Below are 72,089 nucleotides of genomic sequence, written 5' to 3' on the forward strand. Positions count from 1 at the left end.
TGGACATCTCTTCACAGCAGACGGCTCTGTCACTGGCTTCATCTTATCTACAGAACCATACTTTGCAAAACACCTTTCTACCTCTCATCCCTTCTGCACCTCTCTCACCGCCCCGTCATCGTTCTAAGATCCAGTGATCTTGTCCGACTCACCATCCCCAAAGCCTGTACCGTTGTCGGTCGCAGCGCTTTCCGGTTCGCTGCAGCACACGACTGGAACACCTTACAGAACACCCTCAAACTCACCGCCCTCACCTCACTCACTGCTTTCAAACAAATCCTGCATCGAACCATAGTCGATCAATGCACCTGCTGATCACCGTCTCTCACCCATCCCATAACCCATCACTGCCTCATTTTAAGTACCCCTGCTCCACTCCCCCCGCTATCCCTCACCTCCACTCTTCCTCACCCCTACCTCCTCCTTCTCTCTCCCCTCTCTCTGACTGTTAGTATTTTAATGCATCTGTATTTGCCAGTGTTTTATTGTTGTAAATTATTTAACCTTGTTTTATTTCTAGCTTCCCCCTTTTGTTCTTACATGTTTGCCTGGTTAAATAAAGGTTAAATAAAAAATAAAATAAAATATCTTAATCGATCTGACGGAATGTAAAACAACAATGGGATAAGAGAGGATCCTCACTGAGTCTATGTGTGAGATGCAGCATCGAGAATGTAGTGAATCATTAATACATTTTCTTCATCATAAAGTCAGCTGAAAAACAACTATGAATTCAATTGCACTCGCCTGATAATGTATAGAAGTTAGGACTGCATCTTTCATCCTTGTTATTATCCTATAGTGTTGAAATGGTAGTGGAGGCTTTATCATATAATTAAATGATAGAACAACAGTCTGTTTTAATGATTTCAATCTGAACACAAAAGGCTTAGATACAGGAGATGAGGAGGGCATTCCATCAGATCAATTACAGTATTGGTGATTACTGAAAAAAAGCTTATTCAATCTGTATAATCACATTACCTCTAATGTGAAATTGTGATCTGTGATCTGAAACAAAGGCAGAAAGATAGCTATGTTTAGATATCTCCAAATAAGTCAAGTGATGTCATGTTAAAGGTATAGTTTATATAAAATGAACTTACTTTACCACATACCTGGGTTATACGTTAAGTAGAGGAACTAAATAACCCAAAACTGACCCTTTAAAGGCATAATCTTGAGATAGCAATTAGCCAGACCCTGAAAAGTCATTAGTTTCTTTTTCGAGGAGAGGATCACCTATTCACTTTTGACTGACTTCATGCTTTATTAGCGTCTAATTTTGGCTCAATTGCAAATCGATATTGTGGACTGAAGTCTCTTACCACCAACAAACAAGATGCAACAACATTCAAGATGATCTATCCCTTCAGTCACAGGAAATTAATGATTAAGAGCAGAAAGGAAAAGGGGAAAGAGCAGAATGTGAAATAATCTGAATCTGATTTGAGGTAAGTGCCTGATTAAAATTTAAACGATCCATGTAGTACATGAAAATGTAATAATTAAAGTTATATCATTATTCCTTGCTCTGAAAGAAGATTGACAGGGTACTATAGAAGAGGACATTCTGCCATTTATATTAAATTGTGTGCATTGCAGGAAAGCAGCCAATGTTTTCTTCCTACAAGTTCACAACTTGTTTTTACCACCTACTTGGGATAATTGTCAAGTCTTCATGCTCCATTTACCTTTAAACCATCTGAGTGAATGCTCTTATCTACAGACATGTAATTTAAAGTGTGGGAAACAATCATACTATAACAATCATTGCAGCAAAACTCAAAACCTAACTGTTTTGGCACAGCATCAACACCAGACCTGCAGGTCAACAACCTCTTTGCCATCATCCAAAGACTTCCATCGACATACATGTGCTACAGTTGGGAGATAGGGTATAGTGATACTGGTATTTAAACCCATGTATTCACATTGGTACACAGAGAGGCAGGCACACAGGTCACAGAAACTGGGAAATCATCTGTCTTCGGTGGGTATTCAAATGGAAATAACACCCGGTATTCATCACCAAAAGAATAGCTGATAAAGAAATGACAGGATATGGTCAGATGATTAAATTTGTCTTTAATCGTTGACAAAATATGTGACAGGGTCTGATGAAGAGGTCCCCAAGCAGGGCAAAATCATTTTTCTGTTTTTTCCAGATTATGAAAGGGAGTATGGCTTCAGTTTCAGTCGACATTGCAGCAGCAAGAGATAACAAAATGGCAATGGATAAAATGGCTAAAGGAAATTCAATTCAACTTTATTCGCCATGTGCAGTGCACAAGGAACATGACTTGGTATTCTCCATGCTGAACAAGCTACAGTACATACAACAACAAGACGACAACACAACAATAATCAAGACACACAATATATACAGTACCAATACGAGTGAATAAATATACTGTACAACTTAGTGCAAAAACATGTCAAATGCAAGGTGCAATGATCAGGAGTTATTGAGGAGGGCTATGGCTTTGGGGAAGAAACTGTTCAAGTGGCCTAATGTTTTTGACCTGATGGCCCGGTACCGCTGTCCAGAAGGGAGTAATAAAGTAAAGTAGTAAACACGCTGTGAGCTGGATGTGAGGGGTCAGCCACAATCTTGCATGCTCTTTTTAATGATCTGGAGCTATGGAGGTCTGTGATGGGAGGCAACAATAATAATGTTGTGTCCATGTGTATGCATTTATCATTATATTCCATAATGCATCTAGTGGGACTTGTGTAGTTCCTTCCCATCCTATCTGGGCATCTGTTACGACCCCATATATGGTCTAGGGATATGGGGATAACAATTAAATAAAACCGGGGGGACAAGAACCGGAGGAGATGGGAGAATATAAATAAGACAAGATTTATTGTAAAAGGATAACAAAAACAGGTTTCCATGAAACACTTTAACTAAAAACTACTCTATAAAACGAAGAGCGAATGAATATAATATGATAGTAAAGGATAAAGTAAATTAGAAAGCTATGCAACAATTAAACAATAGCTTAAGCTACCAAGCAAACCACACACCGTAGCACTCTATGGTGGTAGCATGCGCTAACTAGAAACAAACACAGAACTATACTATAGAACACACAGTAGCAAACTATAGTAGAACCTTAACTAAAACACACAGAACGATACTACAGCTGAACACACAGTAACAGACCATAGTAACAGACTTAAAGTTTATTTTTCAGGTTTTCTGCAAATGACATGCCCACAGTGAATATAGAATATCTCCACAATCACAAGGGCCTTCATAATGATCTTGGTATCAAATGATAGCTAACACCTGTGGGGTGACTGTAGAAGTGTCAGAATCTAAATATATGTTACTGTGTCAGAGTAAATAGAGCTAGAACATTGTGAAACATCTCAAATTCACTCTCCGCCTAAAGAAAAAACAGCTTTTAGAGTGAATATCAGCTTGGAAACCTGACTGAATAAGCCCAAATCATCTAGGACTCAGTACTCCAGGGTCTTATGAGTTCTTCTGCAAAAGTAGATGGTAGTAATGTAAACCAGTGCAACTTTGTACTTGTTTTAGTACAGGTATGTTTAGGCGGGAAAACCAAATTGTGCCATTTGGACACATCAGTGTCACCATCAGTGCATCAGACTTTCTCATGTATCAAGACTGTAAAATTGATTATATTTCAATGACATATCACTATAGGGATGAATTGAATTGAAATCCGGCTCTTTTGACTCCATTTCCCAGCAGCAGTATGGAGCTATTTTAGTGCCAGCAGAAATTGAATTGTATTTGACAGATTGAATTGAATATGAGCACAAATTAAATTGTATTTCACAGATCTGAATTGTATTTGACAGATTGAATTGAATCTGAGCACAAACTGAATTTTATTTGACAGATTGAATTGTATTCAATTCAGTTTTCATTATTTTCATTCAGTTTTCAAATTCAGTTTCTCTAAATACAATTCGGTTTTTCTCAAAATACAATTAAGTTTTTCTCAAAATACAATTCAGTTTTTCTCAAAATACAATTCAGTTCTCAAAATACAATTCAGTTTTTCTCAAAATACAATTCAGTTTTAGAGGCACTCATCCGAGGACTCTGGGCTAGGTAGAATAATAGAGCACCGATTCTAAGAGCAATTGCGCGTCATCTCCCTGTCATCAGAACGATCACGTCCCCTGTTGGGTGCTAGAAGTGTAGAAGTTTGACTGGTAGTCAATGGAAATGCGTGAGACTTGAGAGCCCTGAGTTAAGATACTTTATTTTTCTGTTTGGTAGTCTGTCCAATGTGACACTTGCCCTCCTCCACCGGCCCTCGTTTTGGATCTAGCTTGCTGTTCATTATTTTCATGATAAATCGTAGCTAGCTAGCTATAACATCTTCATATACACCATACAGGCTAAATACTGATTAACAGTAATCACCCTAACCCTAACCCTACTTTGGCAAATGCCCATTGAACAGATTTATTTATTATCCTATCTTAAGAAAACTAATGTAACACTCTCATCTGGGGATTTACACGGCAAATCAAATGAAGAACTACAAATCCCTGATGACAGGGAGATGACATATGACTGCTCTGATGAATCAACCCCTATTTCATCAAATTTCTGTATATAACGACGCCGATCATTGATCGGCAACGACACTGGTAGGGCTTTCACACCGGCAAAGAACCGTGCCGGTTCGCGTTCGCGTTCGAAAACCTCCGAATGTTGGCGCTGTCTGGCGAACGATACACTGGTATGAACGCGGTTCTTTGCCGGTGTGAAAGCCCTATATATAATTGTTTGCCTAACTGGCCATCGGATTTGGGCTCCTAATATCTAAAAATCACTACGGTTTTCTTATTTTATCGGATTAAAGTAGCAAAGACCAGAAATGTCCATTGACCGCCAGTCAAACTTCTACACTTCTATCACACAAAAAGGGGCGTGGACATGACGGGAGAGCAAAGTACCCGGATGGGAGGGATTAGAATCGGTGCTCTATTATTCTACCTAGCCCAGAGTCCCCAGATGAGTGCCTCTAAAACTGAATTGTATTTTGAGAACTGAATTGTATTTTGAGAAAAAACGAATTGTATTTAGAGAAACTGAATTTGAAAACTGAATTAAAATAATGAAAACTGAATTGAATACAATTCAATCTGTCAAATACAAATCAGTTTGTGCTCAGATTCAATTCAATCTGTCAAATACAATTCAGATCTGTGAAATACAATTCAATTTGTGCTCATATTCAATTCAATCTGTCAAATACAATTCAATTTCTGATGGCACTACAATAGCTCCACAGAAGGCCCTGCTGCTGGGAAATGGAGTCAAAAGAGCCGGATTTCGATTCAATTCATCCCTATAGTGTATGGCGCACCCGCCTCTTTTTCACACCAGGTCAGATTACGCAGTGATTTTTCTCCCAGAATCATTGTTCAGAATGTCATGATTGACACCTCATTTGAAGCGTTAGAGCCAATAGAGTCGAGCAGAGGCGAAAAAAAATACTTTCGAGGACCAATGATATGGAAATTCGGCGGTTGAAACCAAGCATGCTCGGTTTTGCTATGTGACGTATCTGTAAACAAGAGCGTGTGACTCGCAGTGTATTTTCCGGCCGAGAAAAAAATCAATATGGACGCTAGCAGAGGATTTAAAGAATCGTTTGCGACATCGATGAACATTATTGTTCAGCTCTCCCTCTAGCTAGCTGAATGGGTGTAGATCTTCTGCTTACTCCGGCAGTTCGGGTGAAATGACGAGACTTGACACAATTCGGTTTGCTTTTCCTTCTTCCTTCATTAAACAGATTGTAAAACTGACAAACACATCGATCCATTAGTACATGTAAACAACCAACAGTGAACGAACTAACAGAAAAGATTTAACAAAATACACAATCATTCAGAGCTCAACTCACCAACTCCCATCTCTCTCTACAACTGACCTTCCGTTTGCCCTGCCACCCAGATTACGCTCATTAAGCCCGCCCCCATTTCCATCCAAGCCAATCACTCCCCGCATGCATATTCCTAGCCAATCAAACGAACCCAACAAAATAAAACAAACTCCAAATGAAATATCCTCCCATGAATCAGCCAAACACCTCCCACTTGGTCCATTGGTCCTTTATGCCTAGATGGACCACAACTTTCCCTCTCTTCAATAAAGTTATTTTTACTGCTCCTCCACGGGAAGCAGCACGACCACCCGCCTAACGTCTCGGTCGAGCGTTGGGAAGAGATCGCGGCCTTCGCTCCTTCTTCGTCCTGAAGCCCCCACTCCTGGAGCAGGCTGGCTTAGGCAAGCCCTCACTCTCACGTCCCGAACCAGCCCCTTTTCGTCTGGCCTCACTTCCACCACCCGCCCCAGGCGGAATTGCCCCCTTAGGGCATTTTGGTCAGCCAACTAGACCACGTCTCCCACGGCCATATTTCGGGCTTCTCTGTGCCACTTGGTGCGGATGAAAAGTCCGGGCCCAGCCAGTTGACTCCACTGTCGCCAAAACCGTCCCACTTCTTCCTGGACGCCAAGGCTAACTCCGCTTCTTGTCTCCCTCGGGCGAGTAGCCTCCCACTTTGCGTCTTCTGGAGCCCTCCTGCAAAACAACCACTGCCTAACAGCTCGCCGGACCCACCCAACTACCCGAATGAGCCTGCCTATTTCACTGAAGCGTTCTGGCTCAATCAGGTCCATGAGAGCAGCGCCCCAGAGCCTCTCCCTCTCATGCTCGGGGTCCCTGGAACTCCCAACCGGTGTGGATGTCCCCTTTGCATTTGCTTCCTCCTCAATGGCGCATTTCGGGTCCAGCCCCTTCCTCGCCTGAGCGCGTGTTACAGCTGCAGTGAACGCTTTCCGTTGCAGCATGCTCACGCTGTCTCGAGCACTTGCAGCCACATCCGCCGCGGATTTCATGGGCCACTCCACTGCCCACGCCAGGAACTCCGGACCATTCTGCCAGGTCGAGCCTTCTCCCAAGCTTTCCGGCGGGCAGCCTCGTGTGACGAGGTCTGAGACATTTAGATCTCCGGGGATCCACCACCAGTCGTCAGTAGGTCCAGCCCTTTGGATCTCTCCGATCCTGTTCGCGTAGAATGTTTGGTAGCCGTAGCTTTCCTTTTGAATGGCCCCCAGGTCTGGCTGTCCACGAAATGAAACCATCTCTCCACGCCCAGTCGACCTTGCTTCTCCCAGAAGCCCTTAAGCCTGGATGCGATTACGGCCCCACACAGTTCGGATTTAACGACATCCCCCTTCTGAGTTATCGGCGTCAATTTGGCCTTTGACTCGACCAGCCTTCCAGCCACTCCCCTGGATGTTTCCCACCTCAGGTAGAGGACGGCACCGAACGCATTATCACTCCCGTCCGAGAAGGTGATGCCCCATGGCCTTCCTTCCCATCCAGGCGGGGTTAGGCTCCTCTCGAATCTGACCTTTCCAAGTCTCGCATACTCTTTGAAGAGCCTGATTGCGTCGGCTCGGGGCTCAAGGGGGAGTGGGTTGTCCCATGTGTTCTGTCTGATGCCGGATTTTCCCATCTCCTGAAAGGCCTTTCTGACCAGGATGGCACCTTTTTCCTTCACCGGGGTGGCCAAACCCACGGAATCATACAGGCCCGCCACCTGGCTCAATAGCACCCTTCTCGTTAGGGGGCTCGGCGTTCCTTCCTCAATTTCTCCTTCTGAGAGATTGGTTTCTGTCGTCACCTTCAGTTTCCTTTTGGAGAAGTTGATGGAAACCATAAGGAACAACTTATCCCCTTCTGCATGGTACCCGACTCCAAGCGCTTTGTTGTCTTCCTCGCTCAGCTGATTAGGCAGCACCAACACCTCTGATTCTGGCTCCATATTGGCCTTCGTTTTTGCAGGCTGGCTTTCTTTGCTCCTCCCACTTTGACCTGACTGGATCCATGGTTTTAGAGCGAAACCTCCAGCGTTGAGTGTCCTTTCGATTCCCTCCGTGATGCTCTTCAGCTTTCTCCTGTCGTTATGAGACGTTAGAATATCGTCTACATAGGTGTCCTCCTCAAGCGCTCTCCGCTCTTCTTTTAGGTGGGCGAACTCTGGCAGCCTTGCCGTCTCCCTCATGGCCAGCTGGGCGATGCCTCCGGCTGGCTTGTCCCCGATGTTGACGCGGGTAATTGCGTAGGTTTTGATCTTCTTTTCCTCTGCGAGAGTCATCTCTTTCCCGCCCGGCTGACAATTTCCGCAGCGACACCCTCCGCATTTTGGCTCGCACGCGGCGCCGATGCTATCCCAGCTCCACCACTCGAGGATCTCTTTGCTGCTTGCAGCTGTTCTCCCGGTCTTTTCATGACCTTGCGGCTTCTGGTCTCCATCCTCTTCTTTGGCGCTGGGCGTCTTGCAGGGGATCTCCTCAAATCTTACTGCCTCCGTTCTCAGAGAACGCGCAAAGTGCGTCTGGGAGTTGTGTGCGGATCTTTCCCAACTTTCAAACAGGTCTGGGTGCGTTCCTCCCACGGTCTTCCCCAGAGGCCCGTCCCACAGCACTAAGTCTCCCGTCCTTCTTATCCACCGTGGAGCGAGTCGTCCCTCTCGGTGGCTGATCAAGAGCTCGATTTCCTCAGGTCGGACCAGCTCTTTCTTCTCGACCCCAGGGAAGAACTTACAGAGTCGCTCTGGACTGATGACCTTGTCTGCACGAGCGATTGTGTCGAGCCCGTAGCATACCATCTCGTGGGGACTCCATCTGTTGTTGCTCCACGCCCTGACCTTTAGCAGGTATTTGTTAGTCTTGACCCTGACCTTCATTCCACCGACCCCATGCACAGTCAGTGTTACTTGCCTCCGCTCCAGTTGGAGCCGATCGGCGGCCCGGTTGGTGATATAATTTGTGTCGGAGGCGAGGTCTATGAGGGTTCCCAGGGCATTTCCTGCTTCTGTTTTGACTATCAATGTCATCATTAGTACTGGATGTTCCTCTGGCCCATTCTCCGCGAAGAGACCTCCGCCTTCTGCGCCCGTGCTCAGCGTCATCGAAGCCTTACTGGTGAATGCGTCCTTCACCCTCCTTTCCTGTTCAGGGTTGAGTCCCAAAGAGTCCAGGACTTCCCGTTGCTTATCAGAGAACCCTGGCCCTGTCTTCTTTCCCTCACTCCACTTGGGACACAGAAGGTAGTGATGACTCGCCCCTCCTTCATTCTGCTTGCACATTCTGCACAGGTACCGGTTACTACACTCTCCGTCGGCGCCGTGCATGCCCAAACATTTCTGACAGGCTTTGCTTTGCTTTGCTATGGCTCGTTTCTCTGCCAGACTGACACTCTTGAACTTTCGGCAGAAGAATATTTTGCCACCGTGCTGATCGCTTCCACAGATGTCACACTCTTCTCTTCTTTCCGAGTTCCTGCCCGTGACTCTGGTTTCACTTTGATGTTCCTCTTCTTCTTCATTTACCGGTGAGTCTCTTTCCGTGGCCCTCGTGAATGCTTTCTTCTCCCATCTGACTGGCTTCTCTGGTGTTCCCTCAGAGGTTTCTGTGGAGCCTCGGATTCGCGCCATCCTTTCGAGGATTACTTCCTGCCTTTTCAGAAACAGAAGAAGAGCATCGAATTGCTTGTCTGGGGCGACTTGGTTTTCGGGTTCGGTTACAAAGGTAATCCAGCCTTCCTGCACGCGATCTGGCAGTTTGCTCTCGATGGCCTTAAGTTTCTTCATAGCGCCCACTTCTCCTAAGTCTGTCAGGTCCATGAGGGCTCTTTCCACTGCCTGAATAAGGTCGATCGCTTTCCTCGGCTGGTTTCCTTTTACCGCTGGTATTCTTTCCAATTCCTCAATAATTTGCAGCGCGATGGTTGCCTTGTCTCCAAACCGATTCTCCAAGGCTTTGAATACGTTTTCCGCTGAGCGGTAGCTCGAGAGTTTGAGCTCCTCGAAAACCTTTCGGTCTATGCTCTCGAGGAGGTGGAGTTTCTTCACCTCTGGCGACCCCGATGGGTCTCCCTGCTGCTGCAGGCTTTCCCAATCTTTCCACCAGCGATGAAAATCTCTCATACACCCGCTGAACACGGGCAGCCTTGTTGGAGGGAGTTTGATCTTGGAGATGGCTCCAGTGCGGTTGCCTCCATATGTGGCGCTCTCCAGCCCTGCCTCCCGGGCTTGTTTCCATGCCTCCCGCTGAGCCTCCAGTAGCTTGGCGCGCTCTTGAGCGGCTATTTCTGCTGCCTTCAACTCAATCACGGCCGCCTTCTGCCTTGCATCAGCGATCTCTCCTTCGGCCTCCAATTTCACTTTCGCTGTCTCTTTCTCAAACTCGGCCACGCTATCAGCTGACCTCAGTCTTGCCTCAGCGGCTTTCCTTTCCAGCTTGGCAATAGCTTCTTTATTTTCTCTATCTGTCACTCAATCTTTGGCCTCTTCTTCGGCGAGAGCGTCGGTGGCTATTTGCTTTGCTGCGGCAGCCTTGTCGGCTGCCTCAGCGGCTTTCCTTTCCAGCTTGGCAATAGCTTCTTTATTTTCTCTATCTGTCGCTCGATCTTTGGCCTCTTCTTCGGCGAGAGCGTCTGCCCTTTTCCTCTCATCTTCGGCGAGAGCGTCTGCCCTTTTCCTCTCATCTTCGGCGAGAGCGTCTGCCCTTTTCCTCTCATCTTCGGCGAGAGCGTCGGCGGCCATTTGCTTTGCTGCGGCGGCCTTGTCGGCCATTTTGTCAGTATTTTCCTTCTCAATTCTTCCAAACTCAGTCACATACTTTTCCCAAAGTTCATCCCTCTTGCCCTCCAGCTCCTCTAGCGACTTTCTCGTGCTGCACGCCTCAACTACAGGGATCCACTCCCCCCAGCTTGATAGCAGACTTCGCGCTTTGATGATGAGGTTCTCTGTGAGTGTGCTTCGTTCTTTACAAACGTCATGGGTTGCCTCTTCTAGACTGATCCTCTTCGCGCCTTCGTGACTCCGTTCTGCTCGTCTAATTGTGGATGAAAGTTCGATTCCCGCGAACCTTGTCCACATGTTGGCCTTTATGACGTGACCGACCTGTTCAACCTTCTGAGCTCTCTCCTCAGCGGCATTGGTGATGTCTTGAAGAAGCTGACTGTCACCTGTCTCAGGTTCCTGACTTGCTTTGGCCCGCAAACCTTCCTCATAATTGTCGTCTGCAGAGTTTAGGTCTTTCGCGTTTGACAGGAGCGCCATCCACTCGTGTTTCATGTCATTTTCGCCCATTAATGCCACTGACCTGATGATATGGCGATATCCTCTCTCAAAAGTGACTGCTAATTTTTCCCACTGCCCACTGGCACCAACTGAGTGTCTCTCCCAGGCTTTTATCCTCCCTCCACCCTTGATTGAGGATTGCGCACAGGTGTGCCCAATCAGGCCGTCACCATGGCAGTAGGCAGGAGGAAGGACAATCACCTGAGAGAAACACAGGAAACAAACAGAAAACACACACAAACACACTACGGATGTAACAGCATCAAAGCTGTAATAAAAATAGAAGACAGTTTCAACAATTTGTCTATCTGGTATTGGTAACCCAATAAAGATAGATAATAAATAGAAGACAGTACATTTAAAATGATTGCCCACTGTTTAACACACCAAAATAAAATTGCTAATACAATGTCAATGACAAATACCTGAAGTGCTGATGACTCACATCAAAGTCTCATCTCTCAGAACATCTCACCTCGTCATTCTGTAAGACAAATTTCAGGCCAGAGGTGTGGACACTTCTATAGTGTAGGCTTGCTTTCCATAGACTCTCATGAACATAGTGTACTGTAGCCTACTTGTTGAAGTCATCCTACATACTGCACAGACAATATCTCATATTTATGAAATCTTAATAAACAACTACAGTAGCCTACAGACTCTAAAAGAAAAATGGGCCCCATCAACAGGACTCAGCCCCTTGGTCAGCAGCAGAAAGACCCTTGGACATCATCTTATATACAGTGCATTGCTCATAGATGGCTATCATGTTATACAGTACATACCAGGGTTTTTCCTGGGTCAGAATGAGGGCTTGGTGGTTGATCTTGTGCGCGCACAGCGCAGGCAATTTTTTTGGGAGGGACCCCCAATTGTTGTATTTGTATTGTAAATTGTAATTATTATTAATTAATATCATTATTAATGTACCTGGTTATGTTACAGTAGAGAAACAAAAAACAGTCACCAAAACTGAGTATTTACTAGCTAAGATTGGCAAAAGATTGGCGTGGTGCAACCGAAATTAGTAAACAACTAGCCTAGTTTGAAACTAGCTAGTAACAACTAGGGGTTTAGTAACTACTAAATGCCTGCATTTAGTAATGACTTACGCCAACTTGGTGCAACCCAGTCCAGTAGGCTACCAGATACGATGTTGTAATGTATGCACATATTTTGCTACCACGGTTGCCAGACGAAATTGACAATGTCCAGCCCGACCGGTCTAAAAGCTGCCGAATCCACCCGTCCAGTGTGACCAAAAGTAGCCCAATCTGGCAACACTGCAACACTGCGTTCTTTCAGCTCGCATGAACACAGATTCTTCCATCAGCGCTCGCCTGCCGCTTCGATTGCAGACTCAAGTTAACGCGCGTGCAGAAAGATGCCACGAAACTCATGTCCGGTAGCTTTCTTTCAAGGAATTTCAAAAATAAAAGTCCCGTAAAACAATTGTTATTTCTCGCCGTGAGAAATAGAGGTGCGGTGTGAGAGCATGAGAACTGGTTGAAATGCGTGAGTCTCACGGCGATTGCGTGAGACTTGGCAGCTCTGCTTAACAAACTAACACGTTTGGCTATGGTATGTAACTCACTACATACAGTAGTTAACAAGCAAACACGTTTGGCTATTCTCAATGTCGGTGTGTCGGCAACATACATACAAACTTGTACATACACACAGCTTAGTGAACAATGCATGTAAGTCACTTACCCAAAAACAAAGCAGTAGGTGTAGACAGACCACAGTCCCCTGAGTAGTATGTTGATTGACGACACTTTCTCTGTGGATAAAGTCCTTGAAGGCAGTCCACATGGCTATTTATGAGGATGTGGGTTGGGAGTACCGAAGGGGACACGCTCCCTCAAAAATAGGAATACTACCCCCACCCAAGTTTGCTAGCAAATTGTAGGTATTTAGTGAATGTAAAACTGTTGATTATAATATTGAGTGGGTTCTTCATCGCTTAAATTTTCGTCATATGCAAAGAGCCGTAAAATACTTGTTTTGCTCGATTGCGAGGTTTCACAATTCCTGACATGCAGACCTTTTCACCAAACCGTGACACATATTTTTTAAAATAATAGGACACTGACGATGTGGGTCTTCTTCACAGTGGCTTTACCTGTGTCGTTCTCCTCTTGACGTCATGATATACATTCCACCCAAAATACAAAAGCTATATATCTTATTGGGACTTTTAATTGGAAAATTAAACAGAATGTTTAACAGCAATCTAATTCTGCAACCATTCCTTTAAACCTAAGCCAGGTAACCCTGCTACACTGTATGCTGTATGTGTATACCTGTGGGGGGTCTAACCAAGTGTGCTTTTTCTATACCCAGGCCACTCATTATTGATGGGGTTTCTAAGTAAGCCGTCCTATGAATTCCTGTCCTCTATTTCTGAATTCCTGTCCACCCCTATTTTCTCATGTCGTTGTTTCGTCTTGGTGCGTTCAGATCTCTGACGCTGGATGTGACGGCTATGAGTAGCCTGGTTGTCTGTGTCTGTGTGTTTGTGTGTATGTCTCTTTAACAGCCATAGGAGATGAGTCCAGTCCAGGGCATCCCCCCCCCCCCCCCCCCCCCCCCCCGTGATGATTGCCAATCAACTCCAGCAGTGGTCAATCAACTCCACCCAATCAACTCCAGCCGATCAACTCCAAACCAACCAATCATCAGAGGCCACATCATTTTAAAAGACACTGAAATGAAAGCAGCAGGAGCTCCCACCATTCTTTTGTTGTACTCCATTGTTAGTTTGATACTTTGTTAGTTTGATACTGTGTTAGATGATACTTTGTTAGGTTGTTATACTTTGTTAGAAGATACTTTGTGTAGTTTGTGTAATTCTGTGTAAAGTTGATATTGTTAGTGATACGTTGTGTTTGAAACCTTTTTATTATTATTGTTTATTTAACCATCCACGGGATGAGTTTATTGTTTATTTGAGTATGAGGCATTTGTTATAGTTCTAATTCTGTTTTTATCTGTACCATTACGACTTTAATTTATCCTTGCTGTAATAAATATCCTTATTACATAACACCAGTAATACTTTGTTACTTCTTCTCCCTAGCGAACATAGAACGTAACAAGTGGGGGCTCGTCCGGGATGTAACGCCGTTAAAGGGTCCGGATCTAAAAAAGGTATTTGGCTGGGGTAATTAATAGTTAATAAACATCATGGCAACGAAAAAGTTTTAATTGGAACAATTTATGACCCAGCCCTCTATAGAACAACTGGAGGAATGCAAAAAGGCAGAGTTGGTAGAAATAGCTACTCACTTTGGTCTTGCATATGAGAAAAGGATAACAAAGAAGGAGCTGAAACTTCTTCTGGTGGGGGAACTGGTTGAGAAGGGTGTGATTGAACAGGCTAAGGATGAAAATTATGGGGAGGAGGAGTCTGGGGGCCCTCTACCTTCAGGGGGGGAGGAGCTTCTTCAGACGCCCGTCCCATCCTTTAAGACACCACTGAAAGTGGATATCACTTTAGAGCAGTTTGACCCATCTCCTATTGGTAGTGCCAGTACTGGGGCTCGTGGAGAGGAGGCGAAGCAGCAGTTTCAGTTAGCCTGTCTCCAAATGTTAGAAAGTTAGTCAGAAAAAGGTTCATGCCATGGGGCAACCATTATTTAATTGCTTCAGCCTCATGGGATATGACAGAAATATCCCCCTTCCTGTCTCCTGTTCTAATATGTCAATAAGGAAGACTGATATTGCCGATTTCCCCCCCAGTGTCATGCAACCATATTCTCCAGTGTCTCCAACATGTTCACTGTGTATTACACAGAGGACCGTAGTGGTAATCTACTATCTGGTCCATCGTAAACTACAAATCCCTTCCAGTTTGAGGAACTGGTTTAGGATGTTTCTCGATTCAGGTCCCTTATCATCTCTCTGGAAAAGACACTCCAAAGCTGCTTTTCCACTAAACACCAGGTGCCACTTTTTTGGAGCCGAAGCACCAGTTATTCTTTTGGTGCGCTGTGTTTCCACCACCCAGGGAAGTTCTGATGGGTTGAGGAGAGCAGGGTGGAGGACCAGCATGATTACTCTTAACTGAAACAATACATCTGTCAACAATTGTCAAGTTACTTTGAAACTAGCAAAGGAGTTGTGTGGTTGAATCTATTTAGTTTCGAAATGTACACAAAAACTACCATAGTTTGTTCAGTTAACCAGCCAGATGAGCCAGTCACATTTCCCATGAAATGAAACAGATGCTTACGTGCAGCTGAGCAAAGCTGTACATATAAATGCCTCTAAACGTGACTCCAAACCAAAATAACTAACGGTTTATATTGTGTTTTCATGCTTTTGTAACATAATGAGTAGCAGATGGCAGACTTGCCGAGCCCAGCAATGGGAGGGCATAATACACATCCAACACCTACTTCCAAACCTTGCCCAAGACCCAAACATATCTAGCCTTGGCTGCTGTTTATAAGTAGCCAAACTAGTGTTTGAAGCCCTGTCCACACCCACTATATGGCTTATGCTTGCAGCTTGCATAACAAACAAAGACAAAATATGTCTTTCAGTTGACTGATATGATTAGGCTGTGGTTGCATGGTATGACAGAACATGGAAAGAGTTGTTTTTTTAAGGAAGATGATGACATTGGCTGATAGTGCGGCATTGGTTCCATACCTCCAGGGAAGGGATGTTTCTTTAGTTTCCATCACAGCACTCTGACACTTGGGAGCCATTGCACCCCAAAACCCGCTGGCTTCCTTTCCACAAACCCCCTTGAGCACTCAATTGTGGGAGACCATCAGTCTCATATTGCCTTTTATGACCATGACATCCTCCTGTAGAATCACAGTAAGCCATCTAACCTTTCTTTTCATATGCATATTTAATTCCACTCATATTGGGTGACTCAAACCTCCTGACCACATCCGAAGAAATCTATAAAATCTAGCTCAATATTGGAGTGGTCTATTGAAAACTAAACACTGGAAATGCAACCACATTTTACATTACATTTTTGACATTTAGAAGACGCCTTATTCCAAAGCGACTTACAATTGATACATTTAACAAGCTGATTGGCTGCCTTATGAGTCGGAGGAGAGTGGGACAGGGTGAAGCTGAAGGAGAGGAGAAGGTCAAGTACTCCAGATGAGAGAAGCCTCTCTGACTGGATGTTGAAGTCACCTAGTAGTACGAGCGGAGTGCCACCATCAGGGAAGGAGCTGAGACGGTCATCCATCTCATTTAAGAAGTTACCGAACTGACCTGGGGGGCGATAGATGACGACAATGTGAAGTTTGTCAGGGGAGTAGACAGAAACAGCATGGAATTCGAAGGAGGATATTGACAGGTAGGACAGGGGAAGGATAGTGTGTGACCACTTAGGCGAGATGAGGAGTCCTGTGCCTCCTCCTCAACCAGAGGGTCTGGGGGAATGAGAAAAGGAGTAGGCATCAGAGAGGGCTGCTGGTGTAGCAGTGTTTTCAGGTGAGATCCAGGTCTCAGTGAGAGCGAGGAAACTGAGGGACATGAAAGACGCATAAGCTAAGATAGCCTCAGCTTTCCGGACCGCTGACTGGCAGTTCCAGAGACCGCCCGCGGCAATGAAGTCATGGTCAGTTGAAGAAGGTGGATAGATGAGATTGAAAGGGTTGCGAGGGGGGATGTAGTGCCTATGTGTCCACCTGAGTGTCAGAAGAACAGGGATGGGGAGAAAGCACATTGTGATAGTCAGTAGAGGGTTAATGGAAAAACAGAAGCAGGAGTTGCTAAGTGCACTCAAAGTAGACAAATGTGACAAGAGACAATCAAAATGGAAGAGAAGATACTTAGTATTCTTAGTGCCCTGACCTTCCTCTCAGGCCTTCCTCGATGGACTCCCACAGATAGACTCCCTTGTCTTGTTGTCAGGGAGTCCGGATATTAATGGAGGTTCAGTAATTGCTTACGACTAGCAGGCTTGTAGCCCCTCCCCACTAACAAGCACTAAACGACTGGCAGGTGTACTCACTAGTCACATGTATGAGGCAAGTGGCCCCTGGTCTAGGCAATATATAGCTGGAGAGATAAGTCTCCTCCCACTTACAAATTAACACCTACTTAGGCCACAGAAAGTAGTGGTTTCACTAGAATTACTCAGTAGGCTAACAGCAATAAAAATAAAAAAAACACAGCTATCACACTATCAGTAACACAAGCTTAAACTAGATCATCTTTTACTTACTCAGACTGGAGAGAGGTGAGTTCACTGCTAAGTCCACAAATGTACAACAACCAGTGTAGAATAACATCATACAACATCAAATGCAAGTGCAATCTAACAATTACTATAAAATCAGAGGAAAGGACCTGCAAAATAGAGTTAGATAATATCTGTTATAGTCTGTTTGACTGTGTTATCCAGATCATTTTTTATTAATCCTAATTTCAATTCTACCAGTACCTGTATCTGATTGGGTATCTGTCTTTAATCCTATGGATTTTGAAATTGCACATATAATCTAGACATTAGAACAACAAATACCACAGGCCTACTCCATGTATGGTAAAGTACCCTAAACCTCACAGACATTATATTGTCTTTATAATCATAATAATAATAATAATAATAATAATAATAATACATTATACTTATATAGGGCTTTTCTAGACACTCAAAGACGCTTTACAAACTGAAAAGATTGAGTAGTAATAAATAAATAAATAAATAAATAAAAGAAAGTATAATTAAGGTAGTGCTGGGGACACAGGTTAACTGGTGAAGGCAAGCTTTAAGAGGTGGGTTTTGAGGGCCTGTTTAAATGTTGGCAGGGTGTTGGCCTGTCTGATGTGGTTGGGGAGGGTGTTCCAGAGGGAAAAGGCCCTATCACCCGAGGTCTGGAGCTTGGTCCTGGTGGTCTTGAAGGTTTATGCTTTCTACTGCCTTTCTCTGGACAAACTCTGAGTAGTGCACAGTACAGTAGTGTAGAATATGCTTCTTAAATCTGAAATATAAGAGACAGTGGTTTTCTTTTGTTGACTTGGTTCGACCCCTCACTATGGGACTCAAACTCTTGTGTACCTTTCACTGAAGACCTTTATTCAACCATGTCAGGTACATGCCGGTGACCCTGCCTATCACCCATCCCAATGGGATGCTGCAAGCTCCATTTCCTGCTTTCCACTCTTCACTCATTGACTTTCTGAAGCGTACTAGAGGGCAGTGTTTCTCATTCTAAGCAGAGGAGAAATTCACTATGGACCAAGTGTTAATCACAAACCATCAGTGGCTTAATTAGTATGGGCCCTCCAGCACCGTCACAGAGGCAGACTGAAGAGCTCTGGCTTAGATTTACTTTCTAATGGTTTAACCCCTCAACAATGATGTCACAACTTTTGTCTGCAAGGTCTGTACAAGGTCCCAACAGCATGACGATGACGTCATCAATCTGAGGGTGGGGTGAGGGTGTGTAATGTGTAACATGACAGAGAGACAGGGTAAACATAGGTATTAAAAAGGCATTAGCCATCCATAATAAAATATACATTTAACCATGTCTTTGTTAAAAACTTATTTTCAAACTCCTATTTCCACCTACAGTATCTATCTATCCATCTACTGTTATCTATCCACAACATCCTAGCTTTCTTCCTTCCTTCTATCCATCAAGTGGTGTCTGCTTTTCTGACGCACTCCCCTCCTGAGAGCCATTTAATCATCTTTATTGATTTTCTTCTTCACTGCTGCAGCTCAATGTCTCCTTTTATCTCTCTGGACTAACTGCCCTCAGAGAACCACAAGTTACTGAAAGATGAATGAGAATGATATGAAATTCAAGACATTACTTAACATTGCCAGGCTGGGGGCGCTTGGTGGTGTAATGCACTATATACACTTCTGTCTCTATTGCAATAAAAATAAAACATATGAGTGGGACTGTATTTTCTCAGACTTGATTTCATATTAGACACATATTAGACCCATAAAGTTAAAGTCATCAGACAACTTGCCCCAGACAACATGAAGGTACCCTTTCCAAGTGTGTGAACACCCTCTGTCCTGTAAGTGCCCTACACATTACAGGAACAGCTCAGCTGTTCAGCGTCATTCAGGGTTTGTCATCATTTGTCTGACAAATCACCTGCTCTGTGAACCCTACCAGGGGTTGAAGTTGACTGAAAGAGAACTAAAGGGTACCAATGTAACCCATGTTCTCTGAAGGAGATGGGTAGACAAGAGGTTGTGAGGGATCTCCCTCATCTCCTTCATAGAACATGGGTTACATTTGTAACCTTTACATAGTTTCTTCACAGTCAGCCCTTCTTGCATGGCAGTCAGAGCTGGGATAAACTACGCCAGTACTGACAGCTGAGATATAAGCCAGGGATCTGAAAGCAATAACATACTATATAGCTCAGTAACTTACCCCCCACTCCACAGTCCTGCTTGTCTGCAAAGTCATGGCCTTTCAGTGTGTGTGTGTGTGTGTGTGTGTGTGTGTGTGTGTGTGTGTGTGTGTGTGTGTGTGTGTGTGTGAGTGTGCGTGTGTGGGAGAGAAGACTAAGAAAATATAGTGCCAATAAAAACAGCTTATTATGCAGGTGTGTTGAGAAACCTACAGTAAGAGGGCTTCATCATAATTTTATTGCATCTAGCTTGTCATACTGTCTGGCTTACTTCTTTATCAAGAGGGTGTAGAATGCAAGCCTGAAAAACAATTGATGGTTCAATCTATGTAGCAATTATATAAAGTCTTTTTTGAAAGAACTAAAACTGTTGGGGGGGGGTTTGTGCAAGTGAATGCTCACGATGCAGACTCAGAAAGAATCTGAACACCAGTGAGCTATCTACAAGAACTAGCATGTTAGCCATAGTCATCTAGTCACATCTTTAAGTGTGACAGATTCAGATACACTCTAAAGTCTGTGATCTTGTTCAATACTTTGCAGTGTGCAGTCAGAAGTAGGGAGGCTGAAATAAAATTACTGACAGGTCGTAGTACAGTACCAACCAGATATCACAAGCGAGCACTTCCTGTCTCAACCTCTGAATGCAAAATAAAAAACAACAGTCATATGTGGGAGATACATCGGCTGTGAAAAGAGGCTAGTGTGATAGTAAAGAGCACAGAGCGCTACAGAGGGTAGTGAGGACAGCCGAGCGAATCAGCGGATGAGAGTTGTTAATGAATGGGTTACAACAGCGACATTACAAGAGCTTCCCTCCATCCAGGATATATACAACAAATGGTGTGTCAGAAAAACTCGGAGGATCATCAAAGATCCCAGCCAGCCCAGTCTGTTTGAACCGATGTTGTCCAAAAGGCGAAGCCTCTTCCAGTGCCTCAGGGCCAAACCTCAGAGGCTAACGAACAGCTACTTCCCCCAGGCGATCAGTCTCATGAACAATCCCACTGTAGACAATTTACTATCATCCCCAAGCACACCCCATGCATCCAGACTACCTTAACCTTAAGCTCACAACCACTTTACTACTTGAACTATGTCTTTTTTACTAGTTGTACTGCTAATTGTATCCTGTCTTATTTATCACTTATGTCTTGTACTATTGTCACTTTTTTATCTTGAATTATGCCTATTGCCTTATTGTCTTGTGCTGCAATGTCAGGAACCGAAGCGTAAGAATTTTCTCTTACGCTTGTGTAATGTGACATAAGAATACAACTTGAAACTGAACGTGTAACCTTACCAGTGCTTTCAGTCATAGCTTTCAGTCACGTGGTTTCTTCCCTAGCAACCACCAACCTGACGGGCAAAAAGTATCATAGCAACATCGCTCAACATGGCGAGTGGACGCAATTTACCGGCTGCCTACTATTTAGACCACCTCACCCATGAAGAACTATCAAGATACACGACGGTGATAGGAGTGGAGGATTGACACCATTCAAAAAGTTTTGGATTCCCTGGCTTCTCCTCTATCCGGACACGTTGGAATTATTATCCTAACCCCCGGAGAATCAAAGGGTGCAAAGGGTGCCTCCTTGACCGGCTTTGCCCGTGAATAACACCGGTTATGGAGGTGGTACAAACACAAGACTATTATTGCTAAATTCACCATCAGTATACGGTCATTTTGAGCCCTTAACCACCGCGCTGACACCCCGAGAAGATATACTTTTAATATGAAACTCGATCAACCGGGCGTTCACCCGCTGCTGGACGAAACTCCCAACTCCGCTGTCAGCGGGGCGAGGGAATATTTATATCCGGGAATTCGCTCCTTGCTGTGTCCACGGTGATAGGAGAGTAGGATCGACTCCATTCAAATGGTTTTGGATTCCCTGTCTTCTCCTCTATCCGGACACGTTGGAATTATTTTCCTAACCCACGGGAAATCAAAGTTATTAACCCGCAAAAAGTGGGTTTTGCCCGCAAAAAGTGCCTTTTGCCCGTCAGGTGGGCGTTTCCACTATGCTGTGACGTCACATAAAAGCTATGAATAGTGTGCAAATGTGTTTCTGCAAGTGCGCAAGATTCGAAGAGGCAGCGGACAGACACAGAAAAATTGTCCTTTGTCTTTGTGTGTGTGTGTGTGTGTGTGTGTGTGTGTGTGTGTGTGTGTGTGTGTGTGTTTCTAGCTTTTATTAGGTACACATAGAAGGGAAGGGATGTTATAGAAAAATAATAAATATATATGTTGCTCACTTCATTCAGACAGATATACTCAATACATACACTGTCATCTGACAACTCATACATCATTTGCACCAACAATGTAATATATCAAATACAATAGCAGATAGAGAAAAAGAAGGGAAGTGTGTGTCTTGCATACAGAGAAGGCTATGTATGCAGAATAATATCAAGGGTATGGTGTTAATTGTGCATTAAGCTCAGTAAATCACACCTCATTAATAGTAGTCATAATTAACATTGGCGCCATGTCTGTAAGAGCCAGGGTCCTGAGGGCCAGTAGGAGAGTTCTCGTCATAATGATGCTGCCGACCTTGATCTGTTGACCGCGACTGATCCATCCAGTAAGACAGGTCTGTCTCAAGTCTCTGCAGGACAAGAGAAACAAATAGAATGAGAATAATGTTGTGAGAGCTGTCTTGAATGGCCTACTTTTGTGTTTTACTTTACTTTGATTCTAGCATTGTCACTGCCACTGGCACCTACAGTATATTTGAAGGTTGTTACAACGATCATGATATGTGCATATCTTGAAAGCACTTTTTGGAGTCGCTCTGTATAAGAGTGTCTTACTAAAATATGAAAATTCATGGCATTAGAGGACGACATTCTGTGCACATTTGTCCTCGATTATTTACCAATACGTGTTCTGTAACACATTTCTCGAGGCAGGGGCCTGTGTACGGCAAGATGTTCTGGATGCGATCAGATGATGGCCACAGATGTGTGAGACATGTTATGCCGGCGGACATTGTTGGCGGTGGACAATGTTGCTGGAGATGACACACACACACACAAACCACACACGAATAGGCAGCTGAGCCCACCAGGACACAAATGTAACAAACATCGTCATTAATGAAATCATGCATTGCAGCATTGATGTCACCTCAAGATGTCACCTCGAACTTAAGGTTTGAGTTGCTATGTGTCGCCAAGACCTTGCTGGTGTGGATGGGGAAAATGGGACACAAGCCTGAATCAGACATATACAATGAAAGGGAAATAGTCTCTATATAATGGTGATAGGAAATATTTGAGATTAAAGGTAGGGGACAAAATGGGAAGTCTTATGATATGCGAGTCTTTTCTTTTTTTTATTGCCTTTGATAGGATTTAATATAATACTGTATGTAATTAAACAACTGAGCGATGCATGGGGCTGGAGAAAAGTAAACACATTCATGTGACACATTATCATGCCTTGGTAATCTGATGTAATGATCTGACTTTTCTTTCGAAAAAAGTGAATATATTTCTGTGTTGTTGAAAATCAATGACACATCGCTAGTCAACTAACACAGCTTGTTTTGTGAGCCTGCTAATAATGTAAAGTAGTGTTATGGTTAACTAGGTAGCAGAGGGGATTACTCACTGAATCCATTGCACTGCAGAATTTTGGCTTGACTAGCGAGTGTGTGTTGTGATTCTCAACAATGTTGAAACGTAGTTCCGTGTTTCAAAAGAAAAGTCAGAACATTTTGACTGCCGATATGAGGACTGGAGGATCAGACTGTGTCACATCTAATTTAAATGTAAAAACATGGATGTACAAATCTCAGATTTGAATTGTGAATTGAAGGCGCATTTCTCTGAATGACAGTGCTGTCAGTAGGGATGTTTCACCAGACCAATAGTAATAGCAATCTCACTGCACCTACCGCCTCATCATAGCCCATATGCATGAACTGCATTATCCACTGTTGCACATCGGGCCTACTCCGGTCCCAGATGTTCCTCTTGGGCCTCCGTAGGGAAGTCAGGAACTCTTTGGCCTTGGACGGGGCTACAGCCACTGTCATCGCCTTAGGCCTCGTCTCTCCATCCGCTAAGAGAGAAAACAGGAGGAGAGCTCAGGATGCTGATTGGCCATCCGACTGTTATGGTGCAAAGCAGCTGAATGCAAACCTGTTCATCCACAGAGAAGGGAGATGTCATTCTCCCCTCCCTGACAGAGAGTTTAAGTATTTCTGACCAGCAGCTCAGGAGCCTCAGGCTGCATCAACAGTAGCAGCACTCTACGCATGCCAAAGCTGCTTGTATTATTAATAATAACAAAGGCAGCTGAAACTGTCACTTATTAATCAAGGCAACCACAGAGGCCAGAGTGCCGAGGTCTGAATCTGACAGGGTTATTCTATCTAGATAAGTGTGAAATGTTGTCCACCATCTGAGGTACTCGAGACATGACGCAAATCATTAGGCTTATAAGGTCTCAGCTGTTTATTATGAAACATCCCAGCTACAAGATGTTTGTCATCTAAATGCCATAATCCATACATTACCATCTCTTTTCTTCAGTAGTTGGTGTAGTTTGCTCCCCCTTGTATCCGTTTCTGTTGGATGGAGAGAGAAATTAAAAAGAAAAGAAGTCGTCACACTGGACTTTCCATCATAGAGGTACACAATGATGGCTTGATAATGCCGTGACAACCAGTGTCACTATATTAGCCGTTACACTATATGTGACACGGTCTTGTGAAAAGGTCTGCATGTCGGCAATTCTCAAATCGCGCAAATGACCAAAAAGCTTCTTTAGAAAAAATAATAATACAGGTATTATTTGGCAGAGTACAGTACCTTTTATTTACTGTTTGCTAAGGAAAATGGGACTCATTGTATGGATAGATTTAATCAAGCATAGTGAGGAGCTGAGCCCTTCCTCCAGCAGACAGGAGACAGTGGGAGACTATTTCACAGTGATGTGATGGAGTGAAATCCTCCACAGGAGCCGATGTGGGTCTGAAATGGCTTTTTCCCACACACAATTACTTCAAATACACTCTCTCACTCTTTTTACTGACTCTCTCATTGTCATGCTTTTCTCGTGACCTCTGTCTATTTCTTCTTTTTATGATACTCTTCCTCTTGCTTTTTTCGATTAAGTCTTTCTCTCTTTTCTCACTTGCACAGTTATTATCCTTTCTCCCTTGCAGTCAAAATCAAAGCCACAGAATGATTTTAGAATATTCCAGAACTATTTGGAAATCAGATGTCACACTGTCACAAAGTTACTGTCATCACCTCTTGGTCAATCGCAATCTCTTTCTGCCATATAATGACATTTAAGTGTCCACGAATATGGTGTAAATAAGGTATAAAAGAGGTGTTTTACCTGAGTTGGTGCAGTATATGAGAAATGCATTTAGAAGCAGAAGCTGCAGACAGAGGTTGTGGAACGCCATGGTCTCCTTCCTGGTCCCAGATGCTTCACTGTGGCTTGGGAAGCAGCAGGAACAGGCGGGAGAGTCAGCCCCCAGGCCCAGAGAGCAAACATTCCTGGAGGAAACCTGCTTGTGCCGGTTCAGGCATGTCCTAAATGTGAAGGCCGGCCACCTGAAGCCCTCTGCCATTTGAAGGCACACTCTATAAGATGGGCATATACTACATTACCAAATGAGATACCAAATGAGATACCAAATGAAATGCAAACAATGGAGCAAATGCATCCTATGACATGGTCACATGCAATTATAATATTCCTTGTTAACATGGTTTGAAATTACAGTATCCAACATTTGATTATAAGTCATTGCCTCCCTTGACAATGGAAACATGGTACCACATCCCTTTATGAATCTGACTCTACCGAAGTGGGTAATTATTATGGTATGGAAACACGGTTTGTTTACCCAGTAACAAAGATGGCAATAACACTGATATTGTGTAGCACTGATGAAGATACATTTTGGCTTAATATACTGAACTGATGACGGAGTATAATATGATGTGTTTGTTTTGGTGGGAAATGATCAAGCAAATGATCTACCCACTGAATGTCTTGTAAACCAACCTACAGTAGAGCTAAACATATTAAATAATTTTGACAGTTTTATGTTGGGCTCTCTTTTCCCCTCTGAAACTCCAGGTGTATATTATCAGTATCACTCCTTTAACTTTAGCACTGATGAAGAGACATTTTGGCTTAATATACTGAACTGAGGTTTGACAGTTGCTGGCAATATACTTAACTGAGGTTTGACAGTTGCTGGCAACTGTCAAACCTCAGTTCAGTATATTAAGCCAAAATGTCTCTACATCAGAGGTTCCCAACCTTTTTTTAACCAAGGCACCCCTGAAGCTTTCCCCCTTCTCCAAGGCACCCCAACTCTACGAAGATTTAAAAAATGCCTCGGAGCTTAAACTAAAAACAATACACGATGAATTGGTTTGAAAATGTGTGTTTATATATAATACATAAGTATTGCCCCAATGAATTTTAACAAGATAATAAAAGTCATAAATGAACTGTAATGGATGGGCAAGAATGCATAGGTCAGTCAAACTATCGCTAAATAAAATAAAATTGTGGCCCTCAAGGATTGTACAATATGGGAGGAGACTCAGAGGGAATTCTTCACACAAATAAAATATCAAAGGCCTGTATAATCAATCAATGGAACAATGCTTTTTTTTTGGGCTTAAAATAATGCCTTAAAATGTAATTCTCATTTCAATGCTCATTCTGAGATTATTATTTCACATCTGAACCAAACGGGTAACTCACAACTATAATAATTTAACAATAATAATCATGACAGAATTGTAAAAATTGAGAGAAATACAAAACAAAGAAATATGTTGTGCGCATTAGTGGGACACATGCGCCTGCTTTTGGGAGCAGAGTCTCTTTATGCGGGGAGAGATAGTGGACAGCGCGACACGCAGGTCCTGTTCCACTGACAGACGCGTGCGTGTCTTGTTCTTGACGTATGCTAGAGAAGAAAAAGCCAGCTCGCACAAGTAGGAAGTTGGGAAGGGTAAAAGCACCTTGATGGCGCTCTCTGAGAGAGATGGATATTCATGTCCCACAAGCAGTCAAAACCTATCCAAACCTAGCTCACCATGTTTGAGCTTCAGTGTGCGGTCCATAATGAGCTCTGCCAGTTCATCTTGAGCTTTGCTGCTCAAACTAGCGGCTGATGCTGATGAGAGGGGGTTGAACGGATCCCGGAGCCAGTCGAAGTCTTCGTTCATTGGAGGGAAATAGGACTCAAATCTCTCCTCCAGCATACGTAGGTGCGCAGCGATCAGATTCAAGAAAGACGCTGACTTGTGTGCTGCGTCATTGGCCGTCAACGTAAACATTTCAATGTTTTTCTTGGCCACCCCGTCTTGCCACCGTCTCAATTTGGATCGGAATCCGTTCAGTTTGTCTGTCGCTGTCAGGATATTCTCAGCCTTCCCTTGCATTTTTATGTTGAGGTCATTAAGGTGGCTGAAAATATCTGCCAGATAAGCAAGCTTAATCCACCACGATTCATCTTCCAATTGTTCTTTGTATGGCAAGTCGTGCTCACTGACAAAAGTTATCAGTTCATCTCGGAGCTCATATAGACACGGGATAACACCTTGCCCCGCGACAGCCAGCGGACCTCTGTGTGTAATAAGAGCCCCTCATGCTCGGACCCCATCTCATTGCACAATGTGCTGAACAGCCGTGACTTCAGCGGGCATGATTTTACATAATTAACCATTTTCACCGCTTGGTCCAAGACTTCAGTGAGGAGTAGTTAGTTAGTAACTAGTAGGCCTAGTTAGTAAATTAATATCTTTCAAATCTGAGAAATATATCTTTTATTTGCTTATGAACTCCATTGCACATGTAATAAACAAACGTTTATTAATGTATTATTATTATAATTTTATATTATACTTTTATTTTTTTTTATTTTTTTTAAATATTATATATATATAAAAAAAAAAATTACGAGCAGATTTGGCGGCACCCACTTTGGGAACCTCTGCTCTACATGCAAGGCAAAAACAACAAATTGCCTCTTTGTATTCAAGCTCCACTGGGTAAAGATGGCTGATACATATTGATCATTTGCTTGATCATTTCCCACCAAAACAAACACATCATATTATACTCCGTCATCATTTCTGTGAGTAGTTGATTACAGAATCAAATCAAAAGCATCATGTTGCTGAAATAAACAAATCTGAGGCCCTATTTATGGAAAGACAATATCAAAAAACACACCCCCCCCAAAAAAAGTTATATATTTTCTTATTTTTAACTTAATTTCCTGCCTAGACTTTGAATTAAGTGAACTCCTAAAGACATGGACACATCCCTATCTGCTGACGTAAAACTGGGGACACATGACTTTCTGCAAAGAATTGAATACCACAAAACATTTAATATGGTTGTGATTTACATTAATTGGCAAAAAGTCAATATAATATCTATCTAACTTAGAATAGGATCATGATATTGCTCTCTTTACCTTGTTAGTCAGTTGGATTATTCAATGTCACACCACAAGCATTTGGGGTAATTCGATTATACGAGAGCAAAATGTGATTAATGTATTTTTCTTGTGCTTCAATGCTGAGCTAGCCTTGAGCGGGAAATGTTCACTTAAAATGTGATTAGCCTTTCTGGGAGGTCAGTGTTTTACCCAGCTACAGGAAGGTATAGAAGACACCTGTAGGCATTCCTGAAGAAAATCTCAGTTACTGGAGCCTGCATGGGAATGACACTATAGACCCATTCTTACATACACACACATTCACGCACGCACACACACTCTCTCTCTCTCTCTGGCGCACGCATGCATGCGCGCGCACACACACACACACACACACACACACACACACACACACGTGGGGAGGGGGGTTATGCATGTCTGTGAATGGCATGCACGATTAGGATAGCACATAGACCATGGGAGGGTGGCTGTACTGTATAGCACATATGAGTGAGAGGCTACAGACAGTCTGCATTCCTGTTAACTTTATGGGAAAAAAAACACCTATTCTGGGTCACACTGTGAAGTAGGTCATTGAGAAGTCAGGGTGAGCAGTGTGTAAAAAAGCTCCCCCATTGCATAGCTGTGAATAGACTAAATCAATCCATCAGAGACACAGCTCTGGGCCCGGGAGAGTTCAACTGTTTATTGGATCCATTCAAGCCACACACAGATTGTATACAGTTTTATTGTTCATGGACAACACAAATGTGTTATTTTGTGAGTGTACAATACATTCTATAGGTCCTATGAGGATATGAAGTATATATAGTATATGTATAAGCTATATACTGGACAATACTAGAGCAAGGGTATTCAATGACAGTCCAGAGGGCTACAGCACTGCTGGCGGGCAATAACACCATCTAATCTGACTTGATCAACCTAAATCAACTCTCTGGCCATTTATTCACATTATTTGATCAATAACCCCCAGGTAGAAAAGAAAACCAAAAGTGCTTTGATCATCATGACTAGTCCTGCAATGTAGGCAGTAAGAAAGATGCTGGTTAGGATCTGGTTCTGGTCCACTCTTCACTCCTCTGGCTCCTCTGTGTCGTAGCCTAGCCGGCTGGCAGAGGGGAAGTGAGCCCAAAAGGTTCTGGCTAGGTCGTCGATCTTGTCATAGCCTGCGTGCGAGCGAAGTTCCTCCACCCAGCCGAAGAAGTCAGAGGAGGTCAGCGCCCAGTTGGGCATGCTTCGTTTGGTCCGTGCGTCTGCTGAATACCAATGAGAGCAAGCGAGGCCAGTCAAGAAGGAGCCGTCAGAGTCAAACTGAGAGTTACACCACTATACAAAGACTGGACATGGCACAATATGACATGGACTTTTTTTACTTGAACTCATTCAGCTCCGATGATACACCAACCATGAAAGGTAATTCATTTCACAATGTTTACATTTCTGCCCCAACCCCTGCCCCCAACCCCTTTACAAGCTATGCTTACACTGCATTCTAATATCAAAAAAGTCAATACCTGGTAGAAAACAGCTTGTCTTTGAATTAAACAGAAGCTGTGAGGAGCCCCAGTTGAGCATCTGAGGCTTACAGTTAATTACAGAGTCTGGTCAAGGAGGGGACTCCGGAACTCCCTTAGGCCCTAATTAAGGACCCTGGTTGTTGGGTCATGGGGTCTAGTGCCAAGGCTACACTGAGAAAGCTGTAGTTGCTAGGACAACAGAGTTCCCAACTTAAACATTAGAACCGGAGTGAGGAAGTTAATCCTAATCCATTTTCATTTCTATTTCATGATGCATACTATTTCAATGCAACTGCATCATGGCTATCGAAACACAAGGTCTGTGTTTACTTCCTTAAAAAAGTGCTTCAAATTCTAATGACTAAGACTGTGTGTGTGTGTGTGTGTGTGTGTGTGTGTGTGTGCTTTGATTGATTTCAACCCTTGGTTATTCAGATAGTCTTCCACAAGCTCATGCTCACCTTTGCCTTCATCGCCTGCCCTCTCCTCAGCCGCTGAGTCAACAAGAAAAAAAAGGAATCATTCAAACCATCTGACAGTACTGGAACAGCCCTGTGGGTTTGTTAGTGACTCAAATGGTTTCAGTGCTGTTGAACATATTAGGTTATACTTAAGTCTGCACTATTTTCTACATTGAGGTAAATTAAACTTTCTTGAGTATCTAGGCATGTTCTCTTCTCTCTCTCTCTCTCTCTCTCTCTCTCTCTCTCTCTCTCTCTCTCTCTCTCTCTCTCTCTCTCTCTCTCTCTCTCTCTCTCTCTCTCTCTCTCTGACATGACATAACCCAGGAAACAGTGGGGGTTGCAGACAGAGCGACGGGGGTACAGGGACAGAACCACTGGTAAGTGAAGTACCCCTTTGGTTCCCCTGACATTTTGACACTCACAACCTTTCATTAAAGCTTAGAAGATGAGACGGAGATGTCAGACAAACAGTGAAGATGTCAGTAAGCAAAGACCACAGAAGACAACAGCAGAGGACATGTAGAGCACTCTCAGCCTTGGTCAATACTGTAGAGACTACAGAGGACATGTAGAGCACTCTAAGCCTGGGTCAATACTGTAGAGACTATGGAGGACATGTAGACACTCTCAGCCTTGGTCAATACTGTAGAGACTATGGAGGACATGTAGACACTCTCAGCCTTGGTCAATACTGTAGAGACTATGGAGGACATGTAGAGCACTCTCAGCCTTGGTCAATACTGTAGAGACTATGGAGGACATGTAGACACTCTCAGCCTTGGTCAATACTGTAGAGACTATGGAGGACATGTAGAGCACTCTCAGCCTTGGTCAATACTGTAGAGACTATGGAGGACATGTAGAGCACTCTCAGCCTTGGTCAATACTGTAGAGACTATGGAGGACATGTAGACACTCTCAGCCTTGGTCAATACTGTAGAGACTACAGAGTCAGGCATGGCAGATGTTATACTGCTGCCTGCCTCAAGAAAATGAAAAAGCAGAGTGCCCTGACATTTCTAACCTGTACAACCCACACTAGGGGCTCTTCATCAAAACAATGATATTTCTACTCTATCAAATATCTCGGATGACCCCAAATGTTACTTTTGATATCATGAGAAGGATGTTGTGGCAGTAAGGGTATTACATGGGCCCCACAGAGAATGAGGAGAGCACTTTCTGTACGATTTTGATGAATGTTTTATGAATTTGTTCCCTTATTGCAAATAATTTTGATAAATTATGGACCAGCAGTCACTTAGTAGAGATGTTTTGCATTCAAAACTCAGACAGAATCCAAACACGGGGTCTATGAACTCCTATTGACTCCTTACCAATGCTAAAAGAAATCAACAAAAAACAATGGGCTAGATGGAATTAGTTTAATCTGAAAGCCTTGTTTGTTGTGTTGTTTCATGTTTTTATTTTATTTTCACCATGAATTAGAGAGGATATAGTTTAATATTTACTAAAACAAGCTATGGATAAGATGTTGAGGGATATTTGAACAGACAAACACCTTAGAGACGCATGTAGATCATACAGTGGAATAACATTATCAAAATGTCATTGAATTCCACTACGGTGACATCAAATGGCAAAAAGTATTTCTCAGAAGGTCACATTTCTAACAGATTGACACTTCCTGGTGATTTCTAAGGAACACATTTTGTCCTGGTTCACCACATTTCTGAATACTGCTAGAAACTGCAGACACTCACCACATCAGAGAAATAACAGTCCCATAACGATCATGGGCAGCATCTCAATAGCGTGAAGTGACTTCCCTTCCTTATCTCCTCTCCTTCATCTGCACTGATGTGAAATCCCAGAGTACTGTAATGTACTGTGTGAAGTACTCCACTGTGAAGTACTCCACTTCACACTATTGAGATTCACCAATAGATCAATCCAACACATGGATTTATTGGTTGGTTATGTTTTCTAGACCAAATGCTAACAAGGTAACTCACCTATTATGCAGAAGATACCCAACAGGACCACAGAAAATAGCAGCATGGAGACACACAGACGAGGCATGGCTTCCTTCTGCAGCAGCAGCAGCAGCAGCAGCAGCAGCAGGAGCAGAGGCAAAGATAACACAACCAAAAATGTTTGTTAAATATGAATGTCCCTATACAAATATCAAATACAATTATGATATTTTGAACTAATCATGTAACTATCAAACCCCAGGTGTTCCCCTGCTGATTTGCCAATACCTGGTGATGGTTCCTGGTCCTCTTGCTCCAAGTGTGTGGGTGTATATGTGTGTGTATATGTCCAGCTATACTAACTATAGACCTGGGATGGGATGAGTTGGACATGGAAGTGTTTGATTTTCACATGTTTGCTCCACATATCATACCTTACCTTCGAACCAACCCCCTCTCTCTTTCCGAACTCTCTCTCCACTTTTCACACCTGCAATAGACATGCTAACAGAGTGAAAGGGTTCCTTTGTGGTAATGAGGAGGGAGAAGAGAGCCAGGGAATGTCATCTGTCTGAAAAGTGAATTGAGAGATTCTGGTGAACTTCCATCCAAGTATTGAAAGCAGAAGTGACTTATTTGCTCTGTTATTCTTCAATTCGTTTAATCCCACACAAATGAATTTAGAATCCTTTCATGTAAACTGTTGCTTAATTCTCTCACACAGATCCTAAAATAGACTAACTCTTCTACAATACATCATGGTTTTCCAACCAATATTCAAGATGGATTTTGCCCTGCGGTGCTTCTCTACAACCTAAACTACTATGGAGAGCTATGGGGGGGGTCCACATAACAACTTAACCCTAAGGAGATGGACAGGAGGATCAAATCTCAGCAATGCACAACTGAACACATCTGCACTGAATTTGGATCAAATGTGTATGGGCATTTAGCCCTAGGAGAGTAGACAACATGGCTACCATTGGGGTCATCAGAATCTGTGTTTTTGTCAGCACTGGTGTATAGTTTCTTATACCCTGACAGGCAGAAATATAACACCCTGTGTCAGGACACAGCAGAGGCATTCCTGTTATGACAGAACATCAAGGAAATGGCACTTGAGTCGTTTCCTAAGCAGTTGCATCAGTACGGGCCCTTTCTGTCTGTAGCAAGACTGCCAGCTATTGGCAGAAAGTGAAACTACAGAATTGCAACTCTTGAACATCGCGATGAAAAAAGATGATACACAATGTTTTTATTTTCTGTCAAAACATTAAAGAGGTAATACAATCGGAGGAATAGAATGACACACTACAGCAATGTGATACCAGAAATGCTTCGCTTATTTTGGAAAACTTTTAATTGAACAAAAGTATTTCAACTCTCACCACACTGTTTATGTACAGTAGGTACAGTAGGTACAGTAGGTACCCTTTAGCTGAATCCAAGTTCATATATGCAACATAATATTCATTTTAAATACATACAGCTGAAACAATAATTAAATTAACAGTGCTCAGTAACAATAAGACATATCGTTAAAAAAATACGTTGAAAAATGTTGAACAGACTCATTGGTAAACAGACAGCCAATAAAAAGTCCTCCTGTTATTGAATCGATATTCTCAAACGGCTACATTTCATTCTGTTGAAGAGATTCTGGGAGGAATCAGGGGCACAAATATGAGCAATACATGGAAAGTGGCACATTTGGTTGTACATCCACAGACATTAAACTTATAGTTTACTTAACATTGTTCATTCCACAATACACCACCAGGGGGCGGCTTTTTACCTCTGGCAAACACGGTACAATGTCTCATCATGGTAAAATGTCCCATTCTCCAGAGGTTTCTTTCCGGTAGTAGTATACAGTCTTCTGGAGTACTACATGGCATGAAAGTGACAAGTCATTTGCTAGTGACGTAAAGCAAAAATAACAACTAAGAGATGAGCATACACAAAGAACACAATTAAACTGTTATTTCCTTTTTTCTCCAGATGGGCTTTCGTGATATCAAGTCTCAAGTCTCCAGTGATATTTAACATGTGATGTGTTCGCTTATGCACATAGCAGTTGCACAGGACCTATACACTGGCTGGTTAAAATATAAAGTCCAGTACATGAGTTCTAAACAACCTCTTGTGGACGACTGTCAATCCTGTGAAGAACTTGTATCTCTGAGTGGGCTCATAGCCGAAATCAGGCATATCGGTGATCCCCCTGCAGCAATTCAGCTTTGGAGAGAAATACATTTTCGTCTGTGAAAGAAAGTTGACCTAGAGAATACCACTAGAACTAAACCAGAGACCCTCTCTCGCACACGTGCACGTGCACGTTCAAGGCAAGGTAGGTTTCATTCTAGGAGGTGGGGTTCCTAGTAGTTTCTTAGGGAAGGCGTTTTTTGGAGACAACTTCGAAGATTCACTTGAATCAAGGTATATCATTGAATCAAGGTCTGTGTCATTCTTTAAAAAGAGTGCATGGCTAACAGAAGCGTCATTTAAGCTACAGTGGCCAGCATGGACCATTTGAGTCATTTTATGTGTTGGAGTAGGCCTATTGTCTGTGGAGTTTATGGTAACTCTACTGTATAACTATATGTTTACTCCATGTGCTCATTGGGCATAGACCATGGAACCAACCAGTGAAGATTTCCACTCCTAGTCAGTATCGAGTCCAGTAATAAGGCTTGATGTCGGTCCGGGCCGGGCAAGGACTAGAGTCTAGACGGAGCAGTCAGGTGTGTGGCTGTGAGTGTGTCTGTGTGTGTGTGTGTGTGTGTGTGTGTGTGTGGGTGTGTGGGTGTGTGGGTGTGTCGGAGGACGAGGTCACAGCAGCGGTTTGACCAGGTAGAGTTTGTGGCCGTGCCCACTGGTGAAGATGGGCGCCTTCTTGTAGTGCTCCACCAGGTCGTCCATGGTGCTGAAGCGCCGCTGACCGATGCAGTAGACACCCTCCGCCAGCTGCACCTTGAAGTGCTTGTTCTTCCCCGCCGCCTTCAGAGACACTGAGAAGTCACTGGGCTACGGGGGGGAAGAGAGAGAGAGAGAGAGAGAGAGAGAGAGAGAGAGAGAGAGAGAGAGAGAGTCAGATAATGTATTACTCTAGAGTTTCATTCTATAGCCAGTAGAGGGTGACATGGTTCTTCAGTAAAATCCTCTCATCGGAATCGTTACAGATTATTTGAAAAAGCTGTTACAGTTTAAACATGATTGAACATGACAATACACATGATCTAAGCTACAACCTGAACCTTCAACAATAAATTCTCCCTACACTGTATTGGAGTAAAAATGTTAAAATGTATTGTTGAAAGTCTCGTAGGTCTCATAGTCTCGTTAGCATTTAATGCTCTTTTGCCAACGAGACTACTAGACCAATGAAACTAAATAAAAAACAGCAAAATCATATAAATAAATAAATAAGTTACCTAATCCATGCCGAGTCTGTTCTACATTCACCCACCATACTCCACTCATCCATCTAGACTCACACTCACCGAGGACTCACTGTCTCGGATCAGAAAGTCTCCTTCCGCCCCTCTCTCGTTTAGCGCACACTCTGCTTGATGCCGCGGCACGCTGCCGTAGTACCAGTCCTTGCCAGCGAACTTGCCTGTGCGGGCAGGCCCCGTGTAGCTGATCTGAGGTGAGTGGGGGGTGGCAAGGTTGGGTGCCGGCCCGTCACTGAGGACCACCACGTAGTTCTTTGGCACGAGGCCCACCTGGCAACGGGCGTTCTGGCAACGCCACCACTCTGGATCGTTCTCTGGCTTCTCCAGAACCTCCATCACCTCGCCCTTCTCAAAGTTCAGCTCCTCGTCCGTCACCGAGCTGAAGGGGTACAGGGTCTGGACCGTATGGAGTGCCCTGGAAGGCGATTGGCCGTTGAGCACTACCGCCATCGCCCCTAACCCCACCGTTGGTCCAGACACCGGGTAGCCACCACCTCCTCCTCGTGACGGGTCTCCTGATGCCGCCTCCTCTTCACCCTCCTCCAGAACGTAGTTAGAGGGGAACCAGCCCACCTGACCCCCCGAGCTGCCCCGCCACCAGCCGTCGCTGCACTTCTCCATGACTGTGACCCTTGACCCCTTCACCAGGGTCAACTCATCCTCGCGCTCTGCTGCATAGGCAAACTTTACCAATGCCGGCACGCTGAGGTCATAGATGCGCTCGGCCCCGCCTCCACTGCTACCATTGGATGAGAATTCTGCGTCCATGCTGGGCGTGGGCGAGGCATCGCGGGCACTTGTCTTCCTTTTTGTCCTCCCCAGACCTGTGAGAGGGAGTGGAGATATAGAAGAAAACTGAGTAAAACAAATCAAACTAAATAAACCCTTCAAGAAGCATTGGTGGCATATCATCTCACCCCCTTTGTTGAACATCATACCTAAGCTTAATTCATGTCAGAATCTAAAACAGTTTACTGAGAATAACTCTCAAAAGTCACACCAAAAACTGTGTAGCACTTAAGCACTAAATATGAAGAAAAAAAAGTGGTCATTAAGATTGAGTAGATGCCAAAATCTGATCTCATTAGAACAGCTGGCATTTGCAGGAATTCTGTCAGAGGGCAGTTGGAGGTGAGGAGGAGGGGATTCTCTCTGAGGCAGTGAGAACATCAACACTTCAGAGGGAGCGGGGATGGGATGGAGGGAGCCTAATTAGTGTGGGAAACTGGAGGAGAGAGGCCAGAAGTGTTTGGGTGTTGATTAGCAATGCAAATGTCCTCACTGCGACCACCAAGCATTGGCTGTTGTTGATAACATGGGAGGGAAGCACGGATCAGATGACACTTTGGCAATGGATGCAGCGTGTGGAGGATCTGGCTGCCTCGCTGGAAAACCTCAGCCTTTGACCCTCTTTCCATAACCGCCCCTGAAGCAGTCCTCCACTGTAAACCCCCATAAATTCCCTCCTTCACTTCGACTCCTTTTCTCTCTCCCTCCTTCCCTCCATCGATCCCTCCCTCCCTGTCTCTCTTTCCCACAGTCTTTCTCCCTCCCTCAAACATCTAAGAAACACTAAGTATAACAGGACCCATAACTAACAGAAGGTCCTCGACATGGCAAAAAATCATGAGGAAGTCAACATAAAAAAGCACATTCAAAGCACAAGCAGAAAGGAAGAGGATGACTAAACTCTCAATTACTGTCAGAGCGAGAACCTTGCAGCATCGGTAAGGAATATCTGAAAAAGGTCACAGGCAACACATATTATTCTCCTCTTTCCCTTCCCCCCTCTTCCTTCTCCCCCATCCCCCTCTCAAGCATAAAACAAGCCTGGTTTCTGACCTCCCTGTGTGTTCTTGAAGCTTGACTGCCCTTTTGCTCTGGCGGTGTATGTAACTAACTAACAGGGGAGCAGGACTTTGCGTGTGTACGTCAGCTATGGTGCTCAGGTACGGTATTAAGAGACATTCAAAAGCACGCTTGCGTGAGATGGGCTGCGCACACTTGCTTTCAACAAGCACGACCCACATAATACTGTATTATAATAAAAGTATGTTCATAGGGACACTAAATGTAGACCTCAAACTGACTAATACACATTCTGTACCAATATGACATGATTGTCCATGCATATCATAGGCTATATACAAGCATAAATGCATGAGGGATAAGCTTGTCATGTAGCCTATAAACAATTTAAACTAATAATTTAGTGCTTGCTTAAATATCAAACAGATATTGCCAAAATATTAATACAGCCGTAAAGCATCAGCCATATATACAGTACTGGAGGTGTCTTTATTTTTTTTGCAAAGCTGAGGGCCAAATTCAAGAGTCATTGTATCCCAAATTCAAGAGTCATTGTATCCCATGTGGATGGTGGGGGGGGGTAATCAAGACAAGACAATATCACAATAACATGGCAGCAGTGACGGGAATAAATATAGGAAGGATCAAGTCCAAGTGGGCAGTTGGTTGGTTCTGAGCAGCTAGGCAGCTATATCTGGTGGTTCAACAGCCTGACGGTCGTGAGGTAGAAGCTATTCAGGAGCCTATTGTTCTTGGACTCGGTACCGATCTGCTAGCCTGTCTACAAGACCACAATTGGGTGAACAGACTGTGGCTAGAGTGGCTTGAGTTTCTGATGATTTTCCAGGTTTCCCCAGGCAGTGTCTAGTCCCGGAGGAAGGGGTGCCTGGCCTGGACAACGCACTGTGCAGTCTTCACCATCCTCCATACGGTCCTGGGTGTTGCAGCTTGCATACCGGACACTAGTGATGCAGCTGGTCAGGATGCTCTCGGTGGTGCATCTATAGAAGTTGGTGAGGATCTGAGTGGGCATGGCAAATATTCTCAACGCGCCTTTTCTAGATGACTGTGCAGATGTGGTGGCTCCTTCTGGGGTTGTTGGTGATGTTCACACCGAGGAACATGAAACTACTGACCCCCTCCACTTCAACCCTGTCAATGTGAATGGGGGGTGTGTTCCTTCTCTGACTTCCTGAAATCCACAATTATATTTTTAGTCTCACATACACACACACACTTATGAAAAGCATACTCTTTCACTCGAACACATGCACACTCCCACACACGCTTATTAAAAACATACAGTACTTTCTCACACAAACACACACACTCAGAAATCTCAGCTCTGACAGCTGATCCAAGACATTCACACGTGTTCGTCTGTAGGCAACAACAAACATGCTACATCCTACCCTCTGCATTCTACGGTGTGGTATATTTTTACACACACACGTGGTATATTTTTACACACACACATAGACCTGTGTATAGAACCTGTAGACGTCTGTCTTATTGCACACACATTCATAGACCTGTATAGTTCTGTAAGGATTCTACTAACAAGGGGGGTTTTATGAATTAGCGGGAAAAAAGATGGCCTCCCTTCCTGGAACCTGCCCCCTGCCCTTTGACCTGAGTGATACTGTCTGTAACCTATCCCCCTTTGCACACCTTTGCTGTCCTTTGTAAGGTGATAGGACTGTATAGGTGCCTTGTCATAGACTTGTATTAGCATATCATTGGGGGTATATGTGTCAGCTAAAGACATCTCTTTCTCTTTCCAACCCGGCTGACCATCGATGACATCAGAGAGGAATGCTGTAACCTGTATGTAACTTTGATTGAATAAATAGTCTATAACTCAGAAGCTTTACTTGTGATCTATTTCAACCAAGTACCTATCAAAATATCCTACAACGGCAACCACAACATCAAATGACATACTCTCCCCACTAAGAAAAGCCTTGATAGTGATAAAGCACTAATTAGAAAACAGTCAGAAAACATAGGATGGCCTAGTTTTAGAGCTACAAGTAGTTTGAGGCAGGTAGGTTTAACTGGCAGTGTTCAATGTTGTCCGTTTGTTTGGACTGAGAGATAAGGTGTCAGAAATATTTGTTGAAATTGAAAACAGGATCAGTTAGGGGTAAGTAAGGACATTTTGAGAGGTTGTCTATGATGTCTCCTTTTCCTGACATGGACAAATGGACAGAAAGACAGTAAAGACTGGTAGGCTAAGTGGTAACATGTTTCATTACAGCCTGGGTTTATCATTATCAAAAATGTAAAAATAAGTTTACAGGGGGCAGAATCTAGTGGGGGAACAGAATTAAGACAATGCAGGATCATTTTGACCTGCTTGTAAGGTTTGTGGGCAAGAAAACCAGCCAACCTTTCTGCATTATCAAAGCTTAACGGGTCTCCAGTCATCAACTAACCCAATGGGCCATCTCAGTCCACACACACACAAACGGCTGGCTCAGCAATGCTAAATGCTAATGCTATCTATTTACGCTGAGCAGGGAGAAAAAGGCTATTTCCCTCCACCTCAAGTTAAAGTGTGGCCAGTGTACAATAATGAGACAACTGTACAGTCAAACACAATGGAAACAGTGTAAATAATGTACACTAATGTCATAGCATTGACATTTAAAAATCACAAAAGATAAATTGCTGATACAATTTCAATAATAATAATAATAATAATAATAATTTATTATTATTATTATTATTATTATTATTATTATTATAACAATGACAGTTATTCTCTGTCTGTCTCTGTCTCTCTGTGGTGTAGTCTCTCTCTCTCTCTCTCTCTCCTTAATGTGTGCTGAGAGACCAATTAATCACACACTCACTGACAGGAGTTTCATTTGATTCCATTTTCATAGGCCTTATTGATTTTTCCAAGGCCTCTGTCTGAAATTGAATTCCAACAGAAGGAGGAGGTATGTACCTAAGCCATAAGTACTGGACAGTTTTGCTGGAAAGTCATCTCAAAATGTTTCTTTTCTGGATGACGGTTGGGCTGGGTGCATTTTCCTAGCATTCAGTTAGGTGGATGGAGAGTGGGAAGGAGGGAAAGAGGGAAGGATAAAGAGATTGACTGAAAAGAGAGAGGATGAATCGCTTCTCTCCCTGACGATGCTCTTATCGAGAAGATCTGGGGCTATGCCTCTCCATATCTATTCATCGCTTTCCACCACTTGTCAAAACAAGCCTGAGTCTGTCTCATCTGTCAATTCGGCAATTTCCCTGTTCTACTCCCCATGGATCACCCACCACAGACTCAATGCACTTGACAACAACGTTCTTCCATCTGATTGAAGACTGCAGCAGTATCGGTCATGGAGCTTAGAGAATTAGTTCTCATGATTGTCAAGTTGCATTTCACAAGTTATTTTTTACACAACCACCAAAGTAGGTTACTGCCATACTGATGAAATAGCCTAATAAACACACAGCAAATTCTGGTTTTAGTTGTTTTGAAGGTTACTTTTGGCAATGTGCCAACTATTTCATTAACATGAACGTGATACATTTAGTTTCACCCTGGTACAGGGTCATTCCTCAGTAGTAGAGGGAACAGAGCCAACTTTAGACAGGCAGAACATTATACAGACATGGAGAAATGAGACAAAGTTTGACACCTATCAGAAAAGACGAAAACGGAAATGGGGGCAATCAGAGATGTGAGATGGATGTGGTAGGTGTGGTGTGTGTGGTGTGTGTGTGTGTGGCTTAGAGATAGTAGGCACTTGAAAAGACATGTAAACTTGATGGTAGTTGAGTATCAGGAGTGCACATAGAACACAAACAACCACAGCCCCACCACTCAATAACTATTTCAAGTATGCTTGAGTGACCTACTTACTCTGCTAAAAACGTTTTGGTATCTTTGTGCTGGCTATTCCTACTAAAAGCGAGGGATTTGGCTAGACTGGGTAGAATCTAGTTGGACGCGTGAACTCAACACAGACGACCTATGTATAATGGCAAAATGATTTATTCTAATAAGAATAATACAAACTACAACAAACAAAAGCTGTGAGTATGGCTACACGGTCAAAAACTGTGTGCCCATCCCAGTCTGCAATCACCTGCACCTGTCCTGGTGAACTCACCTAAATGCTTTCCTGCACCCATACTCCACCCAGTGTTCACAAATAAGTATTACAACCGAGATGAACAAATAATCCATCCATACACAATACGTAATGGCTGCAACAAACTCAACTAGAGATTTTGCCCTTGTTTTGGTATCTCAATTAGAGATGTTGGCCTTGTTATGGTCTCTCAATAACCCTAACCCTACAACAAAGACTGCCAGTGGCGGGGTAAATGTAGAGTCCCCCCCAAACTGGGTGGTAGTCTGGAGGATATTCCATAGCAGTTCCTAATCAATGTTTGCATCAATAGGAAACAGTGTGTCACTGTTAGTAGACGACACCCCAGGTCAGTCACAATGTAGAGCAAAGCGGAATAGCTGAGAGGATGTTTTTCCACTTTGGTTTGCATGAATAGGTTAACTGTAAAAACATGAAAGCCTATTCTGTGTACTTTCTGTTACTTTCCAGCACTATATAGCAAAGTAGCCAGTCATGTTACAAAAGCACTGTTGACTAAAGGAAAGCTTGAACTTTCTAATTCTATGTCATTGCAAGTTGGATGTTGTAATGCAGTTATGCATTCCAATGACAAAGAGTGATGGATCTTGAACGGGGGGACTCTATAACAAAGATTGTTTCGTCCTTTGGATGAGAAGTTAAACCGAGGTCCCGACTCCCAAATCGATCCCATGACACTTATCGCAAGAGTAGGTGTGTTAATGCCAGTGCCCTGGATAAATTCCCAATCTGGCCCTCATACTATCATGGCCACCTAATCATCCCCTGCTTTCAATTGTCTCAGTTATCCCCTCTCCTTTCACTTGCAACTCTTCCCCTGGTTGTTGCTCCAAAAGAGAACATGTTTCCAGTCAATTTACCTGGTAAAATAAGGTATAAATAAATCAAATGTGAGCACCTTTGACTTTGACACCCCACAAGGAGTGGAGATAAACAACAAGATGGAGGGAAAGAGGAGGGTGGCATGAACATTTTCAGAAGTCATTCACCACGGCAGTTTAAAATCCCAGATCAAACCATCAAGGGTTACTGACAGACTGGGATAGGATTGACTGAAATCAACTTTGTCTAAAACCTCTCGATTAGCATCCGATGTTAGCATAGCAACCGTTCGGCTGATCCTCAATACCCCAGCTCTCCACTTGATAGCCTACCAGATTAATATAACCAGTAGCTTTAACAAACATGTCCTTCACTTCCCCACAGCATGGGGAACCCATATCAGACACACATCTGACAGAGGTTAAATATCGATCAGCCAGCCACCGGCTTAAAGCCAACCAAAAATCAATTATGCGTCATGCCATTTCTTGACCTGGTGACACATCATTGGCTTATTAATGTGTGTGCATGAACGTCGCCTATGAGCCGTCCACTTTACAATTCCCATCTCCTCTGCATCTATGGAAGCATCAGCCATAATGAAATCTTGAAAGATGGGTATAGAGTGCAGTTTAGACAGTACATTTTCACATTTCACACTCCACACCTGGGGAAGTAGGCAGTTGAAGTCAGACCCGGGCAGGTGTGGCGATGAAAAAAAGCTTAAAGCTGGCTTCAGACTGTGCGATTTTGGGGTGTCCCAGACTAAAGATCACCAGTCGTGGCAATATCTGTGGTCGTGGGTCCAAAACGGTGGTCCTACGTCGTACTGTGTGTGGTTCAAAGATGACTGATGTTACGGTCTTGTGACCAAAGATAGCCTGTGACAAATATCTGACAGTGTCAGAAATGTTGGATGAGCGTCTCACAATGTGAATGCTGCTATGACCTATGTCAACTAACCAACGAATAGAAATGCAGAATGGAAGAGCGACAACACAGGCGCTAAACTCAAATGCAAGTTGGCCCCTTTTCCCTAGCCACGGCCTTGTCCACATGTTTCTCTTTCTCCTCCTTTTTTTTGGCCTTTTCCATGCACATGAATGCCACTATTGCAAGTGCACGCTTCTTGCTAGGCTCCAATTCATCAGAGCAATTGCACGTCATCTCCCTGTCATCAGAATGATCACGCCCCTTTTTGGGCGATAGAAGTGTAGAAGTTTGACTGGCGGTCAATGGGAATTTCTGGTCTTCGCTACTTTAATCCGATAAAATAAGAAAACCGTAGTGCTTTTTAGATATTAGGAGCCCAAATCCGATGGCCAGTTAGGCAAACTATTATATAGTGTCGTTGCCGATCAATGATCGACGTCGTTATATAGAGAAAATTAATGAAATAGGGGTTGATTCATCAGATCAGTCATACGTCATCTCCCTGTCATCAGGGATTTGTAGTTCTTGGGTCAGGTGGTTCATCCACATGGATGGAGGCAGACTGAAAGGACACACATTCATTGCCTATTTCATAAATGTTCTCCATATAACGACGTCGATCATTGATCGGCAATGACACTATATAATAGTTTGCCTAACTGGCCATCGGATTTGTGCTCCTAATATCTAAAAAGCACTACGGTTTTCTTATTTTATCGGATTAAAGTAGCAAAGACCAGAAATTCCCATTGACCGCCAGTCAAACTTCTACTCTTCTATCACCCAAAAAGGGGCGTGGACATTACGGGAGGGGAAAGTACCCGGATGCGTTGCTCTGATGAATTGCTTATGTTTATCTCTGCTGCCATGGGAGCCGGACGCACGCTGATTACGTTTAATGATGACGCTGATGACGTAGCCTACGATTCAAGTTTGTGGCTCGTCGCACAGATCAAATTGATGGTTATACCCAAGATTATTAGTTCCATGTTGCACAGTGTGGCTTTTAATAAACTTATAAGATCGCAAAAATGTCACAGTGTGTAGTGTTAAGACATCAGTTGGGCCTTTAGCCTGAGACTTTTACTGCCACATTGAATAATGAAATGCTAATTTAATGCTTTAATGACAAATCGATTTTCATGTTTGTCATTTTATTTCCTTGCTGTGATTGTATGAAAAGAAAACTCATATTCAATATACCATTGAATACTTTTCCATACTCTGATAAGTACGCAATCCTGGTACCGTAAGTAGCCATGTCATGCGATCGCAACAAGGAAATTAAATGACTTGAATTGATTTCATTTTTCAATGTGCAGTGTTGTACCAGATAGTATTATGAAACTTAAAAGTCAAACAGACTTTCTTTGCTTTTTTCTTTTTCAATTTGGCAGGCATTATGTATACTCAATCATGAAATTGATAATGCAATACAGAGTTTTTAATTAAAATGTTCATTGTGTCACAAACAATGCATAGACATTTGGGGAAATAAATTGCAGACATGATATTGATTAATCATTTGCCACTTTGAATGTAAGATTTCATTATGGCAGGTACGGTATATGCTTCCATATTTAAATGAATTTATTTGCGAAAGATAGGATAGAGACAAGCTACCCTTTGTTCTTGTTATCCATCATCAGTAATGACATTTTTCCTAAATTTCATTGTTTGGTACCTGTACTGTAGCAATGACAATAAAGTCCATTCATTCATCATTCAAATGTTTCATGACGTTCATGGGTCAGTTGTTCAGTAATGGTGTATACTAGAGCAGATACATTGGACAAGTGAACAGTATTCAGGCACAGTTAGCGCCAGGGGGCACAGCCTGTCTATTGACATGTGTTTGGTTGTGTGAGGAATGGTGGTTATTCTCTCTCTACCTCCCTCTCTCACTGTCTCTCCCATCTCAGTTTAAGATGCATGACTGATCAACTCTAGTGCTGAGTGCTTGTCTATTGTCTATTGAGAAATTTGACAACTAAGCTCTGCAAATGCTTAATGCAGATTGTCATGTCTGGTTAGCCTATTCCTGTCTTTCGGCAAATGCTTGTTGAGGCTATTGAATCAGTATTGTGTATTTCAGAATCCTGTGCCCTATCATTTTCTATTAAATCAACAGGAGGAAGTCAAATTCTCAGCTCAGCACTTGGGCAATGACTCTAAAGTACTACCAAACTAACAAGGCAGCATGAGTGAAGCATGTGTTTTTTCTACAAGCACCTCGGCCCTCCAGTGTTTCTGAGCCACTGATAAAGTGAAGTGAAGTGAAAGTGAAGTGAAACTTTATTTATATAGCGCCTTTCGTACATGAATGCAACTCAAAGCACTTTACAATAGAAACAATGATTGAAAACAAGATTACAGAAAGAGGGGGAGATGGGGGGGAGGGGACACGAGACAGTAGGGGAGGGGTGGGGGAGGGGAGGGGAGGGAGGGGTTACATCTTTGCTTACACTAAACAAGCATACATGTCAATAACACAAATAATAACTTGTATAACCATCTACTTTGCTTACACTACATCAAGCTTACACTAAATAAGCATACATGTCACTAATAATAACACCACATTACTGCCTTGTATAACAAATGGTGTGTCTAATCTAATCGGCGCACTGTGCTGCCACTGTGGGGGGGGGGGTCCTGTATATGGTCCTTGACGGAAGTCACGATAAAGCCAAAAACCACCGTAGTACGACCTGAGGCATGAGTAAGGAGGGGTGCTGCTGATCCAACATGAGACATGGGAATGGGAGAGTCCCAGCAGAAAGGGAATCAGTTCCCTAGCCAGGCTTTGAGCATTGCACTTTCACAGCTCATTACCCCGGCCACTGACCTGGACAAGGTGATTCAATGATGGAAATTCTCCCGATTGACAAACATTTCACCATGTCTGTAATTACCTTATAAATATCTCCTCTACATTCACAGAATACTTAAGATACATCAACATCCTTGAAAAAACACTGTTTTAACCAGAGTGTGTGAGGCAGTCAAGCATTTCCAGAGCAATTTCTCTGCATTAATAAAATGATGAGGTGAGCCTCCTCTGTGTTCACTTAGAAAAAGAGCAGGGAGAGAGACTTCGACAGTACACCTGGAGTTACTTACCAAGCGTGTCTTTGAGGTTCTTCACCAGGGAGCCCTTCTTCAGGCTGTTCTTGCGCTCCACATAGTTGGAGGGCACATAGCCCGTGAGGTTGGCGGCATTGCGCACCCTCCACCAGGTCTTGGAGTCGTCCAGGAGATAGAGCCGCTCGTTTTTCCGGATGTCAAGTTCCTGGTCCTGCTGTGCCGTGTAATCCCACTTGGCTATAACAATCACCTCCTCTGTCATTTTTCATGGAGTCCCCCTGAAACAGGAGGCAGAGAGGGAAGACCATGGGCCTCATTTATAAAGCTTTGCGTAGAACTGGCGTAAAAAGCTTGCGTACGTAGACAAGCAAGAGCGCTTACGCTTTTCTTTTAGATTAGATTCAACCTTATTGTCATTGATAGAGTACTAAGTACTAACGAAATGCTAGTACTAAGTACTAAGACAACAAAATGCAGTTCATCATATAACCAGCATTGTGCAAAAGCCAAGAATGTTTCAAGTTTATTGTTACGTCACATTAAACGAGTGTAAGAGAGTAAAATTCTATTAGGCATTGGTTTCTGACATTGCAGCACAAGACATAAGGCAATAGAAATAATACAAGATAAAGGTGACAATATTACAGGTAAGACAGTACACGCTAGTGGTGCAACTAGTAATAATAGATAGTTAAGTAATAAAGTGGCTGTGCGTCAAGTTTTTTTTTTTTACATGGGGTATGCTTGGGGATGATAGTCGGTTGTCTACAGCGAGCTTGTAGGAGGATGAGCCATGTATGGATCATCATCTTCAATGTATGGACATTGTATGGTGTATCACTGGACTTATTGGGAACGTTACCCTTATGAAGACGTTCATTACTGTGAAGTCAATGTGGACGGTGCTCAACTTGTTCATGTTCAGCCTCGCGCTTCACGCAATGAATATGAATGTAAAAAGGCAATATCAATATCAATATGATATGTACAGAAAGACACAAAGATATATGTACAGTGTGATGCGTACAGGACAAGGGCGAATATATGTACAGGATATGTGCAGTGTGCACATATATTCTTTGTGTGCACTCCTTCATATATAATACGTGAGAGGTAAGATTTCGATTTATGTTACACAATGGTAGCAATTTCAATCCGTTTCTCCAGTTTCTTCCTTCTCTGAGTCTCAGTTGCTCATTTCTCCAGTTTCTGTGTGTATGCATGGGTCCGAGTGTGTGTGGAGGGCCGCACATTTTCACGCCAAGTTGTTTTTTTATAAATCCCAAAATTGCGGTCAAAGATGTGTACACACGTTCTTGGGCATATGCAAGCTTTATAAATGAGGCCCCTGGTCAGCGCGGAGTCAACTGGGAAGTTAACACGGCAACACGCACGCTGACAAAAAAGAGGAGAAGTGAGAAGTGATCGCGTGTGTACGCTATTTCTTAGACTGCGTGCATGGCTGGCACTCGTGTGTCAGACAGCTGTTGTAAAACATCTGGCTACAGCTAATGGCCCTGTAATTCTTTGTCTGCAGACGGTACCGGTTGCCTGTGGCTTACAGAGTGTGGAGTGTGTGTGTGTATGTGTGTGTGTGTGTGTGCATGTCACTCTACAGGACCGAAGGCAAGCACATGAAGGTGGAACTATCCATCTGCAACCAAAGGGACACCTCCCTTCAGATTTAGAGCAGGGAGCTCCTACTTTAAACACACTCACCACACGAGAGCCTCATCTCCATCTCGGCGAGTGCCTCTACTTTTTATGAGCATTTCTTATTCATCTTAAATGTCCTGAATTATTTAGAGACACACTAAGCGGAGCACTGTGCCGTGTTAAATGCATCTATAAACACGACTTATGGAGAGAGAAGGATGGATAGGGAAGGCAGAGAAAGAGAGGGAGGGAGGGAGGGCAGGGAGGCAGCACCATATGGCCGCCGGGCTTAATAGGGAATAAATAAAACAAATCCAGGGAGATATCCACTGGAGGTAAACAACAGAGGATCTGTAACTCTCCTGTTCATAGACAGAGAAGGGCCAGAAGAAGAGGTACCTAAGATAAAGACTTGGAAGGGAGCAAGAGAGCATAAGTCAAAGAAAGGAGAGAGAGATAGAGAGATGGATGGAGAACATAAAAAAGAAGGAGAGAGGGAGGGAGATAGTAAAGGAAATCGATTGGATAGAGATCTTGGAGAGAAGAATAGAGGTAGTTAGAGAGAGAGAAAACGTGAGTGAGTGAGTGAGTGTGTGTGTGTGTGTGAGAGAGAGAGAGAGAGAGACCGGCAGAGCGTGCCCTTCAAAAGTGCTTACTGGATCCAATGTCTCACACGAGACTGTGTCAGACACAGATATTGCAGTGACAGGCTGTTTCGTCCCCTCCCAGGGCCACTCAGTGCTCCGCTGCCCAATCGTCCTGACACCCTGCGTAGTAGAAGCAGGGCTGTGAGCCAGCCTCCACTCACCCACTCACCCTCCCACCCGTCACCCCATCAGCAATAGAGGCCTTCAAACTAGAAGGTCCAGGCGCCATGGCGACATGATATTGCACAACTGGAAGTGTAATGCTAAACACTGGCCACTTCTCAGCAGAGCCTCTCTTATTCACACCAGTCACTAGCTCTCACCCTGGAAAGGGGGTGTAGCAACTAATAATGTAATAACTACCGATAATGTCATACTTACTAATAATGTCATACGTATTGCATTTATAAAAACTGATATTGTAATAATTTCAATAATACATTTTTGAAATTTAGCAGACGCCTTCATCCAAAGCGACTTACAAGAAATCCATTTGACAGTGAATCATCTATCCACCAGTCATAGCAGGAAAAACTAATCTATGCTCGGGGCCAGGGGCCATTGGCAGTTGTGGTGCTAGAAGAAGGAATTATTCAATAATTTATTTTAATTAAAAGTAGAGAAACTGTACAGGGGGGTAGAGGGGAAGTGGATGCCTCAGGAGGGACAGTTAAGGTGTAGCCTGAAGAGATCGGCCTTCAGTGTACGGTAGGGCTGCAACAACGAATCGATGAAATCGATAATGAAATTCGTTGGCGACAAATTCCATTATCGATTCGTCGGGTCTTGTTCCATAACAAACCTACTTCCTGTTGACGCACGCCACGCTGTCTTGCGGAGCCGGCTCGGCGGCTACATTTAAATCATGGCGGAGGCGGAGAAAACGACTCGACCGAAATCGTCCAAGGTATGGGAGCACTTCACATTAAAAGCTACTAAAAAATGTGTTTGCTGCAACCTATGCAAAACCGATCTTGCATGGCACGGGACGGGAGCACAACGGTGATGCGAGAACACCTTAAAAGAAAGCATGTGACAGTGATCGATGAAGACGGCTCAGCCTCAGCAGGGTAAGTTATACGAGTTTAACGTTGGCTGTACCCATGCCATACGTTGCGCTTTGAAGTGAGGATCATTCGTTTCACTGGCACAGCTGTAGGCCTAAGTTAGTTCTTCTCGTTTATCTAATAGATTCTCCCTCTTAATGACCTATTGTATTTTTAGCTTGCTATTCGCATTCTATGCCTTCAGCACCGGAGTATGTTCATAGCAGGGCTGCCAAGTCTCACGCAATCACCGTGAGACACACGCATTTCAACCAGTTCTCACGCTCTCACGCCGCATCTTTATTTCTCACGGCGAGAAATAACAATTTGTTTTACCGGACATGAGTTTCGTGGCATCTTTCTGCACGCGCGTTAACTTGAGTCTGCAGTCGAAGCGGCAGGCGAGCGCTGATGGAAGAACCTGTCTGTGTTCAGGCGAGCTGCAAGAACGTAGCAAGCAGGGTTGCCAGATTGGGCTACTTTTGGTACTGGACGGGTGGATTCGGCAGCTTTTAGACCGGTTGGGCTGGACATTGTCAATTCCGTCTGGCAACCGTGGTAGTGTGGGAGTTGTCACAATGAGACGACAGACGTAGGCTGGAGTCGAGGTTGTTTACTTCTCCTCACTTTTAGATACATGCAAAACATACACTCAGTAAGTAACAACAGTAACCATAGTAACAATACTAGTATATCCCGGAACCGGAAACCATAGCCCCTTTAACACCCACTTTTAAAGGTACAAGCTCTCCTTGGTGAATGTCTCTCCTATGTGAATCACCACACAAGCAAAATATGTGCATACAGGTGCAACTCAAAAAAATTGAATATCGTGCAAAAGTTCATTCATTTCAGTAATTCAACTTAAAGGGTTAAACTTAAATATTATATAGACTCATTGCATTGTACATATGCATGATTATACTTTTCAGAGGGCTGACATTTCTGTATTTAAAATCCTTTTCTTATTGATTTCATGTAATATGAAAAATTTCTGAGATATTTAATTTGGGGTTTTCTGTACCCTAAGCTGTAAGCCATAATCATCAAATGTATAACAAATAAAGGCTTTAAATATCTCGCTTTGCATGTAATGAGTCTATATAATATCTAAGTTTAACCCTTTAAGTTGAATTACTGAAATAAATGAACTTTTGCACGATATTCAAATTTTTTTAGTTGCACCTGTACATTACAACATCGTATCTGGTAGCCTACTGGACTGGGTTGCACCAATATGGCGTAAGTCATTACTAAATGCAGGCATTTAGTAGTTACTAAACCCCTAGTTGTTACTAGCTAGTTTCAAACTAGTTGTTTACTCATTTCGGTTGCACCATGCCAACTTAGCTAGTAAATACTCAGTTTTGGTAACTGTTTTTTGTTTCTCTACTGTAATATAACCAGGTACATTATTAATAATAATAATAATTCATAATCATTTCAATTTACAATACAAATACAACAATTGGGGATCCCTCAAAAAAAAATGGGCGCGCTGCGCGCAACCACCAAGCCCTCATTCTGACCCAGGAAAAACCCTGGTATGTACTGTATAACATGATAGCCATCTATGAGCAATGCACTGTATATAAGATGATGACCAAGGGTCTTTCTGCTGCTGACCAAGGGGCTGAGTCCTGTTGAAGGGGCCCATTTTTCTTTTAGAGTCTGTAGGCTACTGTATTTGTTTATTAAGAGTTCATAAATATGAGATATTGTCTGAATTTTTTTCTTGTTTTATAAAATGTTAATTACTTTCATTTCTTGTGCTGGTTTATTATGAACAACATGTAAAATTGCAGGAAACTAGCACAAATAATTGGGTGGGAGAGAGGGGCCGCCGCTGCCAAAACGCGCACAGTTTTGGGTCGCTCCACCGCCAAAAAATCTCACTCCAAACTTTTGGTGAAACTTGGCAGCCCTGCTCATAGTCACTTGTATTAGTAAGGAGATGCACTTGTGAGTTCTGGCGAAGCGTCAGCTAAATGACTGTAATGTAATGCGATAGCCAGTGAGTGTTTGCTCGCATTCATGAATTCAATATTGCATGACAAGTGTATTTAGCTAGCTGGCTAACGTCAGTGGTAGAGCAGAGGTGATAAGCTAAAGGCTAGCTAGTGGTAGCCTACCAAGCTACCCGTGAGTTAGAGTGAGGCACTGACTGTAGCCTAGCCTATTGTATGGAGTGAGAGGACACATTGCATTGTTTTGGAGCATATCTGTTATATAAAAACATTAGTGTCTTGTCTGTAGCCTATATTGCACTTGCAATGCATGTATTGAGCTAGAGTTCAACTACTTTATTGAAACAATCTACCGCCATAGTCCATGGCCTGTTGTTAAACCTATTTGATGTAGCAAAAAAGCCTTTTTTATTTATATTATTTTTTATTTGTTATTAATACTTCATTCATTTTGCACATGTATATGTATAGGCCTGGCTGATTTAGAAAACATAAAATAAAATTTGCAAAAGAAATCTGTTTTTTTCATTTTTATCCGGAAATTATCGGCAGATTAATCGATTATCAAAATAATCGTTAGTTGCAGCCCTAGTGTACGGCGGAAGATAGAGAGTAACTCTGCAGTCCTGACAGCAGTGGGAAGCTTGTTCCACCAGCGGGGTACCAGGACAGTGAAGAGTCGTGAACACGTAGCGCGACTGCTGCATCCGGTGATGCCAGTCGGCCAGCAGAGGTGGAAGGGTGGAGAGAACAGGCTGGTGTTTGGGGGGTGACCATTGCCTTCAGGTAGAAAGGGTCTGTTCCCTTTGTTGCCAAGTTTAACTCAATGTTGTCAGGGTACCTTACATTCTATACAGTAGGGCCATTTTTACAATGGAATTGTCACAAAGACTGTCTCGCAGACAGTGAGAGTGGTAATGAACAACCCCATGTCATGTCATTCTAAGAAAAGCCTACTGAAAAAGTGTGGTTCCTAAGGCTTGGCTATGGGGCATTTCCCTCCTGTCCTGTCCATCCTGCATGCTACCCACAATGGTAAAAAAAAAAATCTATTCTACCTTTAGGCCTAGCCATTTTTACAATTCAATTGAAACAACATGGCAGAGCAGATACCGGGAAGGAACAGCCGTCCAAAGTCATGCAAAAATAGACCACTATCAATAGATCACTATCAGGCATTTTCCCTCCTGTCCCGTCATGTCTCTCATCCAGGTTGGGTTGTTGCCTCTTGAGGGCCATGTTGTAGTGCTTATTTGATTCATTAGCTGCCCATGGAAAGTATTATTGAAAGCAATCAATACATGTTTATTTTTGTAGCCCAAACCTGTCTGACCAGACAATCATTAGAGGAAACCAGTCCGATAATGATCAATCCTAGGCTACAGTATGTGCTAACATTGAACCAATGAAGATGGATTATCATCATACATTGTAGATTGTATGATGTTCTAAAACCTTAAGGAAACATGCACTCATTCCTGTGTCTACTACCTCTACAGCCCACTGGGTTTAATATGACAAATAACAGCTAGAAACTTCCTGACCAGAAAGACACTATTGTCTGAGGGTGATAATGTCACATTTCAGGAATTCTTCGCTCTCTCATCCATGACTATGGGGTAGGAAAAGCCTGATAAAAACCGTCAGTCCACTGTCATCACCTTGCAGGTATGAGGAATGTGGCCCTGATATGTTCCTGTAGCTACTGGGCCATATTTGGTTGGGACCTGGGTTACATCCACATTCTGGTCAAGGTCGGGCCTTTTTATGGCAAAAATAAGGCTCAAGAATGACAGCTAGAACTGGCCCACTTTTGGCCCGGGAACAAAGTTGTATCTGGGCCACATCCAGATGCCAGTACAAAACAGACTTGGGTCAGATCTGGGTCCAAGACACAATATAACTGGCAGAGGAGGAGAGCAAAAAGAAAATGTGTTTATGTGCATGTATGCATGTGTGCAGGAAGAAAAAAGTAGCCTCTCTTAACTACCATCCTTTCAAAACACAATGGTTACCTCATAGAAAAAGGGCCAGGGCCAATGACTAACATCATGACCGGGAAAGAAAACGTCATCTTGCATGACTCAGTTTGAGCAGAGTGCTAACATGAATACAAATTAACAAGAGCACCGTCGTAGCATGACTGTTGAACTGGATCTTGAGGGTGTCCAGGGAAGAGCAGGAGCGGGTGGTAGGCACTGCACGGAAGTGGGACCATGTAGAGCAGTGAGGCTCTGTCAGGTAGTGTTGTTCCGATACCATTTTTTGATCCCGATACCGATACCGATACCTGACCGTGCAGTACTTGCCGATACCGAGTACCGATCCGATACCACGGCGTTTGAAAAAACAAAACAAAAAAACATGTTTTTTGAGCCGCATACTCACCTCGATGTAAAATTATTGCTAACACTTAGTCTGGCACTGCTCAAAACCTTTGTAAAACAGGAAAAAATACCAACAGAGAGTGAATACTATAGAACTTTTTTTTATTGTCTACCTGGTATGGTGACAAGAAAATCAACCCCTTATAAAACTTGAAATGTGGCTCTCACAGATGCCAATCAGTGCAATATCCATTTAAGATATAAAACAGTCGTAGTAGTAGTGCAACAGCAAGTGAACATTTACAAACAAAATAACTTTAGTACTTTAAAAAAAAAAAAAAAAAAAACGGATTTTGTTTTTTGTTAGTACTCGCCGATACCGATACCAGCATTTTTGTGCGTATCGGTGGCCATGCCGATACTAGTATCGGTATCGGAACAACACTACTGTCAGGCCCACTGATATGCGTCTCACACTACTGAGCTGAGCTATACTACTACTATACTACTCTGGTTACATCTACTGATGTTGCTAAAACTGTGCTGGAAAAGGCATGAATCAATCAAACCATGTTTTATTTCCATCTATAAAAAACACTTTTGACACAGAGTGCTTAACAGCGGTTAACAGTTGCCGCTCAAAAGCAAGCCAGAAAAAATCTCCCTTAGGACAAAACCTTGGTGGGAATGTGAAAAGAAAATATCAGAGCTCACACAGTACAGTTCAGGTCAGCACAATAGTCTAAACATAGTATGAAAACGATTATGCACGACTCAGGCCTTCCCCCATTGGCTGGGTGTGGGTTGTGTGTCTTGGTTTACCTGGGCTTTACCCAGGTCTGACATCAGGGACCACCATAATACTATGCCATGCTATGATGCCAAGGGGATGTATATGAGCAGTGTAGAACCAATAATAAGAAAGGCTGGCTCTGATTGTGCATGCCTGCGTCTTCTCTGTCAGCTTCTGAGCTCACTTATAAAAAGTGGAAACGTACGAAAAGACCAGTTACAAAGTGGAACATCCCTTCGTTGCCAGAATACAGACCACCTTAATCTACCTGAGACGTATGATAAAAATAGCAACTGCAGACCTAGAAGAACCAAGCTGGCTTCTCTGGGCCTCTCTCATCTGTGCAAAACTCTCTTGAGGGCCGATATGGCACCAGTTACTGTTTAAGTAGACACAAAATCCAGCAGCACCAGGGTCCTCGAGGACTGGTATCAGTAGTGCACCCCTGTTTTAACACATGTTATACAGACCACCAAAACAGACTTAATCTGAAGAAGACATATGCAGCACTGCTGAGCCTTGCAGCAGTCCAACAGCTCCCATTCTTTAAGCAACATGTGGAACACGGAGCTCAGTGAACAGCTGCCCAAACTGCACTAGGATGACCAGAAGAATAATCAAGCATCTATTTAAAAGAAAATAGAGAAAATAGAGAAATAGATAAAAAGAAAACATTATAACGGCAACCCACCTCCATCCCCATAAATGATTAGAGAAAATCAGTTTGAGTACAGATTCTAAAAACCAGACAAGGTAATCCTATGCGCAAACTAAAATCCCCATATCCGTTGCATCACAATCATAATCATGAGAATAATCTGTCGATCAGCCTGGGATAAATGAATGTCTGCTGTCCAGTTATCATGCCCCAAATCCCCCGTTTAGAGTCCCCCCTTGTATGTCTTTCACAGAGCAACACAGACAGTAGCAGCAGACAATTATGCTATTAGCTTGTGGATCCTCCCTGTGCATGTCAAGCCTCAAAGACACAGAGAGAGAGGGTTAGGCATGCTCTATTTAACAAAGGAGCAGAGGCAGGTGTATTCAGGTGTGTGGCTCTACGCATCATGCTTTAGGGCTTAGAGCTCTGTGTGTGTGTGTGTGTGTGTGTGTGTGTGTGTATGTGTGTGTGGCTACAGCTGTACCACTGCCATGATTGTGCTGTCCTTGTCCAATAGCAGTGTCATCTTCAGACAGCAGGCGGGGGCCCTGGCGTAGTCCCTCTGATACTTGTGGTGTCAGTTTGCAAGTGCTCTCTTGGCCACAGTCAACCATGTGACGACTGACTCCCGTGACCCAGTTGCTGGGAAAGACTTGACCTCCAGAGGCAGAGAGTCATCAGAGGAAAGGGGAGGTGGGGTAACTGAGGACCCTGGGGAGGCAGGAAGTGACTATGGCCAGCAACAGAAGGGGACCCCAGCACACAGGAAGTGAGAGTTGTGACCTCGATGACCCCTGAGGGCACCATGGGAGCTGTCAAGACACAAACAGACTCTCAAGTGCTCCAAGTAGCGACTGAGGGAAAAACAAGTACATACAAAATGTCTTCCTTCATCTGCGCAAATTTGCCTAGTCCCAAAATAATGTTAGCTAGTGTCTGGTTTAACAGCCTTGAACGATTAACATTATAATACACCACAACATCAAGGCAAATGATTGAAAGTCAGTAGGCTACATTGTCTCTTCATTAGCAGTCTTAGCGGTGTCTTTCTCTTTGTGGACTAGGCTAGTGGAAATTCAAAAGGAAATCTGCAAGGCACAAGAACAACAGATAAAACATCCAATTACGCCTGGTGAGATCCATATCTTTAATAGACTATAACTTATGAAGGCAAATGGGAGCACTCAGAGGCATTTATGGGTTTTAAATAGTGATGCTCCGATCTGATCGGCGCCGATCGGTATCGGCCGATATGGCCTTGATCGGTTTTGATCGGAGTTCTCAAAACGGCCGATCAAACATGACCGATCAGTTTACAAAATGGCGTCGCCAGTCTGGAAATATTACACAGTGTCGGAAAGAGACAACAAATATGCCGTTTGTAATGTCTGCTCAAAAGAAATACCTCGGGGAGGAACGCACGCAAGGTCTTTCAATACCACGAATATCATACGGCATTTGCTGCGTTCGTCGATTCGCTCAGAGAGCGCCGAAGCGCACACTGGGCTCGACGTCATAAAGGGACCGAGTGCTTTGATTGGACGAGAGGCGTTCCACGAGTGCTGGTCAGAGTTCCAGCGCGACTTCACGAGCGTAGTGTAGGTAGTGTTCACCGACGTCATGTGACCCCGCGAGCAGGAAGTCACTTGGCCCATAGCAACAACAACTATTAGCGCGTGAGTTTTAGGTCTTCCTCTGTGCACCTTGCACAAGTGTAGATAGCGAGCGACTTTTCAGCAGCAGGACATATTTTAGATGATAAGAGGAACAGGCTGAGTGCCAAAAACACTGAGATGCTTGTATTTCTCAAGGCTAATCTGCCAGTGATGCTGCTTAATCAGAAGTAAGGTTTGAGTCTGAAATCTCCTTAGGTGCAATGTTTTGTTTTTTTGTTTTATTGATTATTGCTGACTTGCTGTCTTATCTCCTCCTAAATATGACTTGAAACTGACTGACTTGAAACAGTATTTTATATTTGGCTATAGCCTGTTTATGTTGCAGTTTAGTTTGGGTATGTTTATTGTTCCTCAGGAAAGCTACAGTTACAGTATAAGCTCCAAGTTCTCTAAGAGCCCCTAGTTCCTCTCATTCGAGTGGAATGTTGCACATTTGATGTGACAGTGTACATTTTATTTATTATGATTTTTATTTTCACATTTTATTTGTTTTTCCTGAAGTAAGCTACAGGTGGTTGTGAATTCAATAAAACAGATGGTCGTCAATTCATGATACTTTCTCATCTCCTAATTTCATTTAAATACTTAATATACAATGTCAATGGTGTTAAGAATAATTTAAAACATAAATAATGCTACACAATAAATAGAATGCTTCAATTGCCATTTTCGACGCTGTGATCGGTGATATCGGATCGGCAGATCACTGATTCCAGTGATCGGTGATCGGTGATCGGCACCAAAAACCCTGATCGGAGCATCTCTAGTTTTAAAAGCAAAACCAAACGTCAGTTCAATTAAGATATTGTGGCGTGAGGAGGAGAGGAAGAAGGGGTGAGAGAGAGAGAGAGAGAATGTTTTGACCTTTAAAATAGCCATTCAACATGTCTGTAAGGCTAAATGGAGCAGAATAGTGTTAGCTCATCACATAGTTCAATCCTCATTCCTCAAATGGAATTGCCACTAAACTGCATGGGGGAGTAGCCTAAAAGCGCTAGTAGTAGGCCAAAATGGCTCTCAAACAAATCGATCCGTGTCTCTCAGTAATGTGCATCACAGTATTCCATTATTCGTTCTTGGAATGGTGTGTTCAAAGTTCTAACCAGACCTGGGTTTAAATAGAATTTGAACATTTCCTCAGGAAGAGTATTCATTTAAACTACAGAGCTTGATCGAGCTTTCCTGTAGAATTGCCTGTAGCCAATGGAAACAATGGTATAGCACCAAAAGTGCAAAACCTTCCAATTTTGGAATCAACTAGGCTACTATTATCAGTGAAAGTGATCATGACGTCAATGATTTCCATGAAGGTTCAATTCAGTTAGGACAATTTGTAACCATATGACTACAAATCCATACAGTTTCCAACCCCGGTCTCCCAAGATGAGAGATGAGCTTTAGCTCGCTGTAAGAAGGAAAGGGAATGTAATTTTCCCATCTGCAGACAGTAATGAAGTACTTAGCACCTCCATTGGTGTGTGTGTGTGTGTGTGTGTGTGTGTGTGTGTGTGTGTGTGTGTGTGTGTGTGTGTGTGTGTGTGCGTGCGTGCGTGTGTGCGTGTGTGTGTTTGTGGCAAAAGAGAAATTCCAAAAGTGTGTGTGGCTTGGGCAAAAGAGAAATTCCGACCAGAACCAGATCTTCTTAGGACTAGGAACATCTCTATTTAGTATGGTGCTTTGAGGAAAGTTTTCAGTGAACTATAATGCTGAAGATGGACATGGTGCTAGTTCTCGTACTTCAACATGAAGGCGGGCCAGTGTTGAGAAGGGCCTGGAGAATTATGAATATTTCAACATAGATGTCAACACCAATAAGGTTACTAAGCATAAACACTTGGTTTGAACTTGTGTGAGGAGTCTCCTTCAAAGCCTAATTTGCCTGCTTTCTTAATGACCAACATCCTGTCAGAGGAGTGATAGTCTTGCTGCTAAGAAGCAAATGTAAAACCAGGAGCATTTGTTCACACACCAGCCAACAGCTCATGTGCAAACAATATAACTGTGTCTTTTGTTTGTTTGTTTTTTAGTTGACAACTGAACCAATGCCAATTCCATCAATTTCAATAGAAACATCTATTAAGGTTCAAGAACATTTATGAGACAGAATGTCTGCAACGCAAGGAGCTGTACAAACAGCTGGCAACCAAAAGGACCGCTTTGGTTTCACAGAGTTGACCTTGCAAGCACTCACACTGCTTAATAGAGCTCTTGGGTAGAGGGAGGAGACACACACACACACACACACACACACACACACACAGACGCACACACACACACACTGTGTGTTTAAAAGGGGCGGCTGTGGTAGATCCGGCGTCTAATGATCGCAAGGTCGGCAGTTTGGTGGTTCGAACCGCAGCTGGCCACATGTCTAGGTGTCCTTGAGCAAGGCACTGAACCCATAATTGCTCCAGGGTCGCAGTCTATGGTGAACCCCTTGTCTAGAGCATAAAATACCAAATTCCAATAATTGGCAGACAAGTTGTAATTAAACAATTAATACATTTTAATAATTGTTTTACACCCGGGACCAAATCTGCTCGCATCCCCTTTTACCATATGAGGCAACACCTTTTCTCCCTCACACTATAGCAGAGGTGGGCGGTGACAAAACTGCAGGCAAGGACATCCACCCACTACATGAGGCTAGCATAGGCACCATTTATCCCTACCAATATCCTTTCCATCACTGTAGCTTCAGTCCATGCTGACAGCATGCTGTAGCAGCAGGAGCAATGTCAGAGAGATTCCTCTCCATTCGTCTTTTCAGTTGTTTCACACATAAAAGAGCCACACACCCAAACACGAACCTGTTGAATCTATGTAGGATAGCAAAAAAGATTACAGTACAGTGTTTTGTGTTTCTCTTCTATGTCTCCTCTTCTCACTCTCATTCAGTACAGATGTTCATCCACAATTGGCCTGTCAACCCATCCATCATCATTTGCGCACCTGTTCCGGACGCAAATTTCTACGCGCAGGGCCAGAGGGGATAGGGAGCTGCCCATGGGTTTACATTTCATCACGTAGCGACATCTAGGCTTGGAAAGTCACGCCATGTATTCATATTAGATCTGGTGTGGTTAGGTAAATAGGACTTTTGTTTTCTTTGGCACTGTTCAACGTCCCCTTTGTTCCCCTGTGACGCCTATACTTTGTTAATACATTTAAAATGTTCTGTTATCGTAGTGTTTTGTTTGTAATGCACCTACATTCAGCAGGATTGCTGCATCATGTTAGGCCCTGGTTTTACCCTAGAGAGAAGGGTCGTAAACATATGGTAATACTGTGATGTAAAGTGAGGTTATAAATGCACTTTTAAGCATAATTGAGTTAGACCTTTCACATCGATGCCACTGTGGAGAGGTGATTAGTCTAACAGTGAACTGTAAGAAAGAGATATTCACACACCTGAACCAGGATTTTTCCTGCATTTAAAAGGCTTAGGCGGCCTGCAATAAATTCTTCATACATTTATTGCGGCAATTCGGTCATCCCAGTAGCTAGTAGTTGCTAGACTATCGTTATGTTATATATGCAATACCTGTTTAAGTTTAATTTGTGTGGAGCCATTTGCACGTCAAGAGGTCTGCTACAGACCTCCACCAGTTTCCTCTGGCTTTGCCCTGCCCAGGCATAGGTCTCCATTTTTGGGGTCCTATCACCCATGCTCACGCTCCACCTCCCCGGCAGAGTGGGCGTTTTAGTTTAAGTTTACAAATGTTCTATTTTTTTATGTTTGTCACGTTTTTAATGTTTTGATACATTTCAATAATGTCAGCACAAGAATTATAGGAACACACACTGGGTTTGCGGGCGCACAAAAAATGCATGTGCATGCAAAAAAAAAAAAAGTGTGCTTCAGCTCCACTTCAATCACCTAATCCTTATTTCGAGCCAGGAAAAACCTTGAGCGTGTCTTAATAGGAAGAAGCTAGATGATTGAAGTTGTGAGTATACACATGTATGAGCACATGTGTGACAGGATTGAGCAGGGCTTGCATCATCCACCCAGCAGAGGAAGGCTAAGACTCACTGGACACATCTGTAGCTTTAGCATGAAATGACATTGACAGGCACAGTGGTGCAACAAAAGCATCTCAAACAAGGCTTTCAACAAACTGAGTCAAAATAAAACGTACAGCACAAGAGAAAGGTTTTCGGACTTGGGTTGACCAGTTAACTAGTATAACGCAACAAATCATTCAACATTAAACCCAAATCAATGAATATGGTAAATTAATTTAACTTCTTATCTGAATTGAGATGAAATTGACCTAATTTACTGCAATTTCAGGTAGCACATACTCGGCGGTCACAGAATCATCAGACAATCAGTGCCCAGAAGCAGCTACATAATACAGCCTGCATTAGAATGAATCCCCAAGGCCAGATCTGGCTAGAAAAACATGGCACCAAGCCTGATTTCTCATGCCCTCTCATTGAACCCATTTAGAGAAAGACTAGGCTATACACGTTTCAGATCGACACAGTTTGTTTCATTTTCTTTCATGACTCCAAATGAGTAGGAAAGCTATTAATTAAAATATATTATTCTACAGAGACAGCGACCGTTTAGCTGAGATATTGTGCACATTTAAGCATTGGATTGGTGATCTTGTGACACCATTATAGGCTTTATTGACATGAGAAGACTTTAGGAAGCATAGGATTTAATGCCAGACAGTCAGATATCAGACAGACATGGGAGCTGTGCTGTCTATCAAGCACTGACAAAACACACAATCGACCATTTGGATGAGGACAAAAGTTAAGTTAAGTTAAGAGTTTCTTCGGTTAAAAATAGAAGGGGAGATGAGTGATTGAATCATGTAAGCTATTCAAATCAAGGAACACCAAAGAAAGACATTGCCAAAAAGAGAGACACATACAGGGTTGCTTGATCTGTAACTCCCCACAACAGCCCTCCCATAGTATGAAGGTAGATTTGAGTTAAAACTGAGTTGTAGATTTGATTTGAAATATTTGCACTTGTATCTTGAAATGTGCACTCACAAACTTGATTAACATTGGCTCCTACTACCTCTGTGTTGTGGAATCCTCAGCGTTTTCTCTCCTGCTACTAGGAGAGTGTACTCCAACTCTGACCCAAGCACCACCCCAATTCAATTAAACTGTCAAACAGATACACAAGTTTATGACCAAACAGGCAATTCCTCTACACTGAAGTGGTCCTTGTCTCAGCTACAGCCTCTGCCATCTCCTTGATGTGGGAGGATGCTCACCGGTATCTGGTAAGTGCACTGCAGGACACTAATGGACAATACATTATTTTTACATTCTCCACTGTGTGCTATAAAAGACTCAAACCCTTTCCGACTTTCTCAGCATTGGTTGTATGTTCCTAGATCTGCTAGCTTCCAGAAGCTCATGTGACATCCTTAAAACCTTCACAGGTTAATTGATTTGCTGTAGAAGTTTGTAAGAAACTCCCTATTAATTGTTCATATTCAGCCATCTCAAACCAGATGTGCAGACTAACAGCTCATCATCCTTTGCTGCACCATGCAGCTTACTACTGGAGCCACATGGGGAAGACAGCAGTCACCAGTTTCCTTGGTACAGAAGAGACGGGCCAGAGACATTAGGGTTTAGAAACCAACAATGTTATCGATCCGGAATAGGCCTCAATGTGTTCAACTGTATTCAATCTGTCTAGCAATGGGCTAATTTATTTTGCATGTAGAAGCACATTTCTCACACACGAAACAAAGCATGAGTCTTCACCTTACTCATTGTCGGAGAGGCCTATCTTAAAGTTACAACTATGTCTAAGTAGCCAGTGGGGAGCATTCATATCAAAAACATTAAAAGTGATACTTAAGTCTTAATTAATGTGTGTGGTTATTATAAATTAACCACTCAGTCAGTTTGATTTATACGCAAATTGCACTTGAAAAACAATTAATTCAAACAGAACCCCAACAAAAAACCTTTTTACCTGTACACTTTCTTTTTTTACCAAGTCATTTTATGCTCAGTTTAACCTACAGTACAGAGATTAATTGCACCTCTGTTTCAAAACTCTCCACAATGATAAAGCACCATGAACCTACTACTCAGGTAATAACATGCAGATGATGCATTATTCCACTTCTGCCACCCAACAATTACAATGCGGTGAGAGGAACAGGGGATTCATTCCATAGAAACATTTACTGTACATTCGCAAGCAAGGGCACACAGACGGACAGACGCATGCACATACATGAAAAGAGAGAGGAGAAGTTTCCAAAAGTCAGACACAACCAAATGTTTGCACTACATCCTTTGGAACATGTGCTCTTCCCCTTTATGCTGACTGCTGGTTTCAGTTAGCGCTCACAAATGACCTGCTGGAGAAGCTGCTAACCACCTGTCAAAACAAATGTGCCGCCTCCTTCCATGCGGCCATGACTAGACAGGCTGTCATTCATTCTGTACAGTCGAACCATTCACTCAGTAAACTGGACCTACTTCCAATTCTAGTGCACAAACCTACACCTGCACAGAGCCGTATGAACATTAACCCATTTCTGAGTGGATAACCCACTCGTTCCCTTAATATCGGTCCCCTTTTTCACAACTTCCAGCTCAGCTCTTGGCCTGCAAATATGTTTATTCCTTACAGGAACACTTGATGGGACACCATCAAGAAGCATATCAGACCAAAGATCACATGCACTACTTACAACCCAAGATGTGATCCTAAATGATTACGGCCTGGAAGACATAATGAAACACTCCATGGAGCATTCACTTTGTGACCATGCATCCATTTACAAGGGAAAAGCAGCAGCAGCAGGCAATATTGGCTATAAGACACTGCCGAGCTGTCTGGCACAGGCTACAATACTCTTGGCAATAAATCCCTAGCCTTGCCCCACAGCAAATAGAGCTTTGCTGTTGTGCAAGAAAACAAGTATATTAGGACTCCTGTGAGCTGATATAGCAGGGCAGTGCGCCCTGTCTGCAAATTCAGTGCTTCACACACAATCATTTTAAAGCAGTGCTCCATAATCCCATTCCCTACTTCTGTCAACCACCATATTAACATCAGTGCCTCTGATTGATTGAGCTAGGCTATGGCTGGCTTGCTTCAGTTCAGTTAAGACTGATAATAGAGCAAAAAATACTGCTAGCAGTTCTGTATGTGCTGCACACAGAAATGCTACCTGGCTACTTCGGAGTGCAGTAACAGGAGCGGGCAGCTCACTGATCTATATACTATATAGATCACACAGATCATTGGTGCAGCTGCTGCTGCTGCTGAGAAGAAGTGGGCTATGTCTGCCCCTCAGGGTGCAGGGTGACGGGCCTGGTTTGTACATCTGCATTACAGGGTCAGCGTGAGTGCAGGGAGAGTCATGGCACTGAGAGTGGGGCTGTTCCAGCAACAGATGTTGATTTGGCCTCGAGTGCCACACTGTGTTTGTGTGTGTGTGTGTGTGTGTGTGTGTGTGTGTGTGTGTCCCAACTGGTCATAATCTCCTACTCTGTCATAGCACTGTAACAGGGGAAGATGGACTCCTCTTCTGAATAATGAAATAGATGTAGCTCAATGTCCCACTAATGTTGGACTGAGTCATACACACCCAACCACCCACGCACGCACGCACCCCCACCCACCCACCCCCACACCCACACACACTGTGAGCAATGATGTCATTATTGGCCACTGTTCCTCCTACTCACTTGAAGTTTTCAGAGTTGCCAAATATTCATGCTATGCTATTCATGGTATTGACAGCATGAGCGAGAGAAAGACAGCGGCATAGGATGCTTTCAAACAAGCAGTATCAGAGCGAGAAGTACAGTACAGTAAATACCCTCACTTAATTTGCTCTGAACACTAATCTGTTATCAGTCTTGCTCAGGTTTCAACTGACCACATTCAGCACACACAGTTGCATTAGGCTAAGCTCAAACACTCTCCATCTTGGTACTGAACAGGGTCTATCTTTCTATTTTAAAAAATTATATATTTAGAGCAATATTACTACGATAAAAGAATAAGAAATACTGAAATAATTCAAAATCCATAAATATGTATCTTAATTGTTTAACGTCCAATTTATCTGTCTCTGTAATACCTAGAATACGTTTTTGGTTCTATCTGCATTATATTGTAGCCAACTAAATGTGTGAAAATGTTTCTTTATTCTTAAAAATATATACATTTTTTAAAATTATACTGAACAGGCCCATCAAATCATATCCCGGGAAGAGAGGGGGTGGGGTGGGGTACAGGGCAGAGACCCATGACCGAGACAGGAAGGATGTAAGTTCATAGGTTGTCACAACAGCTGGGATCTCAGTCTCTGGAGGTCGGAGCCGTGGCCTTGTCTTAACCACAGGAGAAGGAAGTCCCGGTGGGGCCACATCGTACACCAATGCGTACATATCAATATGTCCATAATAAATCAATAACAATTTAAGGATAAAGAGCACAAGAAGAAGATGCAAGAGGGGGAAATAGGTCCAATTCTAATTGACACCATTGCAGATTCTGACAGCAGCATTACAGGTGCATGATGTGACCATGGGCCTGATATTCACAAACAAATGTCGCTATTCCACTGCCTAGTGGGCAAGTGTTTGCAGATAGTGGACATGGTGAGAAAGCAGCCTAATCTGAAGTAAAAGCTTGTTTATCATATTAATAAAAGGACATGCAGTGTCAGAAGGAAGGCTGAAAAAATAGGCTACCTAACGACCAGACGAAAAAGAGCAAGACAGAGAAGACAAGATGTCACAGCACAATAATAACTCTATGCAGTGGTTCAAATCTGATTTCAGCTATGCTTGGAAACATTCCCACCCTTTTCTGAACATGGTTGACTCCCTGAGGCTCCAGTGCTCAGTTGTGGTCCTGCTCTGTCCACAGCTTGTGCCATATCCCTCCCTCAAGCTAGCAGGTAAAAATAGCACTGCAACATGCTTCTGAAGGGAAACGAGCTGCTTGGAATGCAGGAGCAGAGAGAGAGAGTGGTCTAGAAACTTCCTCAGGGACTCAACTTCACAGCTGGACTCGGAGGCTGTCATAGACTCAATCTGCCTCTGGTGACAGTGAGACATGGCACACAAAGAGAACTTAACCTCAAGCTGTAAAACCCATTGGGCACCATTGTTTTATGTCTTATTAGTGTCTAGGTTTTTCATGCCCAATGTGATACACTGGTATTGTCCTAGATTATTACATTAACATTACATACTGAATTCCAACCCTTCACAATATAGCCTAACCCCCATAGGCACTCCAACAGGAGTGGCTAGGTGTAAGCAATATAGTGATCAAATATCCATCCAGCTTATCAGAGGACCAGGGAAATCAGTTACTACTGTATAGTGTTTAACAGATCAGATCTTGATCTGACAATGTTAGATCTTCAGAGATGGACAAGGCTCTTGGAGTAGAACCCTTCCCCTCTGCTCAACCTGTTACAAGTATGGTGAGGAGTCTGTCCCTGACTTAATTAAGGGCTACCTGGCCAACGTTTTGTCGCTGGTGCTCAATGTGCGTACGAGTGCTCAAATGTGAGCTTTTGGAGACTGTCAACATCTTGTCTTATAACTTAAGACAGCATTATTGTTAGTCTTGACCCCGGCCTGAAAACTTTGAGTTATCCACACAGTGAAAGGAGCTATCCACACAGTGCCTTTCCCACCGGATAGTGGAGGCTATTACAGAAGCTTACAGTTCTAAAGGCCTGCGGCCCCTTTGGGAGTCCGGCGAATTCTGGTTCGATGAATTCCAGCAGACATTCCGTTAAAGGTTATGTTTTACTTATGACTCATGATTTAGTGGTTGGTGGAAAAGGGCAAATTAAGGTAATGTACTCCAACCTATGACAAGCCTGGCGCAAAGCTTTCTTCGTTCATTGTGACAATAAATTAGAAGTAGGCCTATAATGTGCTGTCAACAAAGTAACGTTGTATTTTGTAGTCATAATAATGATGGTATTTCTCAGCTACTTGGGAATTCATTGTAACAAATACCAGAAAGTACCAGGTGAAGTAAAAAAAAAACAACAACAACCAAATCCTTACCTCCCAGAGATAGACTTAATATCCTGGCAGGCAGGCAGGAAGTAGCTGTTGAATCTGTGCAGCACTTTGAGGAACAGTAAAGGAAAAGTAATGATTGATGAGTACTCCTAGGACCGCTGTGAGCATTGAACCGAAGTTGCCTGATCTTGAATTAGCAGCTGCAATGAGAGATGGGAGGTAATGAGTTTCCACATAGAGGCAGTACTTAAAGATAATTTCAAATGAGACAGCGGATGAATGTCATCGTTACTGTCTTCACGCTGTTAAACCATGCTCCAAATGGCAATTCGATTAGTCACAAAGGAGGAGGGGAAAGTGTGAAGGGAAGTAGGGCTATTTCTTTCAGAGAATCAGAATCAGAATTGCTTTTATTACATCAATGTACGGATACAAAGAGTAAGATTCTTGGGTTCAGGTTCAATTAGACATTGGCATTGCAGCAGAAATACAAAATCAATAATAGAATAAGCAGGATATAAAAAACAATCAACAATAGCTGTATATACAATAGCGTCAGAGCGTCAATAATAGAATAGGTGATAGCAGCAGAATGCAAATCAACATTCTTAATGTAAACAACAAGTAATATCAGGTTGTGCAAAAATGCTATGCAGGTTGCAGTGAGATGTGACACACTGTCATATGGTGTGCGATATGGTGCAAAGGTGGAGCAGTCTAGAGGTCAGGTAGGTAGTGACCAAGTAGTCAGGTAGACATAATATGTATTGTTAATGCAGTGGGGGGGTTGCCTTGTGCCAGTGCGTTTCAGTTGGAGCCTGATTGCTTGTGGGAAATAGCTGTTCCAACATCCTCTGGGTTTTTGCCCCTAGGCTACAGTACTGTTTCCCCGATGGCAGTCAGTAGTTCGAATAATTTCAGATTTGGGTGTCTGGGATCCTTGATAATCCTTAGGGCCTTGCTGACACACTGATCACTGTAGATGTCCTGGATGGAGGGTAACACACAGCCGCTGATCTTTTCGGCTGTCCACACTACCCTCTGCAGCGCTTTGCATTTTTGGACAGTGCATTTCCTGTACCGGCAGTGAAGAAGGCCCCCAGTATCTTGGGTCCTACACCAAACTTTTTTAGCCTCCTGAGATGAAAGAGGCACCATTGCACTTTTTTCACCACTTGGTTGGTGTGCTCATCACAGGTGAGGTTGTTGGTCATTGGTCCCCCAGGAACTTGATGCTGTTAACCCACTCTACAGCAGACCCATTGATGGAGTCTTGTGCCTGCCTCTTTCTCTTGAAGTCCACCACCAGCTATTTGGTCTTGTCGGCGTTGAGAGCGAGGTTATTGGCCTGGCTGTACTGGGCCAGACGGTCAACCTCGTTTCTGTAGGCCGTCTCGTCAACGTCAGTAATCAGGCCAATCACTGTTGTGTCGTCTGCGAACTTTATTACCGTGTTGGAGCTGTGAGTGGCCATGCAGTCGTGGGTGTACAGGGAGTCGAGGAGAGGGCACAGCCTTGGGAGGCACCTGTGCTGATGGTCAGGGGGGCGGAGGTCTTGGAGCCCATTCTCACCACCTGTTTTCAGAGGGCATGTTCAGAAGGTCTATCTAAACACGTCTTTCAGTTTGAGATTGAACCTTTCAGATACAAATGATGATGCACTGATTCAATAATCTGTGGCATGTAAAGGCAGCTTTACAGTGTGGAGAGCGAGAAAACTGCCAGACAATTCCTAACAAGCTGAATCACAAATTTGACAGTTACATTTGATTCAAACTGGTTGTATTCTCTATCTCTAGAACTCACAATTTAGACATGACAGAGCCATGCGCATTCCAGTTGGAATACTGGGTGTCTGAGTAAGCTCGGATCAGCGCTGTCAACTAAATAAGACTTACTTCATAGGTCCTAAGGATTTAAAAAGACAAACAAAAGCAACATATATCTTGAGGACACGCCCAAAACATGTCTCCATTAGTTTTAGAAATATATGAAATCTCTATGTGGGTTTATCCCCTTTCACTAATTGCAAATGCCCTTTCCTTCACTATCTATTTCTCATGAAAAAGAAACAAGCTCATGCTCCGCATTTGTAATTGTGGACTCAGGAGATCCCCTCTTACCTCCCTCTGGATGCATCTCTTCTTGGCAAACACAAACACGCAATGCTGTGCCCCTGTAGGATACTCCAATGACATCACCATGCGTCACAGCAGAGGTATGATGGTGAGTCAGGTAATGACTTTACCAACATCAGAGCACAGGGCTGACAGTGGAACATTCTCTTTGTCTATAACATGATGTAAGTAATGTCATATTGAGCAAAGCCATATGATAGCCCTAATGAAAAAAGTCAATGTCAGCCAAGCAGTTATTTTGTCTAAGCTGCACTGGTGCCTACACAAGCCATGAAGGTACCTTCCTTGGTCTGCCCACAGCTGAAGCCCTCGCCTTGGCCTAAGCCATGAAAATCCAACCTTTGACATAGTTTATCTGCCTGCAAGTAGTAAGTAATAAGCCTCAGATAGGGCCCTTTCACACAAGATTAGGAAGCAGCACTGGTGATGATTATTTTCCCTAGATTCCTTTTAAGTACTCAAGATGGATGACTGGGCATTTACTGTTTTGTTCTCCGTGAGTCCCACAACCACATTCACAAACATGCATACAGACGCATTTGATTAGGTATCCACTTGCCCTCGCTGACAAAAAAATTAGAACGCCAAAATTGCTTCACAGCTTCACACTGACAGGCGATATGCCGACAGCCCTGGCTGTTAGTCTGGAAATACCCCTCACCACTCACCCAGTAGCCTTAACAATCGCTTGTAACATATTAACAACACTGGTAATATATCAAAGTGTCATACTTCACATCTAGCCTATCAAGTTGAAGTAAATACACTTCCCTCAGCCTGAATCATCAAAGACGTTCTCCAATGTTTTGAAAGATACTAGATACTGTAGGAGGTTGTTCTGCTTCCTGTAGGAACTATTAGATTAGAAAATAGAATCAGAGGGGAAGGACAAAGGAGGAGATATGGTTTCAGCAAGACTAAGTAACAGAAAGTCAGGTTCTTACTGTTACACCGTGAGCATAGTAACTCAGACCCTTGCAGCAGCAGGGATATGAACCACAGGATGGAGAGTACCACAGGATGTGGGTGGGCACAGCACCAGCTTCAGCCAGGGGCACTAGCATTTCTGAATCCAATCGGCTCGGCAGAAGTGAGAGGCAACTGCATCAGCTGAGCTCTCGGTGCCAAACAGAGAACATCTTTGTGTGTTTCTTGCCTGTGCCTCTCTCTAATATTCAGTGGCTACCACATGCTATCAGAATAATCTCTTGTGACGAAACCATGTCTGAGCAGCAGTACACCATGTTAATTGCTGCTGCTGGGGATCAAACTAGGGTTTGATTTGTCAATAAAAAAGAATGTGGAAAAGAAACTTCCTATGCAAATACAGTGTAAAAGGAATCTAGGTGAAGTTGTGCCTCAACCCCAGGCCCCTTTGAGTCTACTGAGTAGGCTTAGCGTGCGCATGGTAGTATAGTTTAAACTACATTAGCTTTTACACTAGGACTACTGGCCTATGGCTCTGTGCTGCATGGGAGCAAAATGTACACTCAAGGCTCCAAGAGTAACTTGTATTAGAGTTCTCGGATAATTATAAGTTAATAATCAAAAGTAGAACACATTTGAGAGAAAAGTCAAAGTTTCCACCAACACTCCTAAGTTCTCTCATCCTTGACCTTGTGGAAACGATGATTCTCTGTCTGCACTGTGATGAAATATCGAAAGGTTACATTTTCCATGATCTCTAATAAAAAATGCATTTTTTCCAAACCTCCATCAACATCACTCTTCTATCTCATCCTACTGTTGGGGAAATAACCGGAGGCATGGATAATAGCTATGAGATTTCAAAAATGTGGAATTTGGACCGGGCTTGGCCTTGTCAGAAACATGTTTGCATGATTAGTCCAATTTGCAATTGGAAAGCTCCACACATCTAATAGGCAAAACATAAATAAAATGTAGTCTATTGGATGGTTGAAGATGTGCAGATCTTAGCAGACTTAGACTAACCTTACTGTATGATATTAAATATATCTGTGCAAAAAAGAACCTCACATCTTAAAGTCATCTGAGAGGCAGGGTTTAAAAACTGTTTTACAGGCAATTAAGTGCTCCGCAGGGAAACATTTAAAACCTGAGCTCGGATATTATTTTTGGCCCAGGTTCACTTCAGAGTATGGCTGCAGAGGTTTAAGTTCAACCCCAGAATTCATTTCATGGTAGGCCTAGCCTAAGCTATATCATTTTAAAAGCCCAAAGTTCAACCGTGGGCCTGAACAATTCTGGAAAATCTGACAACATAGGTGAATGTCCTTTATGATGTGTTCAGTATGCATCCAAGAATTCTTACTATTTTCTTGGTTGAGCAGTTTTGAACCCCTTTATTAACACAGCTAGAGACAGAACCATTGGAATGCATTTGTGGGTTGAGGTTGCAGCTACATTATGCAAGACCCTATGTGGTACATAACTAATACATGACTTATTGGATTTCAATTACCACTGTAGAAGACAGCTAAAAATAGCAAGTCTGAGAGGAATAGCATGATTCACAAAGTTGACCTGAGTTGGTAGAGTGAGTACAGTAAAAGCTCTTAAAATAAGTAGCATTTTCTTATCTCCCAAATGCATCCTAGCACAAGTGTGGAAGCTCCTTTTGGTGCATAGTCTGTCACACAGAGTCGGTTAAAGTGATCTTAAGTAGGTCTAATTGTTTACAAATAGTGGGTAGGGACCCAACGGTTGCAGTTTAGCAGTAAAGTCAAAATCCTGTTTTTGTGGATCTAGTTCACTAAACATTACTCTGTGTCCTAAGAGACACCCCATCCATATCATAACCCAATATGATGAAGCAAAGAACATCAGCTAACAGCTATAACCGGTGGGGCATAAATACAAAAACGTCATACAAAAAAACTATTAAAAAACAAATGCAAATATGGCCCTAGATGTTGCCCATCGTGGGTCGTAACTTGAACATTGTGAAATAAGATGCAGAGCTGACCAAACATACTGGCCTCAGGCGCCCCGTTGCCTGTGTTCTCGTCATACCATTGAAATATTACATTGTAA

General features: G+C 43.2%; 3 protein-coding genes across 3 annotated transcripts; all 3 read right to left on the reverse strand.

Annotated features, from left to right (window-relative positions):
- Positions 1-21,998: 21,998 nt before the first annotated feature.
- Positions 21,999-25,133, reverse strand: LOC308154139 (augurin-A-like; the record flags this gene model as incomplete). The annotated part of the gene is made up of 3 exons (XM_080527316.1): positions 21,999-22,148; positions 23,442-23,608; positions 24,896-25,133. 3 exons carry the CDS (start codon positions 25,131-25,133, stop codon positions 21,999-22,001), a joined length of 555 nt encoding a protein of 184 aa, XP_080383442.1.
- A 3,939-nt stretch (positions 25,134-29,072) lies between these two features.
- otos2 (otospiralin 2) lies at positions 29,073-32,025 on the reverse strand (the record flags this gene model as incomplete). Its single annotated transcript, XM_080526779.1, has 3 exons — positions 29,073-29,257; positions 29,980-30,012; positions 31,959-32,025. 3 exons carry the CDS (start codon positions 32,023-32,025, stop codon positions 29,073-29,075), a joined length of 285 nt encoding a protein of 94 aa, XP_080382905.1.
- A 2,726-nt stretch (positions 32,026-34,751) lies between these two features.
- Positions 34,752-46,417, reverse strand: nck2b (NCK adaptor protein 2b; the record flags this gene model as incomplete). Its single annotated transcript, XM_080527739.1, has 3 exons — positions 34,752-34,946; positions 35,423-36,201; positions 46,192-46,417. 3 exons carry the CDS (start codon positions 46,415-46,417, stop codon positions 34,752-34,754), a joined length of 1,200 nt encoding a protein of 399 aa, XP_080383865.1.
- Between the last annotated feature and the right edge of the window lie 25,672 nt (positions 46,418-72,089).

Source organism: Nansenia antarctica (genome assembly GCF_963989245.1).
Source record: "Nansenia antarctica genome assembly, chromosome: 3".
Lineage (NCBI taxonomy): Eukaryota > Metazoa > Chordata > Actinopteri > Argentiniformes > Microstomatidae > Nansenia > Nansenia antarctica.